The 72,089-nt window shown below is 32.6% G+C and overlaps 3 long non-coding RNA genes across 5 annotated transcripts in view; 1 reads left to right on the plus strand and 2 right to left on the minus strand.

The window, feature by feature from the left end:
* Positions 1-25,264: 25,264 nt before the first annotated feature.
* LOC134247444 (uncharacterized) lies at positions 25,265-39,872 on the minus strand. Its single transcript, XR_009987844.1, has 5 exons — positions 39,833-39,872; positions 26,134-26,271; positions 25,605-25,646; positions 25,448-25,505; positions 25,265-25,364 (listed from the first exon to the last, which is right to left on the minus strand). It is a non-coding gene; the product is annotated as an uncharacterized LOC134247444 (long non-coding RNA).
* A 1,842-nt stretch (positions 39,873-41,714) lies between these two features.
* On the plus strand, positions 41,715-43,380 carry LOC134247445 (uncharacterized). The gene is made up of 5 exons (XR_009987845.1): positions 41,715-41,748; positions 42,044-42,181; positions 42,797-42,829; positions 43,158-43,217; positions 43,300-43,380. It is a non-coding gene; the product is annotated as an uncharacterized LOC134247445 (long non-coding RNA).
* Positions 43,381-62,002: 18,622 nt separating this feature from the next.
* Positions 62,003-72,089, minus strand: part of LOC134247446 (uncharacterized) — a 12,055-nt gene continuing 1,968 nt past the window's right edge. Inside the window, exons 2-10 of one of the 3 annotated variants that reach the window (XR_009987848.1) lie at positions 69,842-70,022; positions 69,347-69,543; positions 68,065-68,271; positions 67,557-67,706; positions 66,551-67,264; positions 65,667-65,937; positions 65,136-65,251; positions 64,078-64,226; positions 62,003-63,814 (exon numbers count right to left, since the gene is read on the minus strand). This is a non-coding gene — a long non-coding RNA (uncharacterized LOC134247446). Of the gene's footprint in view, positions 63,815-64,077; positions 64,227-65,135; positions 65,252-65,666; positions 65,938-66,550; positions 67,265-67,556; positions 67,707-68,064; positions 68,272-69,346; positions 69,598-69,841; positions 70,023-72,089 lie in introns of all 3 variants that reach the window. The other 2 variants (XR_009987847.1, XR_009987846.1) reach the window with 2 other exon arrangements.

The raw sequence follows: 72,089 nt of genomic DNA on the forward strand, positions 1-72,089 counted from the left end.
GTCGGACGTTAAGCCAACTTCATCAAAACGTCAAATATTAGGATTGTGACTTAACACATGTTTATGTACGTATAATTCCAATCTTAATTTTATTTATCGATTCCATGTGTTTTGATTGGACGAGAACAAGTTCAAGAAAAAGTTTACACATCGATGAATTTTTCAACCAGAACTATTTTCTTGACTGTTGTAAAAACAATGAAAAAAATACTTCTAGTCCGTTTAAGCTAAATCATGATTACAAGAAACTAAAAATAGAAAAAAATGAATGAATTAATAAATGAATGAAAAGGAGATAAACAGGACTGACAGACGGGAATATTATGTCTATGTCACTGTCGGATCACGAGTGTGAATTTTTTAATCGTTGATCATGCTGTCATTTTCTCGACGTTCCATATCAACTCAGTTGGTATAGTATTTTTAATGTGATAGGGAAAAGAAACGTACCTCAGACTCTAGCCTTCTCAGCATCATATTCATATACTTATATCCTACAGATCCCATATTCTCCCTCAATATTTGAACGAACCAGAGGAAATCGAGGACGTCGTCGGTCTTCAACTTTCGTCATGACGTCAACATGGCCATGGTCAAGGACGAATTATTTTGGAGAATAAGCGTATTTTCGATATTTGTTGACTTAATCAACATTCAATGAGTTTTTATAAGTTTAATTATTGATTGTTTTGACAATTAAAGTTGGACTTTATCTATATTCATCTTGTATACGTTTCTTTGCGGCATAAAATATTCATACGCCGTAAAATAATAATGGATTGTATGGCGGCCTCAAAGAAAAATAATTTTATTAACTTAGAAAATTCGTAATTGGAATTATAAGAATTAAATGTTCTTTTTTCAGAATTTATCGATGTGTAAACTCGCACTTTTATTCAGTTTGTGAGTAAAAAGGCAAAGTGTACACATCGATAAATTCTGAAAAAAGAACGTTTAATTCTATAATACACATTACACTTTTTTAAGGCACAACACACTTCTAGGTGGTAGTATTAATCTTTAAGCATAAAGTATAATTTATTTAATTTTTAGAATTTAAAACAATGCACAAAATTTTACGAGTGTCATTTTTATTTATAGTTTGTATATGTACAAACTCCACAGCAAAGTCCGACATTGCATCAGATTTATAACTAGCTCATGAGAAAAATCTTCAATTTCAGTAAATTACATGTGTTTTTAAATTCTTGTAGTTCTTCAAATTTGTACACGCCATTGACAAATCATTTATAGTTTTTATACCAATCTTAAAATCGATACAGTAATGCTGTTTTAATACTTTTGAGTTGTTTTACACATGTAACAAATATATTTTCTCTTACGTCGTTTCAACTGTCGTATTAAAACTTTTTTTTATCGGATGCTACCCTGTTCAGACAGCCGAAATCGCGTTTTCTTTTAAGACCTATTTGTTTGATTTTTTGTTTGGTATTTGCACTGTCTATATACAGTGAGAACTGTCTAATCCGACATCTTAATAATCCGACATACTGTGAATTTAGACATTTAATTTCTTTCCCATTTTAGTATTTTCCTTGTTTTTAACACTATGAAATCCGACGTCCTGTCTATTCCGACACAAAATTTGTCCCGCAGTGCATTTTGAATTATGCAGGTTTCACTGTGGTAAGCGATACCATGAAATGATTATAGCAACTTCATCTATGTTACGTAAGATTTTCATTAAAATTTGACGTGTTCGAGATTCAAATTTTTAAATACAAAATTCAAGATCAAAACTAACCAATCAAACAAGAAGCCCATGGGCCACATCGCTCACCCGAGCACCGAAAAAATAGAAATTGGTTTACTATTGAAAAGTTAAAATCCAAAAGTTTGGCCCCGTCCTACCCCAGGGGCATGATTTCAACAAACTTGAATCTACACTACCTGGGGATGCTTCCATATAAATATCAGCAATTATGGCTCTGCTGTTCCTGAGAAGAAGATTTTTAAAGAATTTTCCTATATATTTCTATATTAAACTTTGGTCTGCCATTGTGGCCCCGCCCTACTCCAGGGGATCATGATTTGAACAAACATGAATCTAAACTACCTGGGGATGCTTTCATATAAATATGAGCAATTATGGCTCTGCTGTTCTTGAGAAGAAGATTTTTAAAGAATATTCCTATATATTTCTATATAAAACTTTGGTCGGCCATTGTGGCCCCGCCCTACCCCAGGAGGTCATGATTTGAATTAACTTGAATCTACACTACCTGGGAAAGCTTCCCCATAAGTTTCATCTTTCCTGGCAAAGTGGTTCTTGAGAAGAAGATTTTTCAATAATACCACCAAATTTTCACTAATTCTCAATTATCTCCCCTTGAATGAGGGCGTGGCCCTTCATTTGAACAAACTTGAATTCCCTTCACCTAAGAATGCTTTGTGGCAAGTTTGGTTGAAATTGCCCCAGCAGTTCTTGAGAAGAAGTCGAAAATGTGAAAAGTTTACAGACAGACGGACAGCTAGACAGACAGACAGACAGACGGTCAGACGGACGCTGGACAAAATGTGATCAGAAAAGCTCACTAAAAGGGTGCTAAAAAGGGTTCAACATTTGATTACCCCCCCCCCCCCTTTGTTATGTTTTCAAAACTCGAATTTCGAATCCCGAATTTCGTATTTGGAACATCGAATCTCAAATAAGCCTTCTGGTCTTTCATCTATACGAAGAGACGAAGAAAATAATTATTTTTGATCTGAACAATTTTTATAAAAGTTTATGGCAATATAACTTTGGTCATTGTGCACTATCTGCGATTTTTAAAGACCCTGATTTTTCATTTCATTTTATTCAGGTAAAAATATCACAGAATGCCATGATTAACAAATTAAAACATTACTGACTAGCATACTACTAGAAAAAAGAAATACACACACATTATCTCAGCATTATGCTAATTAAAGAAGATAAATTTAACATATATATGTAATTATTATTAAATACATTGCATGACATACAGTTGATAGATATTACCTAAGGATAGCCCATAAAAGCTTATTAAAAAGCTTATTTCCAATGGGGTCCTCAAATAACAACCATGTTAGTAAACAAAAAATAACAAAATTACATAAACATTGGAATTTAGGCAGGTACTTTTATGAGTATAGCATAATGCTTTGAAAAATGACATGTTTACAGTAGCATATTTTGTCTTGATAATTATCACAAAATGCTTATGATACTAATATAATAAATAAACAATTAGACAAGCTTTTTATGTAGTAACACTAGCATTTGTAGATAAAAAGATTTTACAGCTTTCTTAAAACTTTGTTTTGTTTTCACCTCTTTAATTTCCAGTGGCAATGTATTCCAATCTTTGATTGCATTATAGAAAAAACATGAAGACTCTTTCCCTTTTATCTTTGGTATAATAAATTCTTATTTGTTGCACTTCTTGTGATATTATTATTTAAAACAAAATGTTCATGGAGGTAAGCTGGTGCATTACCATGATATATATTAAAAACATGATTTAATCTTAATTGTTTAGCTCTATTCTCCACTCTTAACATATTTAGAGAGTTTTCAATATTGTTAGAAATACTCTCTCTAGGACTAAGGTTTAAAAAGAACCGTACTACTTTGTTCTGGGTTACTTGTAATCTGTGTTTCTGGTGCTTGTTTATTCCACAATACCAAGAAGAACTGGCATAGTCAAAATAACATTGTATCAAGGCAGAACATAGGGTTTTTCTAGAATGTGTACTAAGACAGGATGCATTTCAATATAAAAACTTAAGTCTAGCATTAAGTTTTTGTATGATACTTAAAACAATATTTTCACATGAAAGAAACTTGTCAATACAGATCCCTAAATATTTAACACTGTCAGAACCTTTAATGATATGACTATTACAGACAGTTTTAAAATCTGTGATACTTTTAAGCTTTCTTGGATTTTTTTAACAAAAAATATTACGTTCCATCAATATAACAATTATATCATTAAGGCTTGTTTTCTTTCTTTAAGATATTGTAATATACAACAGATTTATAAAGAACCATTTATTTTCACAAAAAACGTCCACGAAAATGTTCACGAACTTTCTGGACAACCATCGTATAACTTTAGATTTAGGACAATTTCCAGCTAAGTTTGGACTTTCGGTAAGGCGTGGCATTCTTGATGCTTCTGAAATTTACACAGCTTTCCTTCAATGTTGAAATATACATTGGATAGAAATCAAACAATGAACATCAGTATATAGAATAAGCAACAACTTTGTCTCGTCCGGTATAGCTGCGAAGCTTAATAAGTCTGGTCGTTGTCATCAACAATTTATGGTTCCTGGTGTTTTTTAAACATTTTTCACAATGATAGTTAATTAGCCTTTTAACAGCCTCTTATTACGTAGCGCCGAGAACGTCACGCCTTACTGAAAGTCCAAACTAACCTGGAAATTGTTCTTATGGAACGCTTCAGCTGCCTTAAGGTATGGTACATAATGTTACATGGTGTTTACAATATAACAAAGGGTTAAATCAATATAATAAATGGTCACCAATCCTTGTTAAAGGGTGAAGCGCACATAATACATGATGCCTTCAATATAGTAAAGGGAGGGTTCTTTTTGTTAAATGGTCACCACTCCTTCTTATATGGTGAAAGATACATAATAAATGGTGACTGTGTTAAATACAATAAAGGATCGGTTAATTGTTTTATATGGTCGTCGCTTATTATTATACTGTGAAAGATTTAAAATAAATGGTGCGTTCAATATCATAAAGGGTCGGTATAATATGTTAAATGGTCGCCACTACTTGTTATAGGGTGAAGTGTACAAATTAATTACAAATTGAATGGTACATTCGATATAATAACGGGTCGGTTTACTATGTTAAAAGGTCGCCGTTTATTATTATATTGATTCAACCCATTATGATATGGCGTTCCAAAGGTTCCATAGGTTCTAACTATTCTACAACAAAACGGTTGAAGACCTTTCATACTACTTGCCTGTTTCAAGTTCGTGAAATGTATTTCGGAATTGTTTTCCCTATATCTTAGTGTCAAGTATAAGTTAAAAGTAGATCTAAATGCTGGGGATAAATACACCGTAACTTATTTTAGATGTGTAGCTTAAGCCCTCTTTATAGATATCGACATTGGATATGTTGCAATAAATAAACATTAATGTCTTATAGAAACACCTTTTTTTAAAGGTATAACTGAAACAATCAGGAACAAGATGGAGGTTATTCTATTCACGAAAACGTGGGATTATGAAGTACTAGAGTGGCAATTCAACAAAGGTGGTACTTCCATTGCAAAATACTTCATGATAGCATTTGGAAAATCCCAAGATGGAAGCATTGATTGTGTGTATTCTATCTACACATTAGAGTTCGAACTAAATCCAAAAGTAGTCGTGACGCAAAAAAAGCATTCAGTATTATTTGGCCTCATTTCCTGGACCACCGAAGAAACTCAAACTGAGGAGAGAAGTTTGGGACCTGAAGCCGAGGATCATTTTAAAAATTTCTTCAGAGTGAAAACCCTTGAAGGACTTCGCAGTAAAGGGATAATTGATTAAGGCACTTTCGGTAACTAGACGTGATTAAATAAGATATTTTTTGTATTTTGTTTTAACATTCAAAATGACAAAGTAACAATTTCTTTAATTCATTCCCTCAACATAACTAGTATGTAAATGTATTTGAAATATTTGACATCTTGAATTGTGTTGCGATCATAATAGGGAATGGTCTACTCTTTCAATTATATTTAACATGTCATTGTTCATAGACTAGAAATAAGTGATTTTTTCAAATAAAAATTGCAAAGTCTATGTTATGAGGCTGTGTTTTATCGGAAAACGTCATTTTGTTTGTCACTTAATTCCATATCGAATCATATGAATACAAAAATTAATTCTGTCAAAAAGGGGCATTTTGTATTTTCCAGAGAGAGAAGAGAGAGAGAAAGAAAGAGAAAGCGTTACCGAAATAGACGAAACTCGTGTTTGTTTGGCTTTACCTGGATTTACCTGTGAATTAACCATTTGCATCAATATTTTTTCACGAAAAAGCTCCCGTATATTTTCCAAGTGTAAAAGTAAGCCGTCAACCGTAAAATTCAGTGTATTCGCAGAAGTCCTATATTCCAAGGTAGTTCACAGTTTATTTATTTTTTACAGACCTGTAAATTGTTCTTGCAAGCTATGCTTCTATTATGAATAAATTAAAGATATATATGCCGTATTATTTTTTTTATTTTTAAAGAAATAAATATAAGTGGGGTCTCATCAAGTTATATAAGTTACAATGTACATACTTTCTGCAACTAAGACATTTCCACTCCATCACTTTTAAAAGTTATGAAATATTATTTGGTAAAAATTATTTTCTCTCCGAGTCGGATATGAAAACGCCTCTTATTGAAATATTTATGATCACGTGGTATCGCATGCTACATGTAACAACAAACAAACAACGGTCCAATCTCGTGAATGAACCGAAAAGCATGATGGTTTACTACTTTTTTGCCACAAACAGGTGGGTTAGAGAAATTTGGGATGCGATTTCTAATGACGGCTGGAAAATCAATTTACATTGAATTCTTTGAAGAGTGTTTGAGAAAAATAGGGTGAATTGGTACTAATTGAGAATTCCAATGCTCAAATTAACAAACAAATTAAGTTTTTTGTTAAAAGTGCTTTGCAATACTACTAATAAAGTCTCCACAAATAAATAAGACTCCAGTTTTTGACTCGATATTCGTAAAGAATGGGAGGATTTGACGCCTTTTTAAAAATTTTCTGCCACTCCTTTAACAATCTGTAAATGAGGTGAATCCAAAATAAATCATGGGCAATGGAAAGGTGAAAGATCAATGCCCTGCTGTCATGTATCAAAATTGAAGCAACGACGCAAGAATGTCGTCTTCCGGAATTCGACATGTACCTGGAGTGATTTTTATGTGTAATCAATATCAAAAGGAGGCGGGGCTATCGATCGGTGTCATTGTTGCAGCACCCTCTCGTCCAAAAATTCGAATATGTGTTTAGCATATTACAGCAATGTCAGCATGAAACTACGAGGGTTGTCCCGTAAAATCGTGGACAAGTTGTCTAGTGTAAAAAATAAACATCACTGCGTTCGGAAATTTTCACTATTATTTAGTACATATTTTAGTAATATACACAGCAAATTTCAGATAAATATATGCATAAATAAACAAATTATGTGATTTTATGCCATGTATTGTATCACCTTACGGCGCATGGATTATAACGTCAAAGTGTCTAAAACAGCGTCACGTTTTATCTTTGCTGAAAATGAAGTTGGATGAGTCCGACTTAAATTAAGGAATTTCATTGATACACATTCTTTAGTCTCCATAAAGAGCCAAAGAACCAATTGACACCCTCATGTGATCTTCTGAAGATTTATTAGTAAGTTACGGACAATATTCTCACCATCATTCAACTAATAGAAAATCTCATATCGGCGATCTACTGTGACAGCGTCTTTTGCTATTACATTAGGAGTTTGTCCGTATGTTTTGTTCTCCCTAGGGACTCGATCAAAAAAGAATTCGCTAAGAAAACTCCTATATTTCATTTGTATACTTAAAATATAGTGACATTTTTATAATCTTTTTTCTTCTATGGTCATTTCAAGTCTCTAAAGGTGTCATTACAACATCGAATTAAAACGGAACTGCTCTCCGGTGCGCCGTAACGTCATAAAACGTCGCCATTTTTCGTGTGTTGTGTTTACCACTTTCCCATTTCGAATGCTCGAGAAACTGCCAAAAATTAACCAAATGCCTTAATTTTTTTACAAAGACTACAAAATTGATTGTGGAATTGAATTAGGATAATTCTAATCCAAATCTTATGTATTTAAACTTTTATTTTGAATTCAAATTTGTGTATTCTTTAATAAAACCTTGGTTTTTTGTCCATGCGCCGTAGGACAATACCCCGTGCACATTCAAGCATAATAAAATCTTTATTTTTTGCCTATATTTTATCAAAAAAATCATCATGCACTTAAATATGATAAATAAACATTTACTGAAATTTTCAGCTTAGTGCGACCATTACTTTTCGAGAAAAACGCTTTGTCCACGATTTTATGGGACAACCCTCGTATTTTTAAAATGTGATGACACACAAAATGAAAACAATATTTAATTTGCTAAATTCTGAAAACGATAACAAACCACGCTCAAAGAAATGATTTATATCGAGATCAGGTTTAAGAATACATGTTTTTGAATTTCTCGCTGCCGTATATCGTTGCATTTTTACTAACGTCGCTGCAGCTTCATCGTGACGACATGTTAACGCACGTTTCTCCGTGTATATTTCTACGCGTGAGTATACACGCAAATGGTTTTCAAATCAATTTCACTGTTGGCTTACTAGAAAAATACAACAAAAGTAAATATATTCAAAACAAACTTCTCGCTTCAATTGGAATGTCTGTGATTGACCTGTTAAATATCAAAATTCGTCACATGATATCCACCTGCGAATATTTACATTCGCTGTATTTTTCTAGTAAGCCAACAGTGATATTGATTTGAATACCATTTTCGTGTATACTCACGCGTAGAAATATACACGGAGAAACGTGCGTTAACATGACAATGAGGCTGCAGCGACGTTAGTAAAAATGCAACTATATAGGGCAGCGAGAAATTCAAATATACAGAATAATTTAGTTGTTTCAAATCATGTAAATCGTAAATATAATCCTTAAATGTTTACGTTAAATAAAGTATGAGCACACATTTGTCGGCACTTCTCCTTTTAACATAACACTTTTTTTTCAAAATACAGTATATAGCGCATGTGTTAAGATGGACAGGCAGGGTTTTTAGCCCTGACGTTTTTATGCAGAAAAACCTTTGTATTGTGAGTATGATTTGAGTTTCTTGACAAAAATTGTGTTATTTATGGTTTATGAAAGACAAAATGGCAGAAATATGGGAAAGGGGAACTTTAAGGCGTAGGCTTTCGTCAGACGGGCAAACTGAGAAGCCCCACAGCACAATGATCAAAATGGCGGATGGAAAGAAAGAATCGAAGATTCTTAAACAAAAATAATTGATCAGATGACTGTTATTTAGCAGACACGGTGAGCAGCCTTAAGAAAGGTAAAAAAGAACTGAGGTCGTCGCTTGATAGCATATAAGATAAATTTTGTAACGAGTTTATGGCAAGCATAGACGAAAAATTCAAAGCAATGGAATCAGATTTCGACTTGGCAAGCGGTACAAGAAAAATCAGGCGGGCACGCTTTTTGATCCCGAGCTCACGATAATTGCAAATAACATTAGGCAGTGTGAGGATGAGAACATTTTTGAAATGGCTAATGATATTATTAGTCACATAAGTGATTCTATCAAAGTAGTTGCGGCGGCACAACAAAGAGCAGAGGTTTCGGCAAACCCAGTCTAGTCAAAATTAGTTTCCGCTTAGTTGACGAGAAAAAAGAAATTCTACGAAAGAAACGGGATCTACAAAATGTGGAAGCATATAAATCAGTCTTCCTTAGATCCTCAAAATCAGAGAGAGAGAGAGAGAGAGAGAGAGAGAGAGAGAGAGAGAGAGAGAGAGAGAGAGAGTGATAGAGCTTAACGCAAAAACTATCCTGAATCAGAGAACAATCGGTAACCAATTTCGCATAACTTCCAGTGGAAGAATCGTGAAAAAAGCTCAAAACTCCCAACAACTCACCCGACTTTCATGATAAAGATCGCGAGAACCACCTGCATTGACTTTCCAGGCCTATTGACAGTCTTAAATAAGGTCATTTAAATATCTGTGGTTGAACAAAATAAAACGGTGAACGCAGAAACCAAATTATTTGTGCACTAAGTTATACTGTAATTGCAGTTAGTGAAACACATTTAAAAGAAGAAAATAAAATTGAAATTCCAGGTTATAGATGGTTTGGTTTTAATAGAAGAAATATAAAATGTAAAATGCACCTAAACCTTCCGGTGGCGTCGGTATATTTATAAAAGAATGTATGGAACGCCGTCACTGCCTTATAGCAGAACTCTACATTTGCATTGTGTCAACTTTCCATTCCATTAGGTCAACACTTTGTGACATTTACTTACAGTACTATTGCATTTAGTCAACTTTCCATTACATTATGTCAACTCTTTATGACATTTACTCACTCTAATATTGCGTTATGTCAACTTTCCATTACATTATGTCAACTCTTTATGACATTTACACACGCTACTATTGCGTTATGTCAACTTTCCATTACATTATGTCAACTCTTTATGACATTTACACACGCTACTATTGCGTTATGTCAACTTTCCATTACATTATGTCAAATCTTTATGACATTTACACACTCTAATATTGCGTTATGTCAACTTTCCATTACATTATGTCAACTCTTTATGACATTAACCCACACCACTATTGCATTGTGTCAATCTTCCATTTCATTATATCAACTCTTTATGACATTTACACACACTACTATTGCATTGTGTCAACCTTCCATTACATTATGTTAACTCTTTATGACATTTACACACTCTACTATTGCGTTATGTCAACTTTCCATTACATTATATTAAGTCTTTATGGCATTAACTCGTACTTCAATTACATTGCGCCAATCTTCCATTGCATTATATCAGCCTTTTATGACATTAAGTCAAAACAATTTTACGTGGTGTAAAGATGGTTTTTATATAATTTCAACTCATTATTACATTATGTGCACTCTCTACTATTTGGTCTAAGTAGTTCATTACATTATGTGAATTTATCTTTAATTCAATATCAAGTCGCTATAACACGATGTCAGAATTTAATTATATGATGTGAAAAAAATTTTCACATGTGGCCAATACTTTACTATATTGTGTCATCAATATGCTACATGACGACGGGAATCTATTACATGATGTCGATTTTCCCTTACTTTTTGACAAATCATTACTATGTTATGCCACTGTATCTTTACAGTGTGTCTAAAATGCTTAGCCTCTTGTCAGTATATCTTAGAATATTTCAACTCTTTATTGTGTGACGTAAGGTTTAGGTTATGCCTAAAAGTTCGTTTTGTGTTTTCAATATTACATGCACATATGTTAAACATGCAAATAATTTAAATTAAACATATCAAATATTAAATTATATACACAAGACTTAATTAATTCTTGATTAAATATCAGGTTCCAATTTATAAATAGGATCATGTTCCCGTGGAATCTTTATTGACGATTGTTTTTTTAACGTCGAAATTCAATGGCCTTTAAATCTCATAATTATCGCAAATCAAATAGTATGGGTTATGTAGCAATATTTTCCTTTTTATTTTGAATTATTTTGAAAAGTCCGAAACTTCTGATCTAACAACAAAACACTGTCCTTAGCTTTTTATCAGTCTTTAACCCTCCTCTTTTTAAGAAAAAAAAGTGTAAACACATCGTATTTCATACGTGCACTGGTGGGTGGGTGGGGAGAGGGGGGATCCTGCCCTCCCATCTTTAGTGACCAAAATATGCATGAAATTAATTAATTGGTTTTACTTTGTAGGACATTGCATAAGTCTCACATAAAGTATAACTGAAATAAGTTGAAATGTTTTATATAAAAAAACTGAATTAAGCCCGAGAGCCTGCAGGCTTTCATCCCCTGGTCCCCAACTTAGACACCATACCGTCCCCCTATAGGTACTCTTTTCAAGAACCCAAGATCGCCACTGATATGTGCCCATGTTTACTAAGGAATGGTCAATTGATTTAAGTGAGGGACTGGTAGATTTTTGTAACAGAATTCTAGTCCTGGAATGGTTGAAAAATGACTCATTCCAGTGACGTTGCATCGTTTTTGAAAGTTTGGGGAGGTTTGTCAGCCAGCAAAAAAATAACGTACAAGAAAAAGCAAAAAAAAAAAAAAATGTCCAAACTCGAAAATCCTTTTTTGGGTGAAAGAAGGGGGGGGGGGGTCCAACTTCGATCAGTCCTAAAAAAAATTTCCAAATATACTACATTACCCATATACTTCAGCAAAAAGTGGGGCGAATTTCAATGAACATTTTCTATGATATAAAGTTATGTCGGGAAAAAAGAGGAAGCCAGACCCCCCCCCCCCCCTCATATAATGTATCTGTAATTCGTCCTAATTATTCAGGAATCCCCCCCCCCCTTCCCAGTCGTGAAAGGACGGTTATCAAATTTGACATAATGTAAATGTATTTTACAGCACGTAATGAACATTTGTAATCAACATGATAAAGAATTAACACAATGTAAAGATAGTTTTAAATCACATAAGAAAGAGTCGACAGAACGTAATTATGTATCCACATCACGGAATGGAGTTTTGACATAATGGAATAAAGTGTTGGTATAATATGGAACGCCGGGACTATCTCCATAAAATATGTTCACATTATGTTAAAACCCTTTTTACATTACGTAATAAAGCACTGACATAAAGGTAAGATGTTTTCACATCACATTGTGATGACCTCGGCGCAAAATAAAGATACATTAACATCACGTAATAATGCTTAGTTATAATAGAAATATAAACTCACAAAAGGGAATGGACTTTGACTTAACGTAATGATAAATTAATCATAGAACACATGTAAAACGAAATTGACTTAACGTAATGCAATTTTGACCTCACATATTAAAGAAATGAAATAATATAAAGAAACATTCGTTTCACGTAATCAAGTTTTAACACAATGTAAACATATTTTCACTTCACATAATGAACTTTGGACTTCAAGTTATAAAGTGCTGACATAGTGGAAGAATGTGTTTACTTCATGCAATGCAGCATTGACATGATGTAAAGATATTTTTACATCACCCCATAAAAAATTGACATAAGGTAAAGATATGTCCACATCACGTAATGATAGATTGACATAATGAATGCATAGTTTTATGCTATAAGGCAGTGATGGAGTTCCATAAGAATGGTTATCTGATCAGTTTGAGATAATAGTGATTGACAGGAAACGCAGCACTGTTAAGGCTTACTAGAGAAACACCGACATCTTACGAACGAACGTAACTCTCCCTAACTTCCCGTATCTCGATAGTTTTCTCGGGACCAGCAATTGTACCCATATAAAGTTTAAAATCGGAAGAAATAAGTATATGTGTAAAATAGAACTGAAAGTGTTTTAACAACTTTGTATTTGAAAATTGCTCATGTCAATTTTTTTTTTTTGTGATCACTTACAATGTTTTAAAGAAGCGAACAAATGGAAGAAAATAAACCATCATACTTTACACGGATTAGGAAAAACGTTTGTTATGCGTCAGTGATTAAACCTATACAATCTACTCGTAGTGTGCGCCTTTTTCATATGGGAAATGTTACTTTTTACAGCTTGAAAAAAATAAATCCGTGCAATCAAGTAAATAGGTAGCGTCTTGTATTGACAGAGAAGGAGAGAGAGAGAGAGAGAGGTATTCTTTTTTAAATTTATTAAAATATCACTTAAAAGAAATAAACGAGCATTCATGGTAGACAGTATCTTCTTAGATGATGTATTAAATGGCGATCTGAACTAAACTAAATTATCTCGGGCTGCTTTTATTTTATATATATGTAACAGGCCTGAAGCAAGCAATTTCAGGTTTGGGGGGGGGGGGGGGGGGGGGCACAACCAAAAGTTTATAGTCATTACAAAACAATTCCAAGAGAAGCCAAAATGAAAGATTTTTTTTTAATGAGTGGGCACAAGTATACAGTAGATAAGTTTTCTATAATACCGGTATTACGCTGTTTATTTATCGACTTCAACCTCGTTCCTATATACGCCCGTGTGTACATGTACATATATATCTGTTTATATGTGTGGATTATAAAACAAAAAGCTGAAAATAGCATTTATGTAGGGTGTTGCATTGTTCATAGAAATGTTCTTTTCTTTGTCTTAAAATTATGCTCAACTATGTCATTGTTTGTTAATTATGCTCATTTGTCAAAATGTAAAATTAGAAGATATAATTTATACTTTTCACCACACACAGTTCTTTTGACCGAAGGTCCAATATACATATAAAACCTATAACCGAAATTATAACTTGCTTCATTTGTAAAGAAAAGTATATATTCACCATCTAAAAAAAAAGATTGATTCCAGAATACCGGCAATAATATATACGGACTTTTAAAAGTGGGAATAATATGAAAACGTAGTTGTCACTTACTTGCCATGGCATCCTTCAAAAGTACATGTGTGTATGTCCAAACATGTGCTCATCACAAATGCTTGTAGAACAAACAACCTCCCCATACCTACCTCCAATATACATATAAAGGCGCGGATCCAGAATTTTTTTTCCAGGGGGGGGGGTCCACCCCAGTCAAACAAAAAACAATCCCAGGAATTTCTTGACAAGCAAAACAAAAAAAAAATGGAAAAACTTTTTCCATGTGGGAAGGGGGGAGGGTGTTAGTCTATGACTTCTATTTCCTAAAATCTTTCACTTTTCATACCCATTTCACACATATTCAAGTTTACCAGGGGTTGTCAGCGTTTTCCAAGGGGGCCCAATGTAACTTATTTCTTGCTTTAGTATTATACATTTTTGAACCTTGTAAATTCCAGAGGGGGGGGGGGTCCTGACCACCACCCCCACCCCCGACCCCCCTCCCTCTAGATCCGCGCATGCAAATATATACCGGTGTCATATAATATATTGAACCCTGCGATATTCAAAACCCGCTCAAAATATGGCTACGAAATATTGAACTCCCCTATAAAATATTGAACCCGGGGTTCAAAATATTATGGCCATAAAATATTGAACCCACCTGTCCTTAAAAATTATATACGGAGGGGGGTTCAAAATATAATGGCCATAAAATATCGAGTCTCCCTGTCCAATTAATTTATAAGGGAGTGGGTTCAAAATAGTATGGCCATAAATATTGAGTCCCCCTGTCCTTTTAATTGATGAGGGAGGGGGTTCCAAATATTATGGCCATAAAATATTGAGTCCCCTGCCTTTAAATTGAAGAGGGAGGGGGTTCAAAATATTATGGCCATAAAATATCGAGTCCCCCTGCCCATTTAATTTTACAGGGAGGGGGTTCAAAATATTATGGCCATAAAATATTGAGTCGCCCTGCCCTTTTAATTCAAGAGGGAGGGGGTTCCAAATATTATGGCCATAAAATATTGAGTCCCCCTGCCCTTTAAATTTAAGTGGGAGGGGGTTCAAAATATTATGGCCATAAAATATTGAGTCCCCTGTCCTTTTAATCTATACAGGGAGGGGGTTCAAAATATTATGGCCATAAAATATTGAGTCCCCCTGCCCTTTTAATTTAAGAGGGAGGGGGTTCAAAATATTATGGCCATAAAATATCGAGTCCCCCTGTCCATTTAATTTATGATTGAGAGGGGTTCAAAATATTATGGCCATAAAATATCGAGTCCCCCTACCCTTTAAATTTAAGAGGGAGGGGGTTCAAAATATTATGGCCATAAAATATCGAGTCCCCCTGTCCAGTTAATTTATGAGGGGGGGGGGTCAAAATATTAGGGCCATAAAATATGAGTCCCCCTGCCCTTTAAATTTAAGTGGGAGGGGGTTCAAAATATTATGGCCATAAAATATTGAGTCCCCTTGCCCATTTAACTATACAAGGAGGGGGTTCAAAATATTATGGCCATTAAATATTGAGTCCCCCTGCCCTTTTAATTTAAGAGGGAGGGGGTTCAAAATATTATGGCCATAAAATATCGAGTCCCCCTGACCATTTAAATTATGATTGGGAGGGGTTCAAAATACTATGGCCATAAAATATTGAGTCCCCCTACCCTTTTAATTTAACAGGGAGGGGGGTTCAAAATATTATGGCCATAAAATATCGAGTCCCCCTGTCCAGTTAATTTATGAGGGGGGGGGGGTCAAAATATTATGGCCATAAAATATGAGTCCCCCTGCCCTTTAAATTTAAGAGGGAGGGGGTTCAAAATATTATGGCCATAAAATATTGAGTCCCCCCGCAATTTAAATTTATGAAGGAGGGGGTTCAAAATATTATGGCCATAAAACATGCTAATATGGAACTTGCTCTCGAATATCTTAAATTATTTCAAAAACAATTCAATAAACTTCCATTTTTGCGCCCTCCCCCCATAAAGCAGGATAAGTAATTTTTTCGGTCTGCCCGTTAGTCTTATAATTCTTTCCGTCTGTTACACTTTTGTTTCGAGCAATATCTCGAAAAGCCTTTGAGCTTTTACAGTGAAATAAAAAAAAGCTTTGGGTCTGGGATGTTAAAGAGGGGGAGGGGGGTCCAGTCCACTAGAACCCGTGAGAATTATATCAAGATTTTTAAGATATATGTTCGTAAGAAGAAGCTTTATCAAAAGACAAATTACGAACGGACATCCCCCTGGATGTATGATATGGCTATATTACCTGTGTATAAAAGCCGTATTAATTTTATTTTTCTTTAAAGTTTTAATTTAAAGTTGTTGGGTTTTTGCAATTTAATTTTAGAGCATAACTCCTTATTGTCACGACCGCCCTTTGTAAAGTACCCCCAACCCTTTCGACCCCTACTAAATCAGGATAAACTATTTTTTTATTCCATGCCACAGAATGACATTTTTTAAATTTTCCTTTCATTTCCCTTCTCGAACCCCTTTGCTCGTATAAATGTCCCTTGAAATGTATTGAAGCGTCACGGTAGCGACTAAGAAAAGACGTGGATTTGAGGTATCTTGTGGGGATTATATCCCAATAAAATCCCAATAGAATCAAAGAATTCAATAATCTAACCGTGAATACAATAGATTACAATGACTGATCCCCGTTTTGGGTTACGTTCGTTCGTAATATTAATAAAATTCTAATAAATAGCCGGATCTAGAAATAATCGACATACTTGGCTAAAACCTATCTTTTAAACTTAATTATCAATGAATAAAAGATTATTAATAACTGGCCTTGGAAATTCAGATACGATCGGATCCTGAAAAAATAAGTTTCATTTTCTTTATTTCTTTAAGCCAACTGGCTCATCAGAGTTATACAACAAACATGACAAAAAGGGAAAAAAAAAACATACAGAGAGAGTGAACGTAAAAAACACATTCATGGGTATAATTCTTTACATCAAATTTTATTTTTTCTTAACATTGTTGCTGCGTTAAAAAATTTGCCCAAATTTACGAGATCTTGAATATTATGAGAACTTAACTGCTGAATTAGTTTAAAGACACTAGGCCTAGTATAATAATACTTTTCAAAAATTTCTTTCTTATATCAATATACAATGGACATTTCAAAATAAAATGAAATTCATCTTCTATATCATGGAGATTACAACATGTACATAATCTATTATGTTTAGGTACGTTATGGTGTCGACCTGTTTCAATATTATTATATGTGATTAGATAACCTGAAATTTGTTAATAGCTGTCTTAATTTTTTGTCTATAGGTTTTGTTAAATACCATTGCAAACAGAAATTGTCAATTAAATGTTGACATGTACACAACACAGCCAAATCGCAGGTTGATCATCAATTTCTGATCAATGAAAACCAATTTGATCATCTAAAATTAAAATCGATCAATTTGATCATTAATTTTTATTATCAAAATAATAGATTACACTAGGTCTCATATTTTATTTCTCATTTCATAAAATTGAATTTAAAAAAAACAATGAAATTTTAAAACATAATGAATGAAAATGTTTTGTGTCATGAAAATTAATATATCATTTATATAAAAATTTTATGTTTAAAAACCTGTGTACCTCTGCACTAACATGTATACCGGCACTAGGGATTATGACCACTAAATTTTAATCAGCCCCATCTACTGGTTGCACATGTGGTGTGTAAACAATGTACAAGACATGTGCATGCAGAAAAGTTATATTCTTGGCCGATTTACAAACACTTACATTACGTGCATAAATAAATAAATAGATAAATAAATAAAGCTCAAAATAATTAAATGAAAAGAAAGCTCTGCCTTCATATTGAACATAATCATGATAATTATTCGCCCGTTTTTATCTCTATATTACATAATTTTTAAAAAAGATACAGTTTTTTAATTTTGAGAAAATTAAAAATAATTTACAATAAGAGACCGGGAAACTTCACACGTAAAATATTTTTAAAAATCTTTTAGGAAAAAAAAAACTGTATTAAAGGTGGTATTTAAAAAGCGAACGATGTCCTCTCTTGACCAGTTGACCGAGTGAAAACGGTATGAATCAAGCTTTTCTACAGGATATGCAGGAAACATATTTTATCCCGAATTTTTTCCCATCCACTAAGAATTATTTCTTATTATTGATTAATAAACATCATTGACCTCCCTATCCTATTTTAGAGTCTGAATAGATGAAATTTACTTTTTAAAAGATGCATGGTCTTATGTTCTTTTTTTTAATAACAGAAAATTTTATAAATTATATCTTCAGTTTTAATTTTTTGTCATTAGTAGAACATTTAAAAAGAAATAAGGAAATGTCGTCATGATTATTTAAATAATAGAAGGTAATAATTGAAGGTTTTTATAACCCTTAATTCTGTTTTAGCTCCTTCCCAGCTTGAAAAAAGGTGGCCACAGTAATTATCAGTAAATCTCATCAACGACAGCACAACAGTATTTATCAGTATTTATCAGACTCAACAGTAAAGTCGACAGTAATTATCAGTATTTCTCAGCAACAACTAAAATTATCAGCAACAACAGTAATAATAACAGTAAATATCAGCAATTATCAGCAAGAACAGCACCGTATCAGTAATTATCAAACATTATCAGTAAAAGAAGAAGGTACAGTTTCAATACAAATAAAGCCCTATATTTTTCTAAAATATGAAAATGATATAAGAAATTAAAATCATTTTTTTCTGAATCATAGGAATTTTCTGCAGTAAGAATACACAAATTTTTTTTTTCTTATGACCTCCTAAATGCCAATTGTGACGTCATTAACTTGTGCATTTTCCCGTTTTTTTCTGAAAAAGTTGCAGAAGGTCTCATTTTTCAGTGAATTTCTTTCAGAAAACATACTCTGCCACCGTCGCCCGGAAAGATTTTGAGATTTGTGATTTTTCATAGCTGTTTGCATAATATATCCAAAAATTAAAGCGGGCGACGGTGGCAGACACTATTTTCTAAAGGAAAATTAGCAGAAAAATGAGTCATTTTGAAGCTTTTCTGCATTAAACTTAAAAATGTACCAAATTAATGACGTCATATTTTCAAGAAAGGCTCTTCTTCATGCCATATTCTTTAATGATTTATCACATTCATCTACTCAACTATTGTTAAAGCCAATTTCATAACTTTTTAAGAACAGTAAATTTTTAGGGCACAATAAAGCTTAAACCGTACCTTCTTCTTTGGGATTCTCAGCACTTTTTTCGTTCAGTAGTGCATGTACTGCAGCTTGCGTCTAGCTGAGATTGGGTTTTCTTTAGTAATGAACCTCCTACTCATTTCTTTTTTGATCTTTCTGTAGTTATCTAGATCAAGTTTACAGACATATTCTAAGGATTCCTCCTCTAAACTAGTAAACAATTTGTCAGTACGTTTCTTATTTTCCCAATCATGTCTGTCAGCTATCTTTTCAAATTGTGTGATGAACGTGTCCCATCTGATCTTTCCGTCACCACTAAATGTGTGTAATTTTGATGGTGGACTGCGACTTTTTTGTCTGTGTCTGCGATGGCGTCTGTCATAGTCAGAGTCACTACTAGAGGGAGAAAAAGAAGATGATCGTGAAGATGAGGAGGAAGAAGAGGACTGATATCATGGTTTTCTGTGATGCTTCCTACCTCTTGTGTTGTCATCATGTGTACTGTCAAACATGCTTGATCTTGAATAAATATGTGTGTCTTTGCTTTCTTGATTTTTGTTTTTTCTGTTTTGTTTTGTGTCTGATTGTTTATTGTCAGAGTGTTTTCTATTTCTTGTACTAAAATATACACTTTAGAGGCAATTGTAAAATAAATTCACTGTGCATATCATATTTCATCGTTTAGCAAGATATGAATGAATACATTAATTGCCTGTATCATCGATGAGATTTTTTCATGCCTTTGACTTTCGGTTGTTTTATTCTGTTTTTTATCGAAATTAATATCAAACCAAAAACTTCTTTTAATATGATACAATTCTGTTAATTGATTTTATGGAAGTATGTAGTCAAAGTATATACATTTAAGAAGCTATGGAGATTACTGAACTGTTAATCTTTAATTTATGTGTAATAGGAAACAATTAAGTTATCATGATAAACTCTTTCATCCAAGAATTTTTTTTATTGTATTGAACGATCTGTATCCAACGTTGTAAAATATCAGGAAATCTGAATTATCATGTATAATTTAATGAATTAATTCTTGGCGGCAAATTCTTTATGTCATAATTGTATAAATAAAATATATTTCTTCATATTTCAGATAACTGTGTATAACCCCGCTGAAATGCTAAGAGAAGCATTTAAACGAGTAAGTCCAACATTTACCACAATATATAATTTGCAACAAAACGTACATCAACAATCAATGTGAATTTTCATTCAAACATTTTAAATACAACATTTTTTAAATATGTAACATTTTTTTGTTCAGATAAATGACGACCACTTGGATGATCTAGCAGCAGAGGAATAAAACAATCGATTTACGAAATCTCTCTCTCTCTCTCTATCTCTCTCTCGTGAAAATGATAAAAGTTCATATCTGTTATTTTATTATTAAACATGTTTTAATGATCCACTGTTGATTGTTTTGTTTCTGAAAAAATTCAGATAAACAGGTTATAGGAAAAAAAATGTTTGGGTTGAAATGAAAAATCATTTAGATAAATTGCAAACAGAAATAAATTGCCCTTTAAAAATCCAAGGATGGAAGGATAATTCTGTAATAAAACTTCTGTATTGTGTTTTGAGCTTAGAGGTAAAGAAAACATTTCTTATTTGGTATAATTCACAAACAAATTAGATTGAAAGACTAGAGCAAAGTTCATTGCAAAGGAATGAGTAGATGGTCAATTAGAGAAGGTTTTTTTGTTTGTTGTTGTTTAACGTTCCTCTACATACATTTTCCCTCACACGTAGACTTAACCATTGGTGGAGTGTTGCAAAATTTTGACCTATAGTCGGCAGTCAGGGCGATTGAGCTGTGCAGGATATTTTCTTGTCAGCATTAATATCCACTGTTACACAGGACCTCAGTTTATATAGTCTTATCAGAAGGTCGGGTCTCCATGTTCTGTAATGGGATTCGAAACTGTGACGTAAGCTACCTATTGCCTGCCGTAAAATCACGAATTCTCTTGGCGTTTAATTTTGGGTGTTTTCGTAAATGAAGAAAGCAACGAATTCATGTCCAAGAAATGTAACATGCTACATACTAAACTACTTAATAATTCGTCATCCACGAATCAAATCCTCAAGAACCAAGAGCTTCTTCTTTGAACATTTGAACCAACGAAATGTGTTCTTTTACAGTAATTAAAATTGTTAACAATGAATTCAATTATTGACAATTTAGCCAATGTGTACCTATTAATATCAAGCATTTCTTTATCCAAAGAAATAAATTGCAGCATGCGCTCATGTCAGGAACCAAGCAAATGTTTACAATGTAATTACCTATCGAAATTCGTTTTATTAAATATGTAGAATATCATGTTTAAAAGTAATTTTTCAGAAAAAAAAAGTATTTTTTACAAATCATCATAAAAATTCAACAGAGAAGCTTGGCTTTCACTCCGAAAAGACCAAAAAAATAACGTAATGTTTAAAAAGTTAATTTATAGCAAGTTTAACCCCCGCCCCCGAAAAAAAATACGCGGGTATGTTAAGGAAGCATATAGGTCATTTCTAGGGAAATTTAGACTTTTAAAAGAAAATTAAGTTTAAAAAATTATCAAAACCGCTGATGAACGTAAACTGTTATTAACTGTTGCATACCGATAAATGAGTGTCTATAGCAAAGACGTGAACCACCGCCACGGCATCACGTGACTTCTATTAAAAGCGAAATTTTCCTTAATAAAAAAGCTAACAGAACAACAATACCCCGGGGTTAAATAATTTCTTTGAGTAAATGATATAGTTGAAAAACATCTATTTCGCCTAAAAATATCTGCTAGAATGCAACTGTCTTGTCAGTAAAAAAAATATTCTACACATTCGCACGAAACCTTACCCTATGTTTTGAATTTTAAACTTATGAACCGAGATTTTTCGTAAAACCATGCTTAACTAGGAATTCTAGCAGCACTTTCCAAGTTTGGCAGAAGGCAAACTTTCCAACTATACAAATCTTATGTTTTGAAATATCCAGATTATAGTTGTTCTTTTGCATTATTTTTGTCAGGAATGACAGGGGAAAGGCCGATCGGGATACGTATATAGCTGGCTGTCTTCGAAAGAGAATATTATTGATGAAAATAAATAGCATACCTGTTTAATTAACTGAACTCCATATAAAATTCACATAATATTCACGTTATTTCCTTTTAAACTCTATTCTACGTATCTTTGTATAAGCCGTCTAAGCCAAATTCTCTTTACACGACATGATCCATTCCAAGTTACTTGAAGTACACATATGACGTCATCGGTTGTTGATTATAATCAAAATGACAGATATCAGTAAATCAAAATAAAAACATTTTATTTTTGTTAATGTTTATACGTTTTTATTCATTTTCTATTGTTAAATAATCTCTCTAAATACCAATATTACAAAACTTTGTGTTCTGAAATTGACGTAATCTCGCCTACTATGACGTCATAATGTAGCACGGATTAATTCAAGGTAGAATATTTTGTATGCTTCCTTATTACCCCTGCGTAAACGTTACGGATTTATATCTTGCAGAAGCTGGCTTTCAAATCCTCGACTTTCCAAAGAAAAAAAACACAAAACAAAACAAAAAAAAAAAAAAACAAAAAAAAAAAAAAAAAAAAAAAAAAAACCCCTAAGAATCAGCGAAACAATATTGAAATAAGATTTAATTTTAACAACTTAGTTTAAAGAATTGAAAGTACCATTAGAATTAGTGAGACAAAATTATGAATCTACTATTATTTTGTATAATCTATATTGAAATATCATTATAACTTAAAATCTTAGTTTAAAGACTTAATTAAAGACAAGTGAAAGTGTTTGAAGACGTCTTCATGGTTTTTTAGACGTTTTACATTAAGCATTTAGAAACTAGGGTTTAATTGATCAATCAATTCTGATTTTCAACCGATTTGACAACACTAGTTTAAAGATAGCTTAATTTGGGTATAGAGAAATTAATTTCTTCATATCATTATATGGGTAAAGATCTAGTAAAAAAAAAAAAAGGTCCCTACAGATTTATCAAACTTGGGAAATAAGTTCCTTTAATGATGCTTTATAACTTATGTTTAGTAAAATATGGTGTTTCGAGGTATAACGTAAAGGTAAACAATCATATTTTAAACTCTCATAATCATGCAATGAAAAATTAAGAAAACCTGTCATGAATATGGGAATTTTTTTTCATATCAAACAAGGAACATGCATTCAGATTGCCTACAATCTCACAGAAAACGATAACTTGTATGTTGTTGGTTTTATCTTTAAATGATATCAAATTTAATATAGGTGTCGGTATTCCTTTTCAAACTGAACTCCGTGAAAATACTTTATTTTCTACATAATACTCCCAGAGCCAATACGTAAGGGAAAAAGAAAGTTTGCATTAATAATGACGTCATATTGAATGTAGTTTGTAACAAAAAATAGTCAAAGTCATTTACTAGATCTTGAACTTAAGCCATCTTTTATCGACCATAAGGTCCTTGCTTTTTCGTGCTGTAACACCGTCACGGTTGTTCAGTCTGTTGAGTGCTTGTTCTGCAAGTTCGAATCTCGGATGCGACTTACTTTTTTCGATAAAAATAAGTAGAACCTGTTCTTTTAAATGAAAATTCGTATCCTTCGGATGAGAAAACCAACGTCCCGTGTCGAAGTAGGCGTTAGGCTACAAAAAATTCCCCACTTCTCAATGGCCCTCAGTGCATTGTAATGGTCAAATATTTTTACTTGTACATGTATGTACATGTAGTAGCGTCTCTTTTTGAGTGATTTTTTTAATCAGTTATTGTTGTTTATGAGGTGAATACAAGGATTTCGCCACTTTTGAAAAGCAATATTCCACTCACCCTTCCAGCTCTAGTAATATTGAAACACTTTGGTGGCTAAATCATCGTTCTGACTTGACTTCAAAACAGCAGTAATTGTGTAGTTATACTAAACCAAGGGGCACTTTTTTCTTTTATTGCTGTTGCCAAAGCTTCAAGTCCGAGTGCTTTTTTTTCTTCGTCTTTTCTTTTATTTACAATCGGTGCAGTAGAGCAAATGTCCTTTACGAAATTTCTTTTAATTTAATTCAATATACGCAATGTCGATCAAATACAAAATATTTCTTTTTAATTTTTTTTAAATCTCAGGAAGTTTGATATACAAAGAAAGAACAGAGCAATCACTGAGCTCCAAAACACTAGAGGTGGGATCAGGTACCATGAAAGAGTTAGCATCCCTATCGAACCTTCACACCATCCATATGCTTCTTGTCATGATCAGGAAATAATGATTTATTCAATGTGTAAATAAGGTCCTTACAGTTGGTGTTAAAAGCAATAGTCTGCATTTGAATTAATTTAGTGATAAATTGTAAGTTTTGTCAAGGTCATTGTATCGACCATAGAACTTAAAGATGACGATTCAAAACGAGATTGTTGACATTCTTATCCCATTAACATGTTCATCAATAACTTATTTCGTTATAGAAATTATCCATACTTACCACATAAATATTGTATGTGTACTTTAACAAACTTTATATGTATCACCTAAGAATCGAGTAATGAAAAATAATTATTTATTCACTAATGTGTACAGTTAAATAAATTTTATCTCTTGTTATATCATTCAATATGTTAATACTTTTCAAAATAATTGTTTCTGAAAATAAAAAATAAACGGCGTTTATATGTATAGAACCTTTGTTCGATAAAAAGTGTTTACATGTGCTCACAAGCAGTCAGATTTTGTCATTTATAGTCTCATTATATAGCGAGGCAATCTAAAATTGTTAAATGTATTTCAGAAAAAAACACCACTAGTGCATTTTTGATTGTTTTCGGTGAGAGAAAATGTACTACCATACATCAAATTATATTTACATACTGCATCATAAGAACAAACCACTGATATAATGCATTTTCAAAAGTTTTACTGGAATCAAGAGAAGTTTTAATTCAAAAATGAAATTTTAATCCTCCTCACTCAATTTCAATTGATGTTTTCCATTCTCTAAAAATGAAAAAAAAACTGTTTATAGAAATTCAATTAATTCTGCTGATTTTTTACAATAAGCTAATAAAATTTAAACTCACATTTGTATTTCTATTGCTTCATCTCAGTTTTCAAGAATCTTTTCCTGAAATCCGCCTCCTGTAACAAATGTACAAGTAATAATTGTTTTTGTGTACAAATAGATTGTAAACAATCATTCTTCAGTTTTAAATATAGAGGAACATAAAGTAGACTTACTCTCATTTGGTTTATTTTTTCAACCGGGTCACTTCCATCTTCCTTTTAACAAATGAAACATTTTCATCTTCAGAAGTTAAACTCAAATTTTAATAAAGATACAGTTTGTCACGCTGAAGTTAACGAGGCCATTTCAAATTTGACTTTGCATGACTTTTCACATTTTTCTTATTTATGCAGTCCTGGGTGGGTCATTTTAAGAATTCTGTTTTCAATTTCAACAAAACCTGATCTGTTACGTCAAATAAGTCAAATGGTGCGTTTCAAGCATGATAATTTTGCAATTTTGAAAGTTTCTTTTAGGTTTAAGTAGTACATAAAATCCGGGAGCACATTCAATAATTTCTTCTTTAGAAACGTTTCGACAAAATTAAAAAAAAAACTCATTCTAGAAAAATTATCAAAATATATAGTAAAGAAATTATTAGACTCGACCTCCTTAAAGCTTGGATTCAATGGACTTCAATTATCAAAACAACATACTTAAAAATATTCTCTTTGGAATGGAAACTGACCATATAAAAATTACCTTTAACATATCCAGAGAACGCTTGCTGCAGTAACAAAATCCATTGTAGCAAGCACACCATTTCTTCTTTTTAGCGTCCGTCTCTTTCATCAAGCAAAGCAGCATAGCAAAGATTACGACACATGCAATAAACTTCATCTGAAAATATATTGCCATAATTATCTAATTAGGACCTTAAACTATTCCCCTATATACGGTCACAGTGAATAAAAGCATGTTCAAGTTTTATTTTTTACTTTCCTTTTTGAAAATAGAAAAACTTAATTGTTTGTATTTAAATTGAAAAAAATGAAGTTAAAAATAAATATTTAACAGATAAAAAGAAATAATTGTTTAACTGATACGAAACCCCTCCGTAAAGCCACACACTAAAACACGAACGAAGAAAAAAAGAACTGTTTCTAATAAGATAATTAAAGAAAAGTATTACTTACAACTGTTTCCATTAAGAAAGAGGATTTTCTATTCGTGTCCTCTTTTTTGAATTCAAAATGAAAAATGAAGACAATGCAATTTCAGCAATCAACATTTTTTTTAATTCATTGTCATTATTGAATACATTGAAAATTGGTGAGAACACCAATTTTTATGTGAAAACAGACAAATTATTAATCGGTTTTCTATATTAGCAGTCAAAAATTGGGGAATGCACCGATTAGAAATTAGCAATATTTTCAAATGAATATTGATCTTGGTGGTTCCACCAAGAAAAATAGAGTGATTTTTACAATACATAATTCTCTAATTAATTCAAAGAATTAGTGAACTAACCATAGTTTGGTGGGTCCACCAAAAATACGAAGACCCTTGAATAACATGAAATAGAGATAGCAAGAATATTTATCAGTAGTGGGGATTTTTGGTGGTTCCGCCAAAAATTGAATGTGGTGAAATTCCCGATAAAATTTTAAAAATGACGTTGGTGAACCCACCAGTTTTAAAATACTGAAACAACCCAATGAAAGAAACTGAGTTGCAGAACCACATAAAAAACGTCCTTTATACAAAGTCGGTGCACTCACCAAAACGCAAAATTTCAACAAACAAGACATTCATATTTTCTCTTACAAATACTTGGTGGATCCACCAAAAATACAAACAGAAAGTCACAAGAATTCTTAAATGATACACTGTCAAGTTAAGATTATCTTGTTCACTAATAGTGAGGAGTTTGGTGGATCCACCAAAGATATTAAAATTAAAAGGCAATCATAATATTGTTGTAAAATAACGTAGAGACACTTAATACAAAAACCTGGTGGATCCACCAGAAAATTCGAAAATCTTCATGTAACTCAAAGATAACAAATCTGTCTCTAAATATAGAAAGTCGTTTGGTGGACACACCAACCTGCAGAAAAACAAATTTCTGGGCTCTCTTAATTTCACTAACAAATACTTGGTGGACCCACCAAAAACAAACCAAATAGATATATATTATCAGCATTGCCTAATTTTTTTAAGTGGGGAATTTGGTGGGTCCACCAAAACATTAATCAAAGAAACATTTGTAGATTTCCAATTACAATGACTAAGTTGATTTCTATATATCATATGAACACAAAGTTGGTGGATTCACCAGAAAACGTCGAAAATATACATCTTACACTCTCTTTAATTTTTTGTTGATAAATTCGCAATTCAATAATAAGTGGAACTATGAACATGTGTTTAATATAATTATAAAATACAATGTCAAAGATGTGTATACATTTTCAAAACAAATGTGAATCTTTCAATAAACGCAAAATGTTATATAAACATTACAAAAAATAACCCGCTATTCACTTTTTTTTTGCCTGCTAGTAAAGAGAAGAAAAACGATATCTTTCCCTAATTAAAAAAAACTTTGGGTTTTTAAATTCCCTGTGATTTTGGCGATTTTTTCTGTGTCTGCATCTACAGTATATCAGATCTGCAATGGGTTGCGAACCCATGCATGACACTGAAGCAAAGTACTTCCATCAGAGTCCAAAATATATTATTGGACTCAATATTTCAATTCATTTACTCCCTCTATGAATTTGTTACTGAAGCAATAAAAAACATTAACTTTAATACTCTCAAATACACATATAGAAAGCATAAGGAATGAAAGCTGCACAAGTAAAAGTGGCAACCATGAGGATGAACACCATTAAAAATAATAAACACAGCTCAACCTTTAAAAATAGTTAATAAATTCGTCATCAATAGACTATGTAGTCATTCCAAAGAGAATTAAGAGTTATACATCCAAGTCCAACACAATCACAATTACAAGAGTTGATATAATACATTTTTATCCCTAACAAAGATATCCCTCTATGTTACATCTATGGTATGGTTTGCAAGAGCTAAGTCCCGAATTACATCTACTGACGTTTTGAAAATTCTGTTTGGAAGGTGGGTTTCCTTTTCCAGTTGGTTTGTCTTCTGATATGAATTTTCTTTTACACGTTTAAGCCATCCATTCATAATTAAACTGTTGAATATGTCATTCACCTTGATTTTTCTTGAGTAAAAGAACAAACTTTCCTTTAAAACGTGAAAAATATCATCACAATATAACACTGGTGATATCTTGTTAAACACTGTTTTCTGGCCTCTTCACACTAGTATCTTTTAGGCCCTGTGGTTTTTTTTCTAATCCTGAGACATCTTGGTACGCAGTTGCAGTAATGCTGGACGTATCACCATCATCTTATGCCCTATGATAAAAGCACATGTACAAAGTCTGTGTGTTGTGCACAGAATGTTAATGTTACATATTTTTGTATTTTTATACATATATTTTATAGAATTTCATATTTTAAACTATCAATTGAATTCATTTCAAATAAACAGAATTTGAGAAAGAGGCCCAAAGAGGCCACATTGCTAATATCAGATTAAGGAATAAAATAATGAAGCTTTCCTGGCATTTTATTTCAAATGCATTGCCCTATCCCAAAGCAGATGCTTTGAACATATTTGTACCTACATCCCCTGAGGATAGTTTTCAATATATTGTTTTTTTTAATTTCTTCTTTTCTAGTCTAAGATTTAAAAAAAAAATTATCCTGATATTTCTTCTTTGCTGGCTTTGATGTAGTGTTTAACAGCACACTAAAGGCAGGGGTATGATTTGGAAAAACTTGAGATAACCTTACGTTCTATTTTCGTAAACCTTATATTAAAAGTAATGTACCAAAGCCTTTAAGTGAAGATTACGGAAGGTTTTGTAACCATATAATGTACGTGTACAACGCATTTAATTTGTACTTGCAAAGTGTTTGCTTTGGAGGGGGGGGGGCTACAAAATTAACTTGAAAACCACTTACTTATCTTCATAAAATTATAAACCATTTCGTACTTGTCCCTTTTATTTATCTTGATACTTCAAATCATGATCTTCACGGTATCAACAAACTATTTATCAAGACAGAAACATAATTATTCTTCATAAAAAATATCTCACTTTCAAAATAAATGCGACTTACCATTGTAAAGCCAACTTATTCTTTCTTGATTCTTCCAATTGTCTTTTATTTTAATGAATCCCTTAACTCTATCACCAATCAGCACATGTTTAGGTATATGTAAATGTCTACTGCAACATATTCCATTGATAAAAATTTTAGTTGCTTCCATGCTTAATATAAACAATGTCATGTACAGTCATACTTCCTGTTACATGCGTAATTTAAACACCAATCGGCAATCCTCGGCTGACTCCGCTACGCTCCATTCAGACACGTGTGCGGTACAAACCATCCGAGGAACTCCGAGTGTTCCTCTCATTTGATTCAAATGATGATGTTGTAACACGCGCAGGCTTAGAATTGATAATGCATGTCTCTATCCTGCGGAGTGTATCGCGCATATCAGACAGTCAAGGTCAGTCTATAGCGGACACTGATGGTCAACAGTGATTTAAATGCTCGTTTTACTTATTGATATTATTTTCCCCTGTCTCCCGTGCTAAAGCTTTTTTATTTCATTTTAAAATTGTTGCGCTGTGCAGTTTTTGTAAGCTGTATTCAAATATTAATCTATTGCATTATTTATAATATATAAATAACCTACTCATGCTAATGCTCTTTCAAAAAATCAAAATAAAAGAAACAGCGAAAAAACAAAACAAACAAAAACAAACAAACAAACTTCGTTTTTTATAACGTTAACATGTGTACAAAAACAAAATGTTGTAAATTATATTTATTTATTGAAAAAAAAATCATTATTAATATGTGAAAGATAACTTTGGGAGGAAAAAAATCATTAATCTCTGTGGTCAACTGTTATAGAAAATAAACATGAATAAAACAAGCAACATAGCACTTTCAAGACATTTTTATTACACTCTTATAGAATAAACAGGAAATCAGATGTCAAAGTTGTTAAAGGTGAGAAGGGAGTCTTGATTATATCACAGTGCATTTTTCGCATAACACCATACGTTAGGTTGTATTATAGTTTCAACAATGAAGTCAATTCATACAAGTGCATTTACTGCTTAAATAAAATATTTTTGCGTCTTACATGGCGTGGTAGTACATGTAGAAGTGTGTATATGTAGGGAACTGTGTATCTAGAATTATAAATTAATATCCGAGTTTTATTTAATGTTATTTACAATGGAGTTCAACTTTTTTCTAGATTTTTTTTCCATGACACTGATTAAAAATTCTTGATATCCCAAACATAATGTCCTATACTAAGAGTAATTTTATGAAGTCATTGAAACCATGAATAAAAAATACTCACTTGATTGGCAACACTTAAATGAAACACTAAAAGAGGGCAAACTTGTCACTTATTTACTTCTGAAGAACAATATTATCTAGTTTTATTAGAACCTTAATACAGAAGGTCAATTTGCAGATTACGTGTATCAGCACGCAGGCTATTCATAGAATTGGGCAAATATAATAACACACCCAGATCAAAAAGGATATGTAAAAATTGTATGCTTAATCAAATTGAAGATGGAAAACATTTCCTTATTCACTGTAGCAAATTTACAAAAGAAAGAGAAGAGCTATTTTACCTGATCTCATCTAAACTTAAACATTTAACAGAATTGCCTGATAAAGAAAAACTATTCTGGATTCTAAATTGTGAAGAATTAGATATACTAAATTCTCTTGGAATTTTTTTTACAAAAAGCATTACCATAAGTTTTAGGAATGTGACTTAATAATGTATGCATAGATAAATGATGTACTGTATTAGTGTATATATACCTATAAAACAATTCTTATTTACTATACATATAAACTATTTTCGGTATTCCCCTACTTGTATATGTCTTTCCTATCAATCAAGCAACCCTTTTCCTCATATGTATATTGTATTGCATGTGTATGATAATCATTATATACATTTTAACAATGTACTTTCTTTTTTCCCCACGCGGGCCCTTAATTGGTCAATAAATTGAATTGAATTGTATTTCATTGTAAAGTAAACAGTGGGTTGACTTGCATAAATAGCTAATTAAGCGAAGCTGCCTGTAAGAATTCTATGGATGTAATACATTTCTTATGTTTTCACATCTAAAATGGTGTTTAATGAGATATTAAATTCTTAATCTAATGATATCATAAAACACAATCCCTAGTTATATAGGTCAAGAGTTGTTAGCATATTTTAAGCTTTATCGTAATTATTACAGAACAGTCTTACACGTACGCAAGCACACCAGGCCATTGCATGTGGAATCATCTTCAGATGGTGTACATTCAAGTTTGTTTAAATCATGACCCCCGGTAGGGTGGAGCCAAAAAGGCTGACCCAGGTTTTACATAGGGATTTTTGGGGAAACCTTTAAAAATTTTCTTTTCAAGAACCACTGGGCAAGGAAAGATGAAACTCTATATTAATATAATATTAATATGGAACCATCTTCAGGTAGTGTAGATTCTAGTTTGTTCAAATCATGAGCCCCTGGGGGGTTAAAATTCAAGCCCCCCCTTTAAACTTTCAGTTCTGATCTGATATGTGCTTTTTCCTAGCCAATGTGCTCAGGTGAGCGCTGTGGCCCCTGGGCCTCTTGTTAATGATGTTGTCATGATGCGTGCCCTTATGAAAAAAAACGTATAGGACTGAGGTTGCTTTAAGAGTGCCTAAAACCCATTAAATGGTATCTCAAATAGAGGGAATGTCATATGATCCTTGTGTCCTTGTTTTGCTTGTCAAATATCTTGGTCGATAGCATGGTCGATATTATGAGAATAGTTGAAAATAGTAAAATTTGCTTATTGACAACATTTATTATGTCCAAAGCGGTTTTGTCAAATAGTGTTAAATAAAATACAAGAGGCCCACGGGCCTTATAGGTCACCTGAGCATTATGCAACAACTTTCCAGTTACAGTGTATTGAATTTGATTCAATAACATGTTTTAAGCCAGATGCTATATGGCATTCACAATTTTGAAAGAGCACCATTGATCATCATAACAATAGACATAGCAGTCGCTTAGCTTGGTTACTGAATGCCCATATGCAGGGTAGGGGAACAAAAATGCACTCCAACTAATCAGTAATATTCATCAAAAATCAGTAGTGCCCCTAACACTCTGACATAAACCCCTGACCCTAAGTTGCACAAATTTTTAAAAGGCACCCTTAAAATTGCCTATCAAAAAGTAAATAATTTTTTTATAAATACAAAGGACCAGATTTCAAACAATAAATTCATTTCCAGTGTATAAGTAGAGCCCCCCCCCCACCCCTGACCCTGGGGCCTTGAAATTCACAATTCTGCAAGATTAGGGCCCTTGCTCATCATAACTATATAGGCAGTTCATCTGCTTCATACCCAGAGACAGAGAAGAAAATTTTCAAAGATTTCATGTATTTTCACTATATAATCAATAAAGCCCCACCCTAACACCAGAACCCTTGACCCGGGGGCCATAAAATTCACATTTTTGTAGAGGCACTCTTGCTCATCATAACTATGCACTTAGTTGGTTTATTTTATACCTAGGAGCAGAGAAGAAGATTTTCAAAGAATTTCACTATATAATCAATAGAGCCCCCCCCCCCACACCAGAACCCTTCATGATAGGGCCATTAAATTCACAATTTTGGTTGAGGCGCACTTGCTCATCATAACTATGCACTAAGTTAGTTTATATAATGCCTAGGAGCAGAGAAGAAGATTTTCAAGGAATTCACATATTTTCACTATATAATCAATAGAGACCCCCCCCCCCCCACACACACACCACACCAGAACCCTTGACCCTGGGGCCATAAAATTCACAATCTTAGTGGAGGAACACTTGCTTATCATCACTATGTACTTAGTTAGTTTATTTAATACCTAGGAGCAGAGAAGAAGATTTTCAAAGAATTCATGTATTTTTACTTTATAAACAATAAAGTCCCCCCCCCCCACCAGAACCATTGATGCTGGGGCCATAAAATTCACAATTTTTGTGGAGGCACTCTTGCTCATCATAACTATGCACTTAGTTTATTTAATACCTAGGAGCAGAGAAGAAGATTTTCAAAGAATTCCTGTAATTTCACTATATAATCAATAGAGCCCCCCCCCCCCCCCCCCAACACCAGAACCCTTGACCCTGGGGCCATAAAAATCACAATTTTGGTAGAGGCACTCTTGCTCATCATAACTATGCAGTTAGTTAGATTATTTAATATCTAGGAGCAGAGAAGAAGATTTTCAAAGAATTCATGTTATTTCACTATATAATCAATAGAGCCCCCCCCCCCCCCACACACACGAGAACCCTTGACCCTGGGGCCATATAATTCACAATTTTGGTAGAGGCACTCTTGTTCATCATAATTATTTACTTACTTGGTTTATTTAATACCCAGGGACATAGAAGAAGATTTTGTTTTGGTATTTTATAATAATTGTTGCATTGCGAAGTCACTATTTTTTTTATTTCCACTTATTTTATATCCTTTTATTCTCTTTCAGCAATTTCATATGTGTTAATTAATTTTTTAATTCTGTGTAAATTCCATCAGTAAAGAGAGAGAGATCAATATATAGAGCATTTTTTGAATTTTTTTTTTAAAATAAATCTGCATTATAGGTCTCAATTATATTAATTACCATAAAACTGTCACCAATATTCTAAATATCAATTTTATGAAAAGATAAAAAAGGTACTTTGTTGTAAATTGTGTAATTAATTTCCTTTACATCTACCTACTTTCTCATTGGAAATGTGCATGCAGTGTACACGGTCAATATCTGTCATTTTATTAAAAGGCAATGTGAAGTAAATGGAAAAGAACTGAAGAAAAGTAAGGGATTTAATCGAATTTAACTTTAAATGTGGTAGAACCTGATGTCATTCAAGGGAAAACAAGTGATAAAACTGGGAAACTTGAATAGAAATATATGAGAGTACCACACCAGACAAAATATACGGGACTATAAATACTTGTACGCAAGTTAGTAAAATTATCAGGGCAGAAAGCCATTTTATTATTTTGTTTGGATAATCGGGCCGTGTAAACCTGACCAGCTTCTTTCCTGCTGTTTTGCTCAACATGAAATGCATTACCATCGAAGATGATAAACTGGAAATAGAATGTACCAATGTTATGCAATTTGGAAAATGCGATTGTACGAGTTCACATTACTCCTGTATTTGTAAAACATGTTAATACTTATAAAGTATGGAAATATAAGATAAGATTATAAAACTAGAGGTACTGTGAGCAATGAGCTCAATAAATGAGACCCCCCGCCTCCCATAAGATTATAATAGAAAAGTCCATGTTTTGTTGTGGCCAGGAAACCCAAAATATATGTCGGATCAAAAAGTAAACTAAGAGTGCACAATAGAAATATGTAATAAAGATTCTGTGAAAGTTTCATTAAATTTCACTCAGTGGTATAAGAGGGGTTGCGGATGAGAGATGGGTGCCCCATGGCGTAACAAACGGATTTACAGACGGACGGAAATACCGATTACTATATACCCTCCCACTTTTCAAGCAGGGGTATAATAATGTTTTACATACGATGGCAAATTCTGTGTCATGGAAATAAATCTAGACAAGAGCTGAACTCCATTGTAAAAAACATTAAATAAAACTCCGATATTAATTTATGATTCTAGATACACAGTTTTACATATACACACTTCTACATGTACTCCCACGCCTTGTAAGACGCAAAAATATCTTATTTAAGCAGAATGCACTTATATAAATTGACTTCATTGTTGAAACTTTTATACGACCTAACGTATGGTGTTATGCGATAAATGCACTGAGATAAAATCAAGACTCACTTCTAACCTTTGACATCTGATTTCCTGTTTATTCTATAAGAGTGTAATGAAAATGTCTTGCAGCTGCTATGTTGCTTGTTTTCTTAATGTTTACATGTATTTACTGTAACAGTTGACGACAGAGATTGGTGATTTTTTTTTTTCTCCCAAAGTTATCTTTTACATATTAATAATGATTTTTTTTTTTCAATAAATAAAAATCATTTAAAACATTTTGTTTTTGTACACATATTAACGTTATAAAAAACGAAGTTTGTTTGTTTGTTTGTTTTTTTTGTGTTTTTTTTTTCGCTGTTAGTTTTTTTTTTTTTGATTTTTTGAAAGAGCATTACGTAATTTACATATAAATACAGCAATGAATTAATAATTGAATACAGCTCCCAAAAACTACACAGCGCAACGATTTTTAAATGAAATAAAAAAGCTTTAGCACGAGAGACAAGGGGAAAATAGTACCAATCAGTTAAACGAGCATTTAAATCACTGTTGACCATCAGTGTCCGCTATAGACCTTGACTGTCTGATATGCGCGATACACCCCGCAGGATAGAGACATGCATTACCAATCTAAGCCCGCGCGTGTTACAACATCATCATTTGAATCGAATGAGAGGAACACTCGGAGTTCCTCGGATGGTTTGTACCTCGCACATGTCTGAATGGAGCGTAGCGGAGTCAACCGAGGATTGCCGATTGGTGTTTGAATTACGAATGTAACAGGAAGTATGACTGTGCATGACATTGTTTATATTAAGAATGGAAGAGAAAGTGTATACAACTTAACTTTTTATCAATGGAATATGTTGCAGTAGACATTTACATATACCTAAACATGTGCTGATTGGTGATAGGGTTAAGGGATTCATTAAAAAACAGACAATTGGAAGAATCAAGAAAGTATATGTTGGCTTTACAATGGTAAGTCGCATTTATTTTGAAAGTGAGATAGGTATCATGAAGAATAATTATGTTTCTGTCTTGATAAATAGTTTGTTGATGCCGTGAAGATCATGATTTGAAGCATCAAGATAAATAAAAGGAACAGGTACGAAATGGTTTATAATTTTATGAAGATAAGTAAGTGGTTTTCAAGTTGATTTTGTAGCCCCCCCCCCCCTCCGAAGCAAACACTTTGCAAGTACAAATTGAATGCGTTGTACACGTACATTATATGATTTCAAAACCTTCCGTAATCTTCACTTAAAGGCTTTGGTACATTACTTTTAATATATATAAGGTTTACGAAAATAGAACGTAAGGTTATCTCAAGTTTTTCCAAATCATACCCCTGCCTTTAGTGTGCTGTCACAACAGTACATCTAAGCCAGCAAGGAAGAAATATCAGGATATATATATTTTTTTAAATCTTAGACTAGAAAAGAAGAAATTAAAAAAAAACAATATATTGAAAAGTATCCCCAGGGGATGTAGGTACAAATATGTTCAAAGCATCTGCTTTGGGATAGGGCAATGCAATTGAAATAAAATGCCAGGAAAGCTTCATTATTTTATTCCTTAATCTGATATTAGCAATGTGGCCTCTTTGGGCCTCTTTCTCAAATTCTGTTTATTTGAAATGAATTCAATTGATTGTTTAAAATATGAAATTCTATAAAATATATGTATAAAAAAACAAAAATATGTAACATTAACATTTTGTGCACCACACACAGACTTTGTACATGTGCTTTTATCATAGGGTATAAGCTGATGGTGATACGTCCAGCATTACTGCAACTGCGTACCAAGATGTCTCAGGATTAGAAAAAACAACACATGGTCTAAAAGATACTAGTGTAAAGAGGCCAGAAAACATTGTTTAACAAGATATCACCAGTGTTATATTGTGATGATATTTTTCATGTTTTAAAGGAAACTTTGTTCTTTTACTCAAGAAAAATCAAGGTGAATGAAATATATTCAACAGTTTAATCATGAATGGATGGCTTATTCGTGTAAAAGAAAATTCATATCAGAAGACAAACCAACTGGAAAAGGAAACCCACCTTCCAAACAGAATTTTCAAAACGTCAGTAGATGTAATTCGGGACTTAGCTCTTGCAAACCATACCATAGATGTAACATAGAGGGATATCTTTGTTAGGGATAAAAATGTATTATATCAACTCTTGTAATTGTGATTGTGTTGGACTTGGATGTATAACTCTTAATTCTCTTTGGAATGACTACATAGTCTATTGATGACGAATTTATTAACTATTTTTAAAGATGCCGTGAAGATCATGATTTGAAGCATCAAGATAAATAAAAGGAACAGGTACGAAATGGTTTATAATTTTATGAAGATAAGTAAGTGGTTTTCAAGTTGAGCTGTGTTTATTATTTATAATGGTGTTCATCCTCATGGTTGCCACTTTTACTTGTGCAGCTTTCATTCCTTATGCTTTCTATATGTGTATTTGAGAGTATTAAAGTTAATGTTTTTTATTGCTTCAGTAACAAATTCATAGAGGGAGTAAATGAATTGAAATATTGAGTCCAATAATATATTTTGGACTCTGATGGAAGTACTTTGCTTCAGTGTCATGCATGGGTTCGCAACCCATTACAGATCTGATATACTGTAGATGCAGACACAGAAAAAAATCGCCAAAATCACAGGGAATTTAAAAACCCAAAGTTTTTTTTAATTAGGGAAAGATATTGTTTTTCTTCTGTTTACTAGCAGGCAAAAAAAAAGTAAATAGCGGGTTATTTTTTTGTAATGTTTATATAACATTTTGCGTTTATTGAAAGATTCACATTTGTTTTGAAAATGTATACACATCTTTGACATTGTATTTTATAATTATATTAAACACATGTTCATAGTTCCACTTATTATTGAATTGCGAATTTATCAACAAAAAATTAAAGAGAGTGTAAGATGTATATTTTCGACGTTTTCTGGTGAATCCACCAACTTTGTGTTCATATGATATATAGAAATCAACTTAGTCATTGTAATTGGAAATCTACAAATGTTTCTTTGATTAATGTTTTGGTGGACCCACCAAATTCCCCACTTAAAAAAATTAGGCAATGCTGATAATATATATCTATTTGGTTTGTTTTTGGTGGGTCCACCAAGTATTTGTTAGTGAAATTAACAGAGCCCAGAAATTTGTTTTTCTGCAGGTTGGTGTGTCCACCAAACGACTTTCTATATTTAGAGACAGATTTGTTATCTTTGAGTTACATGAAGATTTTCGAATTTTCTGGTGGATCCACCAGGTTTTTGTATTAAGTGTCTCTACGTTATTTTACAACAATATTATGATTGCCTTTTAATTTCAATATTTTTGGTGGATCCACCAAACTCCCCACTATAAGTGAACAAGATAATCATTGTAATTGGAAATCTACAAATGTTTCTTTGATTAATGTTTTGGTGGACCCACCAAATTCCCCACTTAAAAAAATTAGGCAATGCTGATAATATATATCTATTTGGTTTGTTTTTGGTGGGTCCACCAAGTATTTGTTAGTGAAATTAACAGAGCCCAGAAATTTGTTTTTCTGCAGGTTGGTGTGTCCACCAAACGACTTTCTATATTTAGAGACAGATTTGTTATCTTTGAGTTACATGAAGATTTTCGAATTTTCTGGTGGATCCACCAGGTTTTTGTATTAAGTGTCTCTACGTTATTTTACAACAATATTATGATTGCCTTTTAATTTTAATATCTTTGGTGGATCCACCAAACTCCTCACTATTAGTGAACAAGATAATCTTAACTTGACAGTGTATCATTTAAGAATTCTTGTGACTTTCTATTTGTATTTTTGGTGGATCCACCAAGTATTTGTAAGAGAAAATATGAATGTCTTGTTTGTTGAATTTTTGCATTTTGGTGAGTGCACCGACTTTGTATAAAGGACGTTTTTTATGTGGTTCTGCATCTCAGTTTCTTTCATTGGGTTGTTTCAGAATTTTAAAACTGGTGGGTTCACCAACGTCATTTTAAAAATTTTATCGGGAATTTCACCACATTCAATTTTTGGCGGAACCACCAAAAATCCCCACTACTGAAAAATATTCTTGCTATCTCTATTTCATGTAATTCAAGGGTCTTCGTATTTTTGGTGGACCCACCAAACTATGGTTAGTTCACTAATTCTTTGAATTAATTAGAGAATTATGTATTGTAAAAATCACTCTATTTTTCTTGGTGGAACCACCAAGATCAATATTCATTTGAAAATATTGATAATTTCTAATCGGTGCATTCCCCAATTTTTGACTGCTAATATAGAAAACCGATTAATAATTTGTCTGTTTTCACATAAAAATTGGTGTTCTCACCAATTTTCAATGTATTCAATAATGACAATGAATTAAAAAAAATGTTGATTGCTGAAATTGCATTGTCTTCATTTTTCATTTTGAATTCAAAAAAGAGGACACGAATAGAAAATCCTCTTTCTTAATGGAAACAGTTTTACGATATGTCTGTTACACTTATGATTTGCGATTTGAATTCTTCTTGGTCAGCAACTCAAACCAATGAAAATTTGGCAGAATTGTTTTCAATTTATACTTGAAAAGTATGAACAGCTGGTTACTATTCTGCTATTGAATTGTATAACTGAGAAGAGAAAACGTATAAACTACTGTAATCTGATAAAAGATATGTTTGCTTTAAACCTTATCGTCTTTACTTTATTTTGCAACATTTTATATTCAGCATTAGTTTGACTTTTAATTGGCGAGATGTATGTTTACTCTTTAGACACATCATCGGTATTACAAGTCAAAAATGAAATTGTTTTTTTTCTTTTAATATGTAACAAATTTGACTTTAAAAGCATACAGAATACATTCATATAATCATAGCGGTTCTTCAAACCTTACCAGGCTAAAAATTTTGCATTTCCATCATACAATTTTCTTTGAAAACTTTCACAATTTATTTTTTTATAAGGAAGTATGATAACAGCATTCTATTTAATTAAAACAATCACTATTAAAACTTCTGGTACAAATCCGTTTTCTTTCAAAAACTGTCCGCTAAAAATTCCCCTTGATGTTTGCAGTCATCATTTCGCGAGTTCCGTTGTCGATACAATGACTTAATCATCGAAGATAATTTATTATGAAGTCAAATGCTGACAGACGTTTTTCATTCTGTTAGGCCATTATTTACACACCGAAATTTGCAAGAATTTTTCTGTTATTTTCCTACCATAATGTGGAACACATGGTGGGTATTACCTGTCGGCAGGGGATGCTCACTCCATGGCACATGATCCAACATCTGAGGTTTTGAAGGTCCAATTTTGCTCTTCACCTATTTTGTATTGTATAATTAATTGTTGAACTCGAAATCTTGGGTATTGTTTGTTATCTCCATTTATTTTATTTATTGTTTAATTTATTTTATCAGAAGTGCGGTGAATTAAAAAAAAAACAATGTGCATTGCGTTTGATACTGAACCAGAATTAAAATTTTTCAGACATAAAAACTATGAAAACACTTCAATACTGAAGTTGTGTTTTTGTATTTATTCAGTTGGTTCTACAGTAAATGTAAGTGTTTCCATTATATACTCCATATGAATTAAAAATAATTCTCTTGAGGTACGTTAAACAATAAACGATCAATCAATCATCTCTCTGTATGAATGCACGCCCTTTTAAAAGATCTGGTATTTTCATGATAGAGAATATGGACATGTAAATATGCTAAAAAGACGGTGTACTTTTCTAACTGGTGAAACGGAATGATAAAAACATTTTACCCATCTCAACAGAGATACAGCAATGTAATCGTATGCATTTGTTTGTTTGTGTGTGTGTGAGAGAGGGGGTGTGTTTGTTTGTGTGTGAATGATTGGGTTAGTGCTGAACGAAACGGAAATGGTGTAATTTGCCTCGAGATCGATGCCGAATGCTGCTTTAATTTATAGATGAGCTAGGGATACTCTCCTTTGCAATGCCATTGTTTCAGGAACTGTTAGTGGTCAATTTATTATTTTCTAAAAGGGTTCGTTAATTGACCGAATGGGTTGTTTAAAAAAAATAAATGGGCGAATTTTGTTTGCTCATTGTATTTCAAAATCTAAGCCCCCTACATGATGTGACTAAACTCAAAACCAACGCTAGCTAGGTTACATGATTTTAAGATATTTGAATACTAAATATACATATAATGTAACGAAATTTAATACAGAAATCAGGGTTTAAAACAAAAATATCTTTTGTCAGATTTCAATGGTTTAATTTTTCCTTCTTAATGACAGAATTCAATAGCAAGAGGGGCACCAGCTGTTCATCAATTTCAGGTATAAATTTTGTCAACGTTCTTATATATTTTCGTTGGTTTGAAATTGCTTGCAAAGAAGAATTCAACTCGCTTATCGTAAGTTATATTTTTTTTATATATTTATTTTATTCAACGACAATTTTATCAGGGTTTTTCCCCTCTCCCTGTCGTTGTTTTAATGTGTCTGGTTATGTAATCGTGTTGCATTGTACATTTCAGTCTCTATTAAATGATCTTTTTTTGCCTTGTGTTATGTTTCTCCATTTCTTTACATTAAAAAATACATTTTTTTTATTATTTTTTCTGAAAAAATTAACTTTTATTCCCTGTATCCGTGTTTAAGGAAATGGTTTTAAGACATTTTTAAATATTCCTAGTGACACGTTTTCAGATGAAGTTTATGACATGTGTCGTTATCCTTGCTATGCTATTTTGCCTGATGAAAGAAACAGATGCAAAGAAGAAGAAATGGTGCGCTTGCTACAATGGACTTTGCTACTGCAATAAGCGTTCTCTGGATATGTTGAAGGTAAAGGCTGACTTAGATATTTATTTTTCCAGTAAATTAATGAGAGATATTGTAGACAGACAAACTGTGTTAAATTTCGGAAAAAAGATACACAATTTGGTTTGTTTAGAAATTCTTATTTTTCTCATGCCCAATACTTGCACTTTTGCAATAAATCAGACTGGTATTTTACATGTAAAGGTGCAAGAGGGCCATTTTTGTTCCCAATTAAATGTTTATTTAACTGGAATTTCAGTCTTCTATCAACATATTTCCATGTCCATGGACGTATTAAATACACTTAAAATACGTTATCAGACCTAGACCTTTCAAGAAATGTTTTATTGTTATTTATATCTTAATTCATATATGAAAGGGGTAATGACATACCCATGAATACATGAATTAACATCGTGTTGAAAATTTTGAATTTACTAAGAGGAGGTAAACACAAAATTTACAACATGATAACCTCCCCTTAGTAAATTCAAAATTTAAAACATCATGTAAAGAAATTTCGAAAAGCCACGTGCAGTCAAATTGAAAATGGTCATGTTTAACACACTGTAATTTATTGAATCTCCATTCAAATTTGATTTTGCTTACTAATTTAAAGAAGCTTTTATTTCCTTAAAGGAAGATGGAAATGACCTTGTGGAAAAAATGACAGTAAGTCTTTTTCATGTATTTTTTAAAATAATTTTTGATTGAGAAATAATTGCTTAAAATATTTTTAACACATGGTGTGGAATAATTCTAATTCGTGGGGGGTCATTGTTCGTGGGTAAACAAAATTTTATTGGTCCGTGGGGACATAATTTCGTGGGTAATTCATATATACAGAAGATTCAATAAATAAATAAGTTTGTAAAGGGAATGTTCGTGGGGATATACATTCGTGGATAAGGGTGAACCACGAAATCCACGAACACCGGTCCCCTACGAACATTGATGATTTCACAGTAAACAATTAAACGCGTGATTACATTTGTCACAGGAGGCGGAGTTCGCTAAGAGATTATTGAGAGCTGGGATGAAGTAATTTGAAATCAGAAGTGTGAGTAAATTTTACTGTGAATTCTTGGCAAAGATCATCAGAATTAATCATTTTTTAATATAAGTCTGATTTTTTTTTTTAGGAAGAAAGACGTTTAATCGAAACAAAAGTGGAAAAACATTGGTGTCTTGAAAATTAATAAATCTTAACTGATTGCATTTTATCAATGAGTTACTGTTCGTTATCTCCATATATCAAATCAACATTTTCTAAAGAATGTTAGGGTTTATTAATTTTACACTGCTACGTCGTCTGTCCGTACATGTCTGTCAAATTTTCTTCCTCCGCAAACTCTTCTTTCATAGTTTAACCAATTATTATCTTTCAAAATATAATACGCAGTGTCTTATAGATAAGCAAAACGGTTTTGGTATATTATCAAGTTAAATTCTGAGTCACATTCTTCATACTCCTTGTATTAGGTTATTGTTGAATTGTCTACGAAGTATTCCGTTATTTTCGGATTACGCAACTTTGACAGGTGGGCAGGGGATGCTATACCTTCATGGCACCTAATCCTTCGTCTAATGTTTAAGAGATCCGTGTTTGCTCCGTTTCTTATTTGTATTGTTTGAAGGGACCATTAAGCTTAATCATTGTTCTTTTTCCCCATATACATGTACTTGAAATGGTTATTCTGCTGTATACTTGGGATTTGAATATACTAAAATATTCGATATAATCAACACTTTCGCCTACGCGCTTTATGTTCAAAAGTGAGAAATATCATTGACCAGCACAGTCATAATAAACTGTGTGAGATCACAATAATATGTCAACGTGTTGCCTGTGTTTAATTTCATAGCTATCGGTTACATACTGAAATCAAAACAAACGGGAACATATATACTGCAGTAGATGTGATTTTGCTGGCCTCCCCTTCCTGATACATGTAGTTCGTTTTATTATTACTGAAAAAAATCTTTAAGGAAAATACACATTTCAATCATCAAACAATGACATGAATGCATGAATTATAGAATATAGATGAGTGGACTATCCCCAGTTGAAGAATAATAATGGACTGGATGACAAAGGATTCCAACAAATATGTAAGAATAGTATGTGGTCTTTTTCTCTGTTAATACAGAACTGAAATATAATATGCATTGTTTTCCATCATCTGAAAAATACTTCTTTTCAGAAGTAATTTGCAATTACAAAAGGTTTTTCATTTTTCACCATTTTGCTTTGTGCAATACAACTGATTCCTTTTATTCTTCAACAAACTATAACTAACAAAAAAATTAGTAATATTAACACTGAAAATTGAAAACGTTTTTAACAATCAAATACTTCAGATATAATTATGTAGCATGTATAAATATGCAAAGTATATCTCTTTAGGATGAATATGTATGCATCATAAAATTTCTAGTTATTTGGATGGCTAACCTGAGCTGAAATCTCAAGTGAGCTTTTCTGATCACCCGTCGTATGTCCCGTCCGTCTGTCTGTCTGTCTATAAACTTTTTCACATTTTCAACTTCTTCTCAAGAACCACTGGGCCAAAGCTGAAAGAAAGGTGGAAGCATCGTAGGGTAGTTAGAAGTGTAGATTTTAGATTTTTTAAACCATGACCCCCGGGGATGGCGTGTGGCCAGAATAATACGTCAAAAATTGCAAATCTCAGTGCTATTGATTAGATACACTTTCAACTGAAACTAATGTGATGCAGTTATTATAATAATAAAATAAATCTGATTCATCAATAAAATAATTGTTTGATTTTATTTGAGTCTATCAGTGTCAAAGGGACACTGACCCATTGAATTGGCTGTAGATACACTCTCTATAACAATCCTATCGCTTCCTGGTGTCCAGTTAATAAACCGTGGTGTGAATAGGTTGATAAAAAAAAAAACATGAGTTTTATGCATTTTTCCGCCAAGGCTAAATAAATATTACATTCATAAAACAAATATTATTATACAGGGTGTTTCACAATATATGCCACACATCTAAACACAGAAAGATATATAACAACAAAAGCTACATGTTTATTTTATATATCATTTTAATCGGCAGATAGTTAAAATTATTATTTTGATTCAGAAGTATCAACATTCTCCATTTCAGTTTCTATGGCAACTAATGTTCCTCTCCAAGTGACTCAGGCTCAGAAATTTCTGACCACTGTTTTGTAAGTTTCACAGGATACTTGAGACATTTTCTGTATTATATCTGGCTTCAAGAATCCTCAAAGTGCATTTATATATATTTTTATTTAAAGTTGCATTTAAATAAATGTTTCTTGAACCGGCTCCGAACATCAATAGGTTTTAAATGCTGAAATTGTGTGTTCAGACAGTCATTCGAGTCAAATTTAGGATTCTTAAACGCACTTGATACGCTTACATGTACTAGATTTGTTATGCACAATCAATGTCCCTAAACTCAGAATCGACATTTGTGAGGTTTTTTCAATGCTTGATTAACTCTGATATTGTTCTCAACTCTTCTTCATCTTTTAAATGGGGGTTGGGGGATGGGGGGGGTGGGGGGTTAGGCTGGGGGAAGTCAGGGGGTGGGGGTCAGGATTTAACTATCTTTCATCTTTACATTGTAATTTTGTTCAAACTCTCTAATTATTCCTTACATATGAAAATTAATCAGCAATTTCTGGTCTGGATATTTTTCATCATCACACCCTGCACAATATTTAAGATATCCCTCTTATAACTCAAGTTTAAATTTGAATTTAAAGTTTAAAAGTTTAAAATAAAAAAAATTGCTGCAAGTTTTACGCCATTTTAAGAACAGCTGGAACTACGGCTTCACTGATTATATGATCAGTTTCTTTATGGTATATTATAATTTTCACGATACTTTGCAATATCATAAATCTAGATCAATACACTTACCTATAGCACAGGAGTCTGAAGTTATCGTAAAAAAATCAAGAAAAAAAAAACCCACCCTGAACTAAATAAAAACCACTTGTTTTTTTAGTTAAGGTGTGAAATATTTGTTTTTCCGAATTTTATTTTTTTTTGACGATAAAAACTTCAGACTCCTGTGCCTATAGTATTTTGGTATCATGCTCGATTTTCATGCCCATTTAGATGTGAGACATATATCATGAAACACCCTGAAATGTATAATAGTTTAAGAGTTACTCAGAGCGTTAGCTCAATTTAACAAGAGGCCCATGGGCCACATCCCTCACCTGAGCACATGGGCTAGTTAAAAGACACAAATCAACTCTATTGAAAAGTTTGTTGGGGGAGGGGAGGGTGAAATTTTTATTACTTGAGAATTTCACTATATCAATAAAGCATACATGTATATTTTGCCATCTTTGAGTAAAAGAGTTTGAATTTTTTTCCTATAATTCCTATGCAAAGATTTGATTGCCCATTATGGCCCCACCTCACCCCAAGAGGTCATGATATGAACAAACTTGAATAAACTCTAACTGATGATGTTTCCATATTAATATCACTAATCAAGATTTTTCAAAGATTTTTCCTATGATTTCTATGTAAAAGTTTGATCAGCCATTGTGGCCCCGCCTTACCCCTGGGGGTAATTATTTGAACAAACTTGAATCTACACTACCTGAGGATGCCTCCACATAAGTTTCATCTGTCCTGGCCTGATGGATCCTGAGAAGATTTTTAAAAGATGCCATTAATTTTTCATTAATTCATAATTATTTCCCATTGAAAAAGAGAGTTATAGCTATTTAAAGTTTAAGCCAATCAGATTGCAGCGCACTGTGTATACGTGTTCTCATGATAATTGCTATAAATCATGATGTAGGATATCCTAATGCATGGCTATATTCAAAATTTCAGAGGATTTCGTCAAAAAACAAGAAAGATACTTTAGTTTCAGTCAATGAGAGCGAAGCGCACGTGCATGCGCGTGAGATCTTAATATTTCACCATGTCATATTGTCTGTGCTACTAATATCTCCTTATATTAAGAGTTTCAAAGCATTTCATCAAAAATATAAAAATTCACGCCTATCTGAATTAAATCGATCATTTTACGTGTTGCACGTTCACGCTCTAATAAGCAAGTGCGCGCAAAATTGACCTTCGTTCCACAAATCTACATAATATGCCTACTGACCCTAAAAAGGTTTTACCTAAGTCGGATGTGTACTTTACAAAATCACTCACGGAAAAAAAGTACCCAGGAAGAAGAAGAAGAAGAAAATTTAGCGCTAATTGTAACATGGACCGTTACAGATGTTCCCAAACGCTCAAGTGTTGAAAGTGCACGCTCAAAATGACCTTCGTTCCTCAAATCTACATAATATGCCTAATGACCCTAAAAAGGTTTTACCTAAGTCGGATGTGTAGTTTACCAGATCACTCATGGAAAAAAAAATACCCAGGAAGAAGAAGAAAAATTAGCACTAATTGTAACGGGGACCGTTACAGATGTTCCCCAAACGCTCTCCAACTCCCTATTGGTGCTATGTTCCCTGTAAGCTTCATTAAATAGGACAAACTCCATGCATTTGAGACTTCAACAACGCTTACCCAGATGTGTACAAATTCATTCAAATTTTAGCATTGCACGCGTGCGCATGTGAATGCATGTGCGTAAATACCATATAATCTTGTCTACACAATCTATCTATTTTAATATACTAAATATTAAAGTATGAAATCCAAAAGTATTAAAAAATACCCTCATTCAAGTGTATTTCTGATTTTACTCTTTTCGCGTGCACGCACGTGCGTACATGAGCATGTTGACCATACCTTCTTGTAGAAATCCATTACATTTATTTATGTTCTAAATCCAATCCCGTTTTGGTTGAAAACCAAGGGAGTTATAGCTATTTTATAGTTTCAGCCAATCAGATCGCAGCGCACGTACACGCACGTGTATGCATGTGCATGACGACCATACCTTCTTGTAGAAGTGCATTATATCTATCTATGTTCCAAATCCCATCCTGTTTGGTTGAAAACCAAGGGAGTTATAGCTATTTAAAGTTTAAGCCAATCAGATTGCAGCGCACGGTGTGTACGTGTTCTCATGATAATTGCTATAAATCATGATGTAGGATATCCTAATGCATGGCTATATTCAAAATTTCAGAGGATTTCGTCAAAAAACAAGAAAGATACTTTAGTTTCAGTCAATCAGAGCGAAGCGCACGTGCATGCGCGTGAGATCTTAATATTTCACCATGTCATATTGTCTGTGCTACTAATATCTCCTTATATTATGAGTTTCAAAGCATTTCATCAAAAATATAAAAATTCACGCCTATCTGAATTAAATCGGTCATTTCACGTGTTGCACGTTCACGCTCTAATAAGCACGTGCGCGCAAAATTGACCTTCGTTTCACAAATCTACATAATATGCCAACTGACCCTAAAAAGGTTTTACCTAAGTCGGACGTGTACTTTACAAAATCACTCACGGAAAAAAAGTACCCAGGCAGAAGAAGCAGAAGAAGAAGAAAAATAACTAGATGCGTTCTTGTTTCTAGAGCAACAAGCAGGTCTTCCGACCGACTTTTTGATAGAGTTCTATGCTGCGTCATCCCATGAAATAGATTTAAGAATGTTTTTGTTTACGTTAATTATTCACAGCAGTTTTTCAACATACGAGGGGTGATCAAAAAATTCGAGAACTATTTCTACATCTACAAAACCACAATTCAGATTAGAATAAAATTCGGCACACACATAACCATACACAAGGTCTATAAACAGCATATGCTGAATAAAGTTTATTTCTTTGTTTGTGACGTCACAATGTGAGAATGACGTCACTATGTAGGTCATTTGTGACGAAAAATGGTTGTCTCAGTCGAACTCTTTCAACAAACGACTGTACAATTTATTGTATATCTAAGAAATCCCTCTGCAGTATCATATAATAATTTGTACACAGTTTATTGATCTAAGTGGGTTCCTATAAATTTAATTAATGATTGGATTGATCGTTTTAGTGAAGGTAGGCAGATGTTTAAAAATGAAACTTGTCATCTTGCCCAGTGAAATCAAGATTGTAAAGATATGTTTTTTCAATTAAGCAATTTGCTATCAAAGACCTCCAATTAACACTTTGAAAAATAGATGAATATTTGAACAATAATATACAGGTGACTCTCGATCTCTCGAAGTTCAAGGGACCGCGAGAAAAGTTCGAGAGATCGAAGGGTTCGAGAGATGGAAAGTAAATAAAATCCGGAATTTTCAGTTCCAATCGTCGAAGTTCTACTTTTACAAATACCGGAAGTATATGTAGATAATGTCATTGCACGTTTTCAATCGTATTTTACAGGTAATTTACTTGATATCAACAACAATGATTGTATTTCGAATAAATAAACGAATTCCTCAAGATTCAATATTTATTTTTTCCTATTTCATGATTACACGAAACCCGAGTAGCAATTGTAGGTTTGGCTATTCCGTGGCTTGATCGGGTCCTTCACAAGTGTTCACCAGATTTTTTCTTAATCGGTATTATGTCCTTGAGAAAAGAATTTGTGTAATATTTCCCATACTGGGATTATGTAGACTCTATATAATCATAATAAAGTTCATAGTCTATGGGAACTTACTGAAACGAACATCTTCAAATTAATTTCAAAAAATTATCGTCTCGGTTTCAATTCAAAATAAGTTGTGAATTTTTTTCTAATTTACCCTGTGAATGATAGCCAATTAATTATAACAACACAAGGACGACCCACAGGTGTAGTGTCATCTATGTAAACACCCAATTAACACCTCCATGCCAGCCCATGGCCTTCACGGTTTCCAGGTAAATCCAGATTGCATCAATTTTACGCTTGATTGGCGTGTATACACGCGCAATCAAAACTTCGAGAGATAGAGAGTAAAATTCAATGAAATATGTATAACGGGACCCAGGTTTTGGTTCGAGAGATAGAGAACTTCGAGAGATGGAAGTTCGAGAGATCAGGAGTAAATTTGCTTAGTTATATAGAGGAAAAAAACGGGACCGGAGGTTCACTTCGAGAGATAGAGAACTTCGAGAGATCGGAGTTCGAGCCATCGAGAGTCACCTGTAAGTATTAAATGACTGAGATATCGTTTACTTTAGATTTTTAACATATTAGATATGATAAAAAGGAGGCACCCATTCTCTATCCACCTTGAATACAGGTCTTTCCCGAGACAGAAGATTTGTGTTTTTATGGTCGCCATGCTTATTTTTGTAAAGGATATTCTTATCCACCGATTCCGTTGCCGAGATATGACCATTTCTGACAAATGAACTGTTCTTGTCATAAAAATTAACTTTTAAATTTTGTGACAGAACGCTACTTAGGGGGTCACGTGACCGCCAATATCACGTGACTCACACATGCGCAGAACGGTGGTTGATGTGCATTTAAATCGGGGAGGACCAATTTAAAATATAATCAACATTGAAATCAAATTTTCTTCTTTTTATGGAAGATATACGATTAGTTCGCGAACATTTTATCACCCCTCGTAGATCATGATTGTTACAGGTTTATCTTAAAATATCTCATAAAATAGCTTTTAAAAATCGGTGAAATCTTCCAGACATATTAAAAAAGAGAGAAAAGTCATTTGCTACTGAAAAAAAAGACGGAAACAAAGAAAAAATGTTTTGAACTTTTTCAATTGATTCATTACAAATTCGAAAGAGCATGCTCTATGCATTATTAATTTTTAAAAGGAGGTGATTTCTTGATTTATCCCTTATCGTCTGAAATCATGTCATGAGTCCATAAGTATGATGAGATGTATTTAATTTTGAGAATTTCAATTGATGCAGAAAATAAGATTTATTAATGATTTATTTTGATATTGTTTCACTTACAAAAAATGACAATGCTTACAGGAAACTAAAGTTTACGATACTGTACTACATACCGCATATACTTGCCTTTAAGTCGGTTTTTTTGGGAGTTCAATTTTAGTCCAAAACTCGATGTCCGACTTATAGGAGAGTCATAAAGATATTGGTATTTTTCTGTAAAGTGAAATATAGTATTTCATATATATTTCCGACAATTACTGAAGAACAAAGCCTTTTTATGTACAATCGTTTATGCATTCAAAGATTATACATATTGTACATAGAGTACACCTATTTAATTATTTTAAAAGTTTTATTTTTATCTAAGTGTGCATTAATCATGTGTTGAATGATTTAAAACTAAATATAGGCGTTAATTGAAAAAATATCAATTAAAACAGCCAAAAACATCAGTGCATTGAGTTAAACTGATTCTGGCGAAAAAGTTTACTGACTTATAAGCGGTTCAATGGCAAATCCCTCCAAATTAACCTCAAAAAGTACAACCCACTAATAGGCGGGCCGACGTATAGGCGAGTCTAAACGGTATAGGATCAATGCACTTAAATCTCTCTGAAACTTTGCTTTATAATTTTTTTCATAATTTCGATGCTTGAATAATTTCAATCAAGTACCAAAAATGCAATTATAAGAAACAATATACAGAAGTACAAGTTAAACCTTCATCGAATATAAAAAATTATGAGCCTATTGATATTGAAGTATATAATACATAACAATCTGAAACGATAAAGATGTTTATCAGTAATCAATAAAGATGTTGTTAGGCTTAAAACGAGAGGTGGGACTACTTTATTAAAGAAATATCTATTCACATCGCACAAATCATCGTTGAATGAGCTTATCTTGCTATTTTAAACTTAATGCAACAAAATATAGTCCTACCACTGAAAGTTTTGCCTTCCAATATGACGCCAAAAGTTTTTTATGGAGTAAGACATAAAAAATCAAAAGAAAAAAAGAAAAAAATAAATAAAACATGCGTGTAATAATTGAATAAAGTCTCCTTTACTATACTAACAAAAAGTGTGAGATTCAGACATAAAAAGACAATTATGTAAACACCACTATCAAATTACCATTACCAGTCTACTAATAATATTATTATGTCGGAAGGATAAACACGAGAGGGGAGTTAGCATGTTATACAACAAACCGTCAACTAAGTATACAAAATTAATGTATATAAGTGCGAGATTTCAAATGGTTTATAAGGTTGCAGGTGCACGAGGTACATGTATCCTCTTAAGCCTTTTTTCCATGAGTGTTGTTTTAGCAACATGTAGTTAGAGAGAACGAAGTTGAGCAAGCATGAATTATTAATTTGTAAGTATGTCAGTTATTGTGCATGATAGAGTTTTGAGAGATGAAAGTGGGCATATGGTAGATTTGTGTGAGAAACAGGGGGGTTAGAGAATTGTCATGGTAGTCTTGACAACACTTGTGCTGGAATTAAGTTGGAAGTCAATGTGAGTGGTAGTGCTTTTTAATTGTAAAGTCTTTGTTTCCCTATAACAATGTGTGCTTTGTAGATATGTAAATAAATATGCACAGAGAAACAATCGTTATCAAGCAATGCTAGACAAAAGGAGAACCGCATCACAATAGAATTCCTCATTTCAACCCTATTCTCTCAAGATTTTCTAAGTATATTAGAGAATATTAATGTTTATGAAGTGTCAAAAATAGTAAATATGTTAAAATAGGAAGAAAGAAAGAAGAACTTTATACCCTAAGAGACTTGCAGCGAAAAGTTACAAATTCCAGATATACATGGGGACGGTTGGTTCATTTTCTGCAGAATTACTTCCTTTCTGAAGTAATCTTTCAAATTCTAATCCTGGCATCTTAAAAAATTCTTCACTATTATATCCAAAGATTTTTCTTTCGTTTCGATTGTAATGTAACAGGTATTGTCGAATGTATTTATTTTTTAAATTATCGTTGATATGGTTAACTACATGTAAATGTTGCCTCCGCATATTAAACTAGAGTGTTTCAAGGAACGCTAATGTCGCCTGTTTTGTTTCTTTATTAAATAAGTAAATAATATGAACATAAGAGTGGTCAGTTTCCTACTTACCATAAGTATGATAGTTTCTTGCATTTTGCCAACAAAGAGAAAATGGCATCCGTGGATTAGTATAAGACTGCCATAGAATCTGTCAGTCAAATAAAGTATAATTTCCTATCTATCAAATGAATAATTAAATTGTAATAATTAGAAATTACTATATATAATTTTATTAAAATGTGTTTTCAAAAATCCTCTAAAAAGATTTCATCTTCTCTTTACTGCAAATGTCCGTCTACACTCATTAATGGAATACTGATCCATTTTGTATTTTCATAGTATTTTAGTAATTTGTTTTTATTGTAACTAATTCTCATTCAGTTTCAAAGTACATTATCATCAGCTCAGAAATATGTATAAATCCTAATTATTTGAGTCCTACCCCACAAAATTAAAAGATTCTTAAGTTAAATGAAGCTGCAGGGGGTATTTTTGCAAAGTAGATCAAAGGTCAGGGTCAGGTGTATTTTAATGCTTGTATAATTTTTCACAAAATATTATTACAAAAAATGCTAAATAGCATAGACTTACCTCTTAAAGTCAAAAATACGCTGTATATTTGCATTATGAATTATTTTAAAAAGATAAATCAAAGCTCAAAGCCAAAGGTCACCAGATCGGTAAACATGGTAAATTACAAAAAGCCATGTTGCCAAGCAATACATATGCAAAATATCAAATACATACCTCTTATTTCAGTATTTCAGATATAGGGTGTGACAAACGGACGGACGGACAGGCAGACAGATGCCAGATAAATTGATCCCTAGGTGCTGCTGTGTTCTGCTGGCGACACAATAATAAACAGGAAATATGCTTAAGAATTATTGTTTTATCAAAATTAGAAAAAAAGGATAACCAGAGCAAAGCTCGTTGCAAAGCCGTTCTGTTTTGACCGGAAGTGAAGTGAACTAGAGAAAGCAATGACTTAAAACGTGTTCAATGACTTTGAATTTTCAATTTTGCGTCAAAACCTGCAAAATAAGCCATTTAATGCTACTTCCGGTTTGACCGAAAGTGAGGTCGACGGAAGGAAAATTTGGTTGGACGCTTCAACTATTTTCAGTTTACACCGGAAGTACTTCTAAGATATGCTTTTTGTTGACAATTGTGAATGTGAACATAAGTTCTATTCGCCTTTATTCAGAACTGTTACTTTTTACAAAAAAATCTTGAAATTAAACATCACTTCCTGTGTCGACGGAAAGTGACGGATGCAAAATTAAAAGAAGAAATGCATATTTCAAAAAAATGTTTTATCATCCCTGAAAATATCGTGATTCAATCTTGAGTAGTCTACAAGAAGATGCTTGGACAAAATGACAATTTAAAAAAAAATCGGACAAAAAATGCGACCAGAAGTGATTTTTTTAAAAAACTGAAAAAAACAGTCTGGAGATATTAAAACGATGCATCATTCTTGAAAACGTCTTTGAAATCGGTTCAGTAGTTTCCTAGAAGTCACGTGTACTATGAACAGGGAATGATAAAAGAAAACAAGAAAAAGAGTAAGGTCTTCCGAAGAAAGGCGGAAGACCTTAATTATCTGTTTACTGACATCAATATCATGATTGTGCTTATCAATTTGAAAGTACTTCGAATCGGGACATCAATGGGACATTCAGCAAACAAAATAATTCTTTATTTACAAACAAAATGTACATTTTTGATTTCATTTCATCTCTGATCCAAGAATATATAATTTTAATTTTTTTTTTTACACATTATCACGGCCAAATATTAAGGCATATACATATGTTTCCATAACAAGATTTGCTCCTGACGTTTTGAGCAGATAATTTTTATCTTAACCTATATTTGAAAAAAAAATCTGTATATTGTTTTAATTTTCACATTTAATTTGGATTCTACCATGCCAGTTTTTAACTATATTCAGTTAATACTCCATGATTAAATCTCATACTGAAAGCAATATTGAGGAACTATATTTGTGGCGGAAGATTTTTTTTAGAAGAAAATTGTCATCTTTTGTCTTCTAAAATATTTAGAGTATGTTTATTTTGGATTCCTAGTTTTACCTGCAAGCCTGTCCACAGAGTTATTATTTTTTTTTTTTTGCAGTGGACTGTTTTATACTGGTCCTCAATTATCTGGTTAATAAACTGTCATGAATTCTATAGTCATATTTTATAAACAGTACAGTTAGGTGCGCAATGGAAATATCGAACCTTTTTTGTTATTACAAATGTATTTGAATTCATAATCAGGGTGGCGATTATTTTTCAAACATTATTTATATTTAATTTTTAATTCAATTGTAATTATTGTTAAAAACTATATAGTGAGGACGATTAGATTTTATATTTAGACTTGTCACGTGAAGCGACGATCACATTTTCTTGCAAAGTTAAAAATCGACGTTTACTTTATTAATATTTTCAAAAGGCATTGTAGTTTCTTAAAGTGCTGCTATCCTATCTAGATTCTGCAATCTCATTGTTTAAACCATACATGTATGACAAAATGATGTACTTTTTGGTGGTCAACGGCATGAAATATTGATAAAGTTAAAAATTCCCCCAGGATCGCTGCGCTTTTTATTTACCTTAAGACTTCTAGAATTGATTTGTAAATGTGATCCATTGAGTGTATACCTTTTCTCCTGGTTGATTTAATAAGACCCTCACATTGCCCTTCGATGTACTTCGATGTACTTGTATATAAATATACGGCAGTATCAATGAAATAGGAGATATACGGAACATATGTGATAACATCGTTAAGAAGACATTGAATCCATGTTCATGGGCTATAAAATATCTGCAAATGATATTTTATCTAATTATAGAATACATTTTTTGTTGGGAAAATATACAAACTTTGTAAAATTTTACAGAATGGTGTCACATCGACAAGTGCATTGCGATCAGTGACTTGTTTGTAACTTGTTTAGTGGGATTTAACACCATACTGTTGTAAGTTTTGATGTAGTTTGATGGTTTCTTACGAGTAAAAATAGCAAATCACCTCATTTTGTGGTATTTTTAAGTTGGTTTTGTATGAAGTCATAGTTAAGTTTTTTACGTACAAATAAGGCTACGCCCCTTTTTTGTTACCTTAACTGTGCTGCGAATAGCAAATATATATGAAAATTAAAAAAAGAAAATAGCCCTAATCTATGGTTATTATAAAAAGATTAGTTCAAATTTAGTAACATCTGAAAATAAAGATCACAGACCCCCACTTTGATGTTCTTTTCTGAATAAACACATCGTTTTTAACCATTCTTCTAAAATTTAATAAAACAAATGTCATTACTTTCAAATGACATTCTTGCTTGCTAGATTGTTGATGCCAGAACATGAAAATGTTTGAGTGCAGAAAGGGCGAATAACTGAAAACGCGAAGTAAATGGAAGATTTATACGTTGTAACAAAGTTTACTGCGTCTATTTAAGATGAAAAAAACACTGTGTTTGTTACCATAATTTATTTGAACAAAAATATTTGAGGAAAAGTTTTAAAAATGATTGATGTGTAAGACGTATTTACAGTGCAAAACGATTAAACTCAATGCTCTGTAGAGCCAAAAGAAGCGCTTTGACACCCCATTTTTTGTTTCGATTTTTGATAAAGCTACGTGTATATATACTTGATAAAAAAGAAAACTCAATACTTTTGATTTCAGAAACCAACCTCCTTATTATTATTATTTTTTTTTGGCAAGATGAATATTTATTTATTTATTTATTTGAATTTGAACCATGGTTATATTGAAAAGATTAATGTACTATTGTATATCTTTCAAAATGATGATTTAATATAAATACATATACATTCATAGTTATCACGTATTTCAATGTTGATGAAAATGTTACATGATACTTGTGACAGCGGACATAAGCAAGTCAGAATATAATTATACAATGAATTCTTGAGGGAACGAATTTTAAGTAAAAAAAAATGACTGTAGTAAACGAGGATTGTTCATTTTCGAAAAGTTCATTATTCTTCATTCATAATCAATTCAAAATATCATTTGTAAAAATTTTTGTTTTGTTAATGTTTGAACTTTTATTCGATTCCATTTGAAAGAAATCAATTAACTTCAATTTAAGGACATGATACAAACAAAATATGGAGGCCTGGATTTGTGTATATCCCTGGGTATACTCTTGCTGCAAATGATGCGACAAATAAATTTCTAAATTCTACGACGTTCAAACTTCTACCTTTCCGCAACCATTCGTATTAATCTATACGATTTTTTAAAATTATTTTTACTTTGTATAAATCCATTTATTGTGATTATTAATTTTTTTAATGAAAAAAAAAAATAAATAAAACTGCACGGTTAAACTTGTTCATTTTACTATTACTCAAGTCTTCATTTTATTTTAATGACAAAAGTTTGTCTGTATCATCTGACTTCATACTCAACATGTTTTGTAACCACGGACCATACTTAACTGCAATGTGACGTCAAAACAAATCTTCAAGACTTTCTCAAAAGTAATATCCCTTTACATTTCACACAGTTTAATCCAATACCCACTCATTAAAAACATTTTTTCGATCACTTGACATTTATTTTTTCAACAATTGTTTTCTGTTGTCAATGAATTAATTTCATTTGCTGCTTAACTTTGCTTTCACAAGATCAGCAATTCTGAAACGACTACGCCTTCCATGACGTCCCAACTTTTATTAAACCGTTTCTTTACATATTGTCTGTCCAGTACAGTCTCTGTCACTAAAATACTGTCCGTACCATTTACACACACATGTACTACTCACTTAAAAAATATGTTTTGATCCCTCTAATACTTTTAGACTTCAAGCAGAATTTTCCCAAAGTATAATAACAAAAATTACATCGTTATATGCTGCTCCATGATATCCAAATCGTAGTTTTTACTCAGTTTCAAGGAGGACTACTTACTGTATCTTTCAACGAAGCAGAATATTAAGCCATAACTTGGAATATTAATCAATGTAACAGTTCTTAAATATCAAACGTTTCGGAATTTTTCGTTTTCTCTCCATTTTCAGATTTTACACTACGAAGAATATGACTTCAGACATTATCTAGTGTAGTGCTTGTAAATTACAATTTTTTGACCTGCGCAGCAGGTTTAGCAGTGTCTAAATCTATATCAGTTTAATATTAATCATAATATTTGTAAAATTATTCTAAATTTTAATACAAATAATTTAAATTTACCGTTTGATGATTTCTACAAAATTTTGAACAGATATGATTTTTAAATTTAAAAAAAACAACATATGACAGAAGTCCACGATTTTTCCGAAAAATCTTTATTTATGACCCAAATCAAATTTATGAATTCTATGCACAGTAGATAATTTTTAGCTTTACGTAAAGCGAAAAAAGAAACAATGAAAGGGGTGGAGGGGATAGGATGTTCGGGGTGTATTGCTCAAACAAAATTTGTTTTTCATACATTTTTTTTTTCATTTTCTATAAAACAATTATAGAAGACGCATTTCAAACTGTTTCCACGATGAGAAATCTGACCCACTTTAATGTAAATAATGATTTGTTTCCACTTTGAAATGCACAAATGTTGCATAAATTATTTAGATTGATTACAAAAAACAGTCACGTATTTGTTACTACAGGTATATTATGTATGTTAATACCCGTGAAACTTGCCTCGAATGATCCCTGATGCAGATGTGGCCATTCCATTTTGTATTAGGGTTTAAATAAGTTCATCAAGTATCACCTGCAATGCTGAAGGTAATAAGGATCTCTTTATTTTAGATTCACATATACATATACATGTATGAACGATAAACATGTTTTATATTGAAATAAAAAGTCGTGAATATTTTAAAAAGGTTGACTGCTCTCTCTCTCTCTCTCTCTCTCTCTCTCTCTCTCTCTCTCTCTCTCTCTCTCTCTCTCTCTCTCTCTCTCTCTCTCTTATACTGGTAAAAAAAAATAAAATTCACAATAAATGTAATTTTGGGGGAAAATTCCCCTACTCAGTGACACAATATTATCATCGTGAGCCGACAGAGGGCAAAAAAAAAAACGTTGTTCAAAAGTTGGCATGATGTCAATTTATTTTTAAGATTGTTCAAGTATGCAGTTTTGTTTCTGTTTTTGTTTTTCAAAACAAATTTAAGAATAGTTTGTTGAATTAAAGTGTTGAATTCTGAAGGAGTAAAAGAACATCCATTGTATAAAACATTAAATGAAAGTAAACAAAATGCAAATGTGAATAAAGACTTATAAGAAACATACTGTAAGCATGTTGCATTGAATTGTGTATTCCCATTAGCGCCTTTTGCGAAAAGCAACTTCTGCTAAATAAAGTACAACGCCCGGTGTCATGAACATGTTCTTAAACTTGTCCAAAACTCAATATTCGCCAAGTATCATGCTCGCTAAATACAATACATTTATAGAAATCATAAATCAAACTGTTCGTTTTCAGATAACTTTTTGTTCCTCGGTGTAGGAACCCTCTCATTACCAAATAAAATGAACATTAATACCAAAGAAATACCTGTTTGTATGGCAAGTCGATTTGCAATTCATTCGGAAAATAGAATTAATCTTAAAATTACAGAGATATCTCTAATTTTAAGAGAGATGTCTCTTTAAAATAGATATATCTCTCTTAAAGAGATGTTTCTCAAAAAAAGAGATATTTCTTTCACTTAAAGAGATATCTTTTACACATAGAGAGATATCTCTTTCTCTTGGAGAGATATCTCTCACACTGGGAGAGATATCTCTTCCATTTATAGAGATATAATTATATTTCACCTTGAGAAATATATCTTTTGATAAAAGAGATATCTCTTTACCTAGAGATATATCTTTTTCACATAGAGAGATACCTTTGTTACTTTGAGGGTCATCTTTTCTACTTTGGGAGATATCTTTCCAAGTTAAAAAGATATCCCTCAAGGTAAAAGAGACATGTCTCTACGTTTACCTTAAGATATATATCTTAAAGTCAAAGAGATATCTTAAAAAATTGTCAAAAAGAGGTGTCTCTCAAGCAAATAAAGATATCTCTTTACCGTAGAGGAATATGTATCTTCATCAATTTTATTTAAGGGGGATGTACGGCCATCTTTTACTTATCAGAGACGAAAGTAAACATTCCTTGAAACTGACTCGTTTTTGCCAAACACTGACTAAAATGTTGTCCAAACGGTTAGAAAGCTATAAATATGATGTTTTGCAAGTGGTCCTCTACATAAAATGCACTCACGTGCACAAAAAATGACTTTGATGTGCACTTCAGAACTGCGCAACTGCAGACTTCAATAGAGGATTTAAAAATCTGAAAAAATATGAAAGGTGAAGATTGTTGTTCAGGCTACAACCATTTGTTGAGAAAACAGCTGAATCTTACACAATAAAGTTGTAATTTTATCTCAAAGTGGGGTACCCTTTCCATCAAATGAGTGCCATAAATCATGAAAGTAGTCCGTGTCAGTCAGCGACGGAGCTATATTTAGAACAAGACAAAATCCATTCTATACTTAGACCTCGTGTTTTTATGGAGTAACGTTATGGCTATATTTCTATATTTAAAACATTAAAAATAATAATAGAACAAATATAAATGCTCCATCTCTTGAAGTGTTTACAGATATTTACTAGTATAAATTAGATGTAATTTTACAGAGATAATTTGTGAGAAAGAAATGAGGAATCAAAACAGGTGATAAAAGAGGAAAGTAATTAAAAAATAAGATCATGATCATTTCAAAGAAACTTAAAAATCCAAACCGCCATAAACAGCTCATAAAATTTAATGTAAATAAATATGTATTTCTTCCTTTTTTATTGACCCTTTTTGAAGATCTGATTTTTATTGTCTATTTTAGAACATTAATTGTTTTTATTACCTATAAAAATACCTTATCCTAATCCTATTTATTCAACTGACTTTTAACTGTTAATCTTCATATATGATTAAATTTGGATGGTAATAATTCATTAGATTGGATGAATTTTTTTTGTATAATATATGATATAAATATATCGTATAACAAAAGTTATGTTGCCTATGTCACGAGGATAATATTTAAAATACACATGTACAATTTTAAGGTATTTTTGAATAATAGTTGTTCATATATAATTTCTGTACGTAATGATTGAGAATTAGATTATAAGGAATGAATTTAATAGCTTCCCAAGATGATCATTGATATAACCTGGGTTGGAACAGGTTAACAGGTTTGCGGTTGATCAAGTGTCAACTGCTCCAACGCAGATTATACAGTTTAACTCGAGTAGCTATTAAAATTTATTTCTAAAATCCCATCCATATTTTTTTCATACGAATAATGGTTCTTGCAATTTAATGACCATTGAGCTGTATTATATGAAATTCATAACATGAATGATGAATGCTACAAATGTAAATCCAGATTTTGTGTCTTGATGCTGAGGAGCATATTATCCTTTTCATGGGAAGTGTAGTAAAACTCTTTTGCGGGACAATTTAACCATGTTTGGAGAAGTTTTAGATTACATATAACTAAATTATGTTTATTAAACAATTGCTTCTACATTTTCAGCAAATTATACCATTCTGGTCTACAAAAGAGTAGTACTGCACTTATTGTAAATGGGGCTAATTGGAGCAAAGCTCATTCGATAATTATACCTTGGTACATGTGAATAAGAGAATTTAAAATGCTTGTACAACAGAAGTCACTTCTCCTGCAAACCAGTGTGTTCAACATGTTCTATGTCATCTTTGGATGTCCATCTCATTAGGAATGAAACCTATAATACCCTTTCCTTTACAAATAAAAACTGTTGATAAAAAAATTAAATGATATTTGCATTATTTATTTTTCATAACAATAAATAAATAAATTTGAACAATATTTACACACATTCACAAAAGTACAATGTATATCTTTTTTAAAAACATATATATATATATATATATATATATACACTTGACATCATATACACAATATATGACCACAAAAAAAAAAATCATGAGAAATAATTCACAATGAAAAAAGAAAAACATACAAACAAAACCTAACTGTTCATTTTTCATCAATCAAAATAGTAAAATTGTTTCCTCTCATCCATAAAATCTTATAATTTTGAAAATACATAGAAGTTATTCACCTATTTGATACATGTAAGGACCAATATTCATGTTATTGACTTAGAAACTATTTAACCAGAAGTTTCTGATGAGACTGCAGCTCTATTGGTTTAAACTTGTAACAAAACTAGCGAAAAATAGCATTTGAACTTGAAACTTTGCAACAGCAAACATTGAAAATTTATCATTTGTTAATAGCCTTCTTCTTGACAAAATTTGTTGTAATCAGACAAAAGCTGGAGGAGTAGCAATTTAAAAATTATTTTAAAGAATTTTCTATTTTTGTTAAGCATGGCATCACATTTCATCAAAATCAAATAAAAAAACCAACAATAAACAGAAATATGAATCTTTGACCAGTAAAGCTAAAAACTAGTGATGGAGATTCTATTTAGAGCTAACAACAAATTAAAAAAAAAAGGCATATTCACACATAAAAATAATTGGAAATTGTGTGTCACTCTTTGAAAGAAACAAGAGGCCCATGGGCAACATTGCTCACCTGAGCACTGTAGCTAGGAAAAGAAGCAAAAGCCATGCAGTTTACTATTGAAAAGTTTAAACCCAATAGTACTCCCAGCTATCCCTTAAGAAGAAGAGGGTATGATTTGAACAAACTTGAATCTACACTACTAAAGATGCTTGCATATTTCTTTTACTACCTTTTCATTTGATCTGACATTGTTGCCCTCCCCCCCCCTCCTGCCCAACTAAAATACAAATTATGACTTTGATGTCCTTGAATTTTTTTTTCTATATATTCCAATGTAAAACTCTGGTCAGACATTGTGGCCCAACCCTACCTCCAGGGGTCATAATTTCAACAAAGTTGATTCTACACTATCTGAGAATGTTTCCCCATAAGGAAATCTTTCTTGGCACAGTGATTTTTGAGAAAAAGTCTAAATTGTTAAAAATTTACGAACTGACAAATGTCAAACAATATATGATCAGAAAAACTCACTTGAGCTTTTGGCTCAGGTACGCTAAAAATGGAATAAATACATGTATGAAAAAATAATCCGGTAAGTTACAAGTTTTATCCTAAGATGTGAAGAATAAAGTATATAGTTGTATGTACATTCCTGATAGAACTCTACACAGTTCTTTACATTTATTTTTCCTCTAACATTAAAATAATGTTCAAAAACATTTATTTTTTGGTTCAGAAAAAAAAAAATAAAATACACAAACATTCATATGAAATAGAGAAATATAGAAAGGATATGCACTATCATGACTATTCACAACAGAATTCCAGTAAAAATATGCATATGGATGTAGTTCACATGAACATTTAAAACTAGAGACTCCATATCATCATCCACACTGGCAGAGTTATTCTCAAGATATGAAACATTGAAAGTAATATGACCACAGAAACGAAAGCATGTAAGATAAAGTCTTTTCCAGTTTCAAGGTAAATGATGCCTTGACAATGACTTGACAGGGACTATTCCATATTCAAATCACTGACAAGTCAACCAAGAAATGGGCTTTGCCTTCCAGTTTTTAATTGTTTTAAAGCTGTATTCGTGTTGTCCACTGTCCTCGGCATCCTTTTAGAAAATTGCTTTTGTGTAAACTTTCCCAACAGAATTTTATCCAAATCCATAAACTGTTCCACTAAATTCTGCAAAAAAAAGTGAGAGAGAAAATATGAATGAATAGGTGATTTAATTGAAAATAAACAAATTCCAAACATGCGTTGAAAAAATAATGCACAGGTGGCTATCAAAGACCTGAATTGCATATCACTCTCTTGCTTAATTCTTCACAATGATTCCTTTCTGCCAGTTTTAATGTATTATCATCTTATACATGAAATGGGTCAAAAATAAATGCAAATATGCCTGGTATTTCTGAAGTCTGTAAATCAGTGAAAACACAACTAACCTTTCAGTTCATTTCCTTAAACCTAATTCAGCACTGCTTCATCTTATTCCCTTGTGTAACTGTAATGCTACTCCCCTTAAGTACAACAAAGATTACTGTGCCAAAAGCCAACTGATTCTCTACAAAGTGCAAACGGAGGAACCGAAAACCTAAAAATATAAGACAAAGTGAAGAGAGAATTAAGAGTAAAATATACAAAAAAATTCTCATACACTTTAAAAGTACTATGAATGAATGGCCCTTTAACTTTCAAAAGAAATATGATCAGTCTGCAAATAAATATTTAAGATTTTAAAGAAAATATTTCTCAAAACTGAAAATATTAGCTATACACAACTATAGGTTGTAGGTAGAAGGTCTTTAAGTAAAATATACATGTACATGTATATACATGTAACACAATACTAGATCTGACACAACAAGTACAAGCCCATGGACCACATAATTCATTGAGTCTATTCATCATCAATATCTTTTGTCCTATATACAGTATTTCATATGTATTCCAATTTATAACTTTGATGACCCCACCCTAAGCCAAATGTCATGATTTCAATTATTTTGAACTTATACTAACTGACAATGCTTCCATACTCAAATGACTAATTATGGTTTTGAAAAACTTGAATCTTCACTACATGAACATTTTTTTCCTGTGATATTCCTAAGAAAAACTTTGATCTCCATTGTGACTCCAACATACCTGTCAGGGGTCATGATTTGATTGCATTTGAATCTAAAATGTGTAATGATGGGGTTACATAACTTTCAAGTTTTTTTGGCCCAGTAGTTCTTGAGAAGTAGCACATATAATTTTTCATTAATTTTTAAATTTCTCCTTGATCCTTAAAAGATGGCTTGGACCTCCATTTGAACAAACTTAACTTCCCTTTACCATATAATGCTTTAATTGTGGTATGTTTGTTTCAACCTGGTTCAGTGTTAATTGAAAAAAAGTAGAAAATGTAAAGTTTACATATGGATGGAGATAAGCTAAAAAGAGCTTGTGATTTTTCATGATAAAAATGTGATTCCTGGGACAGAAATCTTCTGCATACCTACTCAATATCCTCTAGTTATCAAGTTTCCAGGTACTGTGGCACAGTTCTGATGACCAAATACAGGATATCAGGGACCTGGATATATAGACATCATTTCCACATCCACATTTAATCTGTAATTACAACTCAATAATGATACCTGGCAATATTAGTGGATAACAAGTGATATTTTGTAGAAACTTAAACAATGTTAACCTGGAAAGTATTTTCTTTGACATGGAACCCTATCTCGACAAAAAGCCCATGGGCCACATCACTCACCTGAGAAGTGCGACTAGAAACAAGTGAAAATTATTGCAGTATATATGCATAAGTTGTCCTGATCCTAAAAGATGGGTTTGGTTGAAATTGGTGTAGTGGTTCTTGAGAAGTCAAAAATGTGAAACATTTACAGACAAACAGACAGCAAGACAGACAGTCCACAGATGGACAAACTGTGATCATAAAGCTCAACTGAGCTAAACATGATAATACTGTACATACATGCACAAATTAGATTTGTTGTCAATGTGAACAGTTAATAAATACCTGGTGTTTGAAAGTCTTGCATTGACAGTTTATCCCTGGAGAGTTGTTTGTGATAGAGAGTGGGGGTTGGCTGAAGGTGGTAGGTGTGGCTTGTCCGTCATCTGGTGTGTGTATTTGACTTCAGGGTTGGCTGAGGTAGAGCTGGGAGGGTCATTTTGGCCACTTTCTGCCTAAAGCTTAAGGCTTGAGAGATGTGAGCATTAGGTCTCCCTGTCTGAGGTTTACCCCCGGGTAACACAGACTGGTAGGAAGCTGACAGCTGGGAAATTTCCTGTACATGATACGACACAGTGTTTAAGACAAACAGATTTTATAAGATAACTACCCAATCTTCTATATTGTTTTAGTGAAAGTGTTTTACACCATAAGCATCTTAACCATTCTTTTAGATTTTAAGCTGAGCAGTCAACAAGGCAGAGCATAATTTCCATACAATCTCTTTTGAAAGCATTCATTTTTCCAAAATAAGACACAACTTATAGAAAATTTACAATCTTGATAATCTCAGATATCTGAGCAAAATCAAGTTAATGGAAAATTATTTTTAATAGTGGTACAATGGAGCTTCAGGTATCCAGACCACAGATATCCGGATGCTGCAGTATCCAGAAATTTTTCCTCAAGACGGAATTTTCAAAGTTATGTTGTCTTGTTTAAGTGGCAATTCAGATATCTGGATGCTTTACATATCCGGAAAAATTGACTAAGAACTAAAGTGTCCAGATAAATGAGGCTCCACTGTATATAGTAGCTGTAAGTTGACTTTCAAAATTTGACCTCATATGTACAACACAGACCTTCTGGTTCTCAGAATCAATCTGTTAAATACATGTAAAGTAATATCAGTATGGTGCAATTTTCATTGACATCATTCAAACTCTTACCTGTGGCCTGATCTGAGGTTTGGATTGTACAGTGAATTTCTTTGCACTGGTGACTGAAGACAAGACCTTTCAAATGCCTGGAAGTTGTTCCCATTCAGTGATACAGTAGTGCTCTGCCCTGAAGCAGCACATCTCTGGTAACTCATGGTATTTAGGGTGCCGACTCAGATTGACTGTAGTACATTTTTACTGTCCCCTGTCTTGATTGTCTGAAAACTCTCACTACAATTTCCAACTCCTGCATGCAACAAATTTCCCTGTTTACTGGAGCTTCAAGGTTACAATGTCCAAGATATTTGGAGAATTCATTGGTTATGATTTCAAGTTATGATAACTGCTGGGTGAAAAAAACCAAAGGTGGGTGAACTTCGAGGAGAAACTTTGGGAGGTGAGTCTTGTCAAAATTTCCCTGTGATAAGTTCTGAGTCTTGGCATACTGAGAAAATTTTCTGTTCAGTGATTATCCAGATATGCCAGATTTTCAGGCTTTTTTTGGACTTTAGCTCAATTTCTGGTCTGCCTGTTTTGGCTGGCAGTGATTCTAAATCCTCTAGGAAGATATCGGAGCTGAAATTTAATAGGTTGTTGCTAATGGAGGACAAGTCTGGGTTACTAGGAAGGCTCAATTCAAACGTGTTGTCCTGTGACTTGGGTGGCATCTCATCTGTCACTGCAGACCAGGCACTGCCAGGGGTGGAGGGGACACTCAGAGAACTGAAATGATCCATCAATAATAAAAAATTCCTTTGCCTCAAAAAGACAACATGAGTTTGTGACACCATGAAGTTTGAGCATAATTTTGTGAAATATGAAGGTATAAGTTTCAACCATTCAAAAGTTATGGTAAAACTTTTGCTGACAGAGAATCCTGAACATGTGTTATTATTCGATCCGTTTAAAGCATTTCATTAAAGGTACTTATCTTAAATACTGGACTGGATACAAATCATTTGTGTGTTAATCATTGCATTTGTTGTTTTTTTTTGTCTTAATTACATATGCTTACCCATTACTCCCTTGGCTGAATGAGAGCTGAAGATTTTTCAGGTTGTGATTAAATGCATAAACTTTATGGAGCTGTCATCTTCTAATATCTGAGACAAAATGTCAGACATCAAACTTTGAGAAAATGTCTCCATCAGCATTGGCATCATACCTAAACATAGAAATGAATTTAAATATGTGTTACATAATATTTTCTAAAATGAATATTTAACATATCTATCAGTACATGTATCATACATCTTATCATTAAAGTTTATTACAGTCAAGATTATTCTACAATATTTTTGTAATTCTGTTTATGATCATTACTCTATCATCTATAATATTATATATTAAGCAAGTATTTTATATATAGGATTGTTTACGCTAATGAAATATGAGAAGCAAAATCAACGAACAGTACTCATTATTTTCTGACAACTGAAAAATCAATATTCATTCTTTTATATTTGTATTGTGCCAATGTCAGAGAAAAAATACCATCAGATTGGGTACACTTTATTGTTTACCTCTCATAATAGTTGACCTGGTCAAAGAAGCCTGAATCCATCTGAATAAATGTGGGGTTCACGGGATTCCCCTCCCCAGCCTCTTTTGTCACTCCAGTACAGGTCAAAGTTCCCCTTCTCTATGACCCCACCTGTAGTGCTGCCTTGAAAATGTCTCGGGTTGAAAGTTGCCACATCACACATGTTGAAGTTCTCACCTTAAGTTTCCTGTAAGATGCAGTCTATCCTTGACAGTTAAAATCAATAATTTTATGACCAAACAAAGAACATATCTTCACTCATGTGCACAAAAGCATGCACCAAAAACATTGAATTATCCATGTTGTAAAATTCACCTAGGTTCAAAACAGATTTTAAAGGCTAGCATTAATGTCTACATATACGCAAGTTAATCTATTGGAAAATTTTACTTCTCTGGAAGCAAGGGCTACAAAATTACATACCGTAAATCTGGAAATTTTTCTTTTTACTTTATTTTGCCAATTCGCTTCAAAATGCTGTTGATTAATTTTCACGTTTCAAAATTTTGCGAATGACCACTGCTTTGTTTACATTTTCTTTAGTTATTATTTTTAAGAAAAATATTTTTGCCAATGCATTGAACTCGCAAATTTGCTAAAAATTCATCTACAGAAAAAATTTTTTGGATTTATGGTAAACATCTGTTGTTACTTATTTTTTTATATGCAGTTTGCATAGTTTAGTTCTCCACTAAACCCATATACATGTACATATTTGAAGAAATGAAGAATGCTTAAATTTTCAAATATTTTACATCATTCTTTATGTTTTTAAAAGATACAGTCATTCTCAAGTCAAATAAAAAAAAAAATCCTGGGTTCGGCATAAAATATCACAAGAGAAACATGGGCCACATTGGTCAAATTTTCATTGTTTGAGGAAAATATATTGGTTCTGTCATTCATGGGAATTTGATTTTCTGGTTGATGAGTTGTTCAGTAGTAATATGTGTGAAAAATGCATTTCGTGGTTGACATAAAATCATGGGTCTCTTCATTGACATGCCTTGAACATGTTGAAAACCACGAAATGAAACCCCCATGAAAATTATTGATTTCACAGTATTTCAGCAGTTACAAAAATGTCACTAAATGCAAGTTTTTTTCTCTGATTAATGAATTTGTTTTTCCATGTTTACTTACTGTATCTTGTTTGTTAACTCTTATTTCCAAATGCATCTCCAATTTAGACTTTTGTTTAATGATAACGATATGCACAATTTGAAATAGACCCCATTTCATCCATGGGGCACTATGCTCACCTGAATTACTATGGTCCATCTTTTCTTTAGCATCAGAATTTGTACAATTTATCACTACATTCCAATAAAAATTGTGTTGAGTTGATGATGATTCCCTGTATATACATTCATGTTGATCTCATCAACAGTGCATTTTATCTATTATGCCCATATATCCATTACTATGCATCCTCACCAATCTTTCACAATGACACTTCCTAAGGAAATAAATACATCATTTCTTGTCAGCCATCAAAATCACTCTAACAATCCTGAAATTTAAAAAAAAGTTGATTGTTAAGTTGAATATCGATCTCAATGAGATTGAAAATGTATAGATTGTTATAAAATTTCAAAATGAATAAAAAATTTATAAAAATGGAAGAATGGAAAAAGAATCCCCTTGGGAGGGGATGAGAATCTTGTATTTTTTTTATTAAACCACACTTCAAACTATCTGCATTTAATGATTTATACTACCAAAGTGAAAAAGGTCAGCTGAGTACTTTAATTCACCTGGAAAAATTATTTTCTATAGGTATTTTGTATTCTTCTTTGGAATTCTGCCACTCCGGGTCTTTCTCTGAACATGTTGAACACTAGTTTCTTGGACATTTCCCTGTGCTCTACTTTTCAGAGTCCTTTTTGCCAGCTTCTGTCCCTTTCCTGTACTTTGGACACACTGCACTGATTCAAACTACAAGTAAAAGAACAAATTTATATATGTGCATAAATACTTAGGTCTTCTTCTTATTGATTATCAGGTTAAACATAAAATAAGCAATAAAGCAATCCAATTTAAAGAAAAAAATCCCAATTACTACCGGGTATATTCCCTACCACTTTTCAAGCGGGGGGTATAATGAATGATCTGACAACATATCATACCAAATGTGGAGTACTTACCAAGATATATGTGGACTGAATAAACATATAATTTTAATAAGACTGGCATCAAAGAAAAAGTTTTTAAATTATTCCTGAATAATTACACAAAGAACACCAGTTTTATAATTACTTACACAAAGAAATACCTGCTGCAAAATCAATTCAAATGGTATACAATTTACTTACCCAAGGTTTTTTGGGTTCTCTTAGGCCAGCTATTGTATTCAATCTAGGACATACAAGTTCTGGCAGCATACAGTTTCTATAAAAACTGAACAACTTCGGAATCATAACATTCTTCCAAAGGTACCCATCTCTATAGATCCTCTCAATATACATTTGATAGGGATTAGTTCTTCTAACCACAAAATCTACCCAAGGGACATCACAAATATTCATCAAACCCTGGCACTGAAAGAAGTATTTGTGGTTCTTTTTGAGTCTGAGGCCTCCTTCAAATACCTGCAGGCAAAAATTTCCCTTCTTTGCAGCCTCTTTAAAGGAAATCTGGTTATTTTGAAGAAGATTTTTGACCTCAATTAAGCCCTGCTCCTTTCCTTCCTTTACACAACCATCAGGACTAGCAGCAAGGTATTTATGCTCTTTGTCTATGACAAGACCTGAAGGATTAACTGTTACAGTCAAGCCCAATTCTTCTTTCTTTTGGATGTATTCCTTTATAGTGACAGATTCTTCTCTCAATCCTCTCTTAGTAAAGGCATTTCCACCAAAAGTTGGATATATTACTCTTTTCACCAATGGGCCAACTGGTCTGGTAGTACTTCTACTCATCACATCGCCAAAAGATGAAGAAGTCAAACGTTTTTTCCTTTCTTCTACCCAACGAGATGAAAATGATTGGCCAACTGTTGCTTTTTCTATCTCTTCTATGGAGGAAACTTCAACATCAATTTCCCTCTCTATGTAGTCCTCACATAGTGTCTTCAATTCCTCAGGACTCACATCTGGTGTCGCCTCTAAAGCTTCTAAGCCATATTCCTTCTTCGCCTTTTTTGCATGTGCTTGCTGATGTGTTGTCTGCTTCCTTTTGTAACATCTAGTTTTGACATCAGGATTATTCTTTGATTTTTTGGAACTACTAATGTTTAATGCTCTCTGGCGATAATGCAATGCAAAAGCAGATCCTGGAGGAACACCTGTTAAGCGATGCCACACCACTGGAGACCATGCTGCTCCAAAATTCTTTCGAAGGGCTCCACCATAACACCTGCAGTGCCATGAACCGCGATTACATCTATTGAAAATTTTACCACCATCAAATTTGCACCGTATGAACATCCATGATTCTGCCAAGTTAGTGGTGAAATTTCCTAGCAACCGTTCACTCTTACTGGCCATCTTATGCAACAAAAAACTCACATCCTTCAATATTTCTGGATCAATCTTATCCCCTGATGGATAACCATATCGAGCTTCTTCAAGGCCATCTTCTTCCATTATGCCTTTCCATGTCGTTTCAAGTGTATCGGCTATTTCAGGAACATTTATATCTGCAGCAATATCATCATGGACCGAAGACAAATCTGGATTTGGTAAATCTGTAGGCTTTACCGGGTCTCTTTTCTTACAGAAATCACTGCAATTCTCGTGGTTTCCGAACACATGATGAACGGAGTTCCTGATGTCATGAGCGAGTTTCCTTACTGATTCTTGTCTATTCCCTTCAGATGATCTCATTCGAATCGCACATCTGACCCCTTTTGTCAGCCTTACTATGGTGTTTTTAGTGAGACGACCTTTACCTTTGAAGTGTGGTTTTTCATCCACCAACTTTTCAAGATTTGATCTTAGACATTTACATGCATGGTTGGCACACTCCAGCTTTGTAACATCTCGTCCCCATACTGGTACTTCT

This window comes from Saccostrea cucullata, unplaced genomic scaffold (genome assembly GCF_032062105.1).
Source record: "Saccostrea cucullata isolate Sc308-1 unplaced genomic scaffold, CSIRO_AGI_Scuc_v1 ctg11267, whole genome shotgun sequence".
NCBI lineage: Eukaryota > Metazoa > Mollusca > Bivalvia > Ostreida > Ostreidae > Saccostrea > Saccostrea cuccullata.